This window comes from Somniosus microcephalus, chromosome 20 (genome assembly GCF_052327205.1).
Source record: "Somniosus microcephalus isolate GS21.2 chromosome 20, FLI_Smic_1.0, whole genome shotgun sequence".
NCBI lineage: Eukaryota > Metazoa > Chordata > Chondrichthyes > Squaliformes > Somniosidae > Somniosus > Somniosus microcephalus.
The window spans coordinates 58,546,553-58,618,641 of NC_141006.1; the positions used below are offsets into that span (position 1 = coordinate 58,546,553).

Below are 72,089 nucleotides of genomic sequence, written 5' to 3' on the forward strand. Positions count from 1 at the left end.
CGCTGCAGTCCGTGTGGTGTAGGTACTCCCACAGTGCTGTTAGGTAGGAAGTTTCAGGATTTTGACCAAGCGAGGATGAAGGATCGGCGATATACTTCTAAGTCAGGGTGGTGTGTGACTTGGAGGGAAACATGAAGGTAGTGGTGTTCCCATGCACCTGCTGCCCTTGTCCTTCTAGGTGGAAGAGGTCGCGGGTTTGGGAGGTTCTGCCAAAGAAGCCTTGGCGAGCTGCTGCAGTGCATCTTGTAGATGGTACACACTGCAACCATATTACGCCGATGGTGGAGGGAGTTAATGTTTAAGGTGGTGGATGGGGTGTCAATCAAGCGGCTGCTTTGTCCTGGATGGTGTCGAGCTTCTTGAGTGTTGTTGGAGCTGCACTCAATCAGGCAAGTGGAGAGTATTCCATCAAACTCTTTACTTGTGCCTTGTAGATGGTGGAGTCAGGAGATGAGGCACCAGCCTTTGACCTGCTCTTGTTGCCACAGTATTTATGTGAATGGTCCAGTTAAGGTTCTGGTCAATGGTGACCCCCCAGGATGTTGATGGTGGGGGTTTCGGCCATGGCAATGCCGTTGAATGTCAAGGGGCTGTGGTTAGACTCTCACTTGTTGGAGATAGTCATTGCCTGGCACTTCTGTGGCGTGAATGTTACCTGCCACTTATCAGCCCAAGCCTGAACGTCGTCCAGGTCTTGTTGCATGCGGGCATGGACTGCTTCATTATCTGAGGAGTTGTGAATGGCACTGAACACTGTGCAGTCATCAGCGAACATCCCCATTTCTGACCTCATGTTGGAGGGAAGGTCATTGATGAAGCAGCTGAAGATGGTTGGACCTCGGACACTGCCCTGAGGAACTCCTGCAACAATGTCCTGGGGCTGTGATGATTGACCTTCAAACACCAGAACCATCTTCCTTTGTGCTAGGTATGATTCCAGCCAGTGGAGCATTTTCCCCCTGATTCCCATTGACTTCAGTTTTACTAGGGCTCCTTGATGCCACACTCGGTCAAATGCTGCCTTGATGCCTAGGGAAGTCACTTTCACCTCACCACTGGAATTCAACTCCTTTGTCCGTGTTTGGACCAAGGCTGTAGTGAGGTCGGGAGCCAAATGGTCTTGGCGGAATCCAAACTGGGCATCAGTGAGCAGGTTATTGGTGAGTAAGTGCCACTTGATAGCACTGTCGATGACACCTTCCATCACTTTGCTGATGATTGAGAGTAGGCTGATGGGGCGGTAATTGGCCGGATTGGATTTGTCCTGCTTTTTGTGGACAGGACATACCTGGGCAGTTTTCCACATTGTCGGATCGATGCCAGTGTTGTAGCTGTACTGGAACAGCTTGGCTAAAGGCACGGCTAGTTCTGGAGCACAAGTCTTCAGCACGATAGCCGGGATGCGGTCGGGGCCCATAGCCTTTACTGTATCCAGTGCGCTCAGCCATTTCTTGATATCACGTGGAGTGAATTGAATTGGCTGAAGACTGGCTTCTGTGATGGTGGGGACCTCTGGAGTAGGCCAATATGGATCTTCCACTCGGCACTTCTGGCTGAAGATGGTTGCAAATGCTTCAGCCTTGTCTTTTGCACTCACGTGCTGTGCTCCACCATCATTAAGGATGGGGATATTCATGGAGCCTCCGCCTCCCGTTAGTTGTTTAATGGTCCACCACCATTCATGACTGGATATGGCAGGACTGCAGAGCTTTGATCTGATCCGTTGATTGAGGGATCGCTTAGCCCTGTCTATAGCATGCTGCTTCCGCATTTTAGCATGCATGTAGTCCTGTGTTGCAGCATCCCCAGGTTGGCACCTCATTTTTAGGTACGCCTGGTGCTGCTCCTGGCATGCTCTTCTACACTCCTTATTGAACCAGGGTTGGTCCCCTGGCCTGATGGTAATGGTAGAGTGAGGGATATGCCGGGCCATGAGGTTACAGATTGTGGTGGAATATAATTCTGCTGCTGCTGATGGCCCACAGCGCCTCATGGATGCCCAGTTTTGAGCTGCTAGACCTGTTCTGAATCTATCCCGTTTAGCACGGTGGTAGTGCCACACAACACGATGGAGGGTGTCCTCAGTGTGAAGAAGGGACTTTGTCTCCACAATGACTGTGCGGTGGTCACTGCTACTAATACTGTCATGGTCAGATGCATCTGCGACAGATAGATTGGTGAGGACGAGGTCAAGTAGGTTTTTCCCTCTTGTTGGTTCTCTCACCACCTGTCGCAGGCCCAGACTGGCAGCTATGTCCTTCAGGACTTGGCCAGCTCGGTCAGTAGTGGCGCTACTGAGTCACTCTTGGTGATGGACATTGAAGTCCCCCACCCAGAGTACATTCTGTGCCCTTGCTACTCTCAGTGCTTCTTCCAAGTGGTGTTCAACATGGAGGAGTACTCATTCATCAGCTGAGGGAGGGCGGTGGTTGTAATCAGCAGGAGGTTTCCTTGCCCATGCTTGACCTGAAGCCATGGGACTTCATGGGGTCCGGAATCAATGTTGAGGACTCCCAGGGCCACTCGTTCCTGACTGTATACCACTGTGCCACCACCCCTGGTGGGTCTGTCCTGCCGGTGGGACAGCACATACCCAGGGTTGGTAATGGAGGAGTTTGGGCTGAAAGGTATGATTCTGTGGGTATGACTATGTCAGGCTGTTGCTTGACTAGTCTGTGGGACAGCTCTCCTAATTTTGGCACAAGTCCCCAGATGTTGGTGAGGAGGACTTTGCAGGGTCGACTGGGCTGGGTGTGCCATTGCCGTGTCCGTAGCCGATGCCGAGGTCGATGCCGCGTAGAAATTACGATGCTATGAGGAGTGAGTTGGCTATGATAGATTGGGGAGCTTCATTAAAAGGCATGACAGTGGATAGGCAATGGCTAACATATAAGGAACAAATGCATGAATTGCAACAGTTATACATTCCTTTATGGCGCAAAAAACACAAAAGGAAAAGCGGCCCAACCACAGCTAACAAAAGAAATTAAGCATAGTATTAGATCCAAAGAGGAGTCATATAAAGTTGCCAGAAAAAGTAGCAAGCCTGAGGATTGGGAGCAGTTTAGAGTTCAGCAAAAAAGGACCAAGAGATTGATTAAGAGGGGGAAAATATAGTATAAGAGTAAACTTGCAAGGAACATAATGCGGACTGTAAAAGTTTCGACAAGTATGTAAAAAGAAAAAGATTAGTGAAGACAAATGTAGGTCCCTTACAGTCGGAAACGGGAGAATTTATAATGGGGAACAAGGAAATGGCGAGCAATTAAACAAATACTTTGGTTCTGCCTTCACGGAAGAGGACACAAATAACTTCCCAGAAATGCTAGGGAACCAAGGGTCTAGTGAGAAGGAAGAATTAAAGGGAATTAGTATTAGTAAAAAAATAGTGCTGGAGAAATTAATGGTACTGAAAGCCAATAAATCCCCAGGGCCTGATAATCTGCATCAAAGAGTACTAAAAGAGGTAGCCATGGAAACAGTGGATGCATTGGTTGTCATCTTCCAAAATTCTATAGATTATGGAACAGTTCCTGCAGATTGGAGGGTGGCAAATGTAACCCCACTATTTAAAAAAGGAGGGAGAGAGAAAGCGGGGAACTACAGATCGGTTAGCCTAACATCAGTAGTAGGGAAAATGCTAAAGTCTATTATAAAGGATGTGATAACAGGACACTTAGAAAATATCAACGGGATTAGACAAAGACAACATGGATTTATGAAAGGGAAATCATGTTTGACAAACCTACTGGAGTTTTTTGAGGATGTAACTGGTAGAATAGATAAGGGAGAACCAGTGGATGTGGTGTATTTGGATTTTCAGAAGGCCTTTGATAAAGTCCCACATAAGAGGTTAGTGTGCAAAATTAAAGCACATGGGATTGGGGGTAATATACTGGCATGGATTGAAAATTGGTTAACAGACAGGAAACAGAGAGCACTAATAAATGGGTCTTTTTCGGGGTGGCAGGCGGTGACTAGTGGGGTACCGCAGGGATCAGTGCTTGGGCCCTAGCTGTGCACAATATATATCAATGATTTGGATGAGGGAACCAAATGTAATATTTCCAAGTTTGCTGATGACACGAAGCTTGGTGGGACTGTGAGTTGTGAAGAGGATGCAAAGAGGCTTCAAGGTGATTTAGACAAGTTGAGTGAGTGGGCAAATACATGGCAGATGCAGTATAACGTGGATATATGTGAAGTTATCCACTTCGGTAGGAAAAACAGAAAGGCAGAGTATTATTTAAATGGTGATAGATTGGGAAATGCTGATATACAGAGGGACCTGGGTGTCCTTGTACACCAGTCACTGAAAGCAAACATGCAGGTGCAGCAAGCAGTTAGGAAGGCAAATGGTATGTTGGCCTTCATTGCAAGAGGATTTGAGTACAGGAGCAAGGATGTCTTACTACAGTTATACAGAGCCTTGGTGAGAACACACCTGGAGTACTGTGTGCAGTTTTGGTCTCCTTACTTAAGAAAGGATAAACTTGGCATGGAGGGAGTGCAGCGAAGGTTCACCAGACTGATTCCTGGGATGGCAGGACTGTCGTATAAGGAGAGATTGGGTTGACTAGGCCTGTATTCACTAGAGTTTAGAAAAATGAGAGGGGATCTCATTGAAACATAAAATTCTGACAGGGCTAAACAGACTGGATGCAGGGAGGATGTTTCCCCTGGCTGGGGGGTTGAGAACGAGGGGGTCACAGTCTCAGGATACGGGGTAGGACATTTAGGACTGAGATGAAGAGAAATTTCTTCACTCAGGGGGTGGTGAACCTGTGGAATTCTCTACCACAGTAGGTTGTGGAGGCCAAGTCACTGAATATATTTAAGAAGGAGATAGATAGATTTCTAGACACAAAAGGCATCAAGGGGTATGGGGAGAGAGCGGGAATATGGTATTGAGATAGAGGATCAGCCATGATCACATTAAATGGCGGAGCAGGCTCGAAGGGCTGAATGGCCTCCTCCTGCTCCTATTTTTCTATGTTTTTTTTTCTATGTTTCTATGATCCCTTGAGCGCACCCTAGCGCATCCAAACAATGGGAAAATGCAGAGAATAAAGTTAATAAAGCATGTTAAAGAAAAGAACTGCTTTAACTCACATTGAACACATCACCTGTGCACTGAGATGAATTTCACCCCCAATGTACAGCTCACACAGCCCAATTCTGTTTAAAACAAACCGTTCAGGATTGTTTACGGGGCGAAAAAGCATTATACAAAATTAGTGGCTTGCGTAAAGTTCCTTTGTCTGCTACTTTAGCTGTGGACATACTTAATCAAACAGGTTCACAGGTTCACGCAACTTAGAAATATCGATCCCTGTAAGGGTGGCGCTTACAATAAAAACAAAATCACACAGATACTTTAAAGACAGACTTTGAAACAAAGTAAGTGTTATAACTTCTTAGACATTCACGGTCAGGAAACCTACTGCAATGATTTAACTCAAAGTTGTGTTCCAGAGCACAGAAATTCACCAAAACATGGAAGAAATTTACCGCTGCTAAGTTCCATTTGAAACAGTGGCTGTAGTTTAAACTCTTGACTTCCCATTCAGTTCCTCCCTCAGTCTGCAGGTTTAGAATCACATCAACTCATCACTGCTTCCTGTTTTTAGCCTCAGTGGGGTTCTGAGCTTTGGGCCTTGGCTTCTTCACCTCTGCCTCTCAATACTAAAATAATTAGTTGAGGAAAAGACTTCGGCCTAGAAATTCAGTTCGGACGCTATTGCGGCGCTAAAGTCGGGCGCTCGTCAAATTTAGCGGCCGCCGGAAAGTGCAGGCGAGCTCGCCGAAATTCAGTAGATTTGGCCAACTTTTTGGCCGAGCGCTGCAAAAGGCGTTGGAACCCTGTGTTCAGGCGCTAATCCGGCGATGCAGCCTGATAACGCCGATTCCGGGCGCAGCGCAGGTGCGATCATGTGGTGAGTGTCAGCAGACACCCTGACGCCGGCCAGCTCTTAAAGGGGGAAGGGTCAACTTTGACTGCAGCCACGCCCTGCATGCTGTAGCCCTGCAACTAGGCCTCAGGACTGGTTGTGTGCCATATCAACGCCTGGAGGTCATGGAGAGGGCCCGTGAAAGAGCCCAGCGGTTCTCTGAGCATGCGCTGGGTGTGCTCCTTCATGGGGTGCGCAAAAGAAGACGGGTCGTGTGCCCGGCTAGTGGCAGGAAGGCTCCCAGGAGCCAGTTCAGGGAGGCGTGGACCAAAATTGCCCGGAGGGTCTCCTCCAACTCCGATGTTCCCAGGAGTGCGGACCAGTGCCGCAAGAAATACAATGACCTATGTCGGCTGGTCAAGGTGAGTACCCTTTCCAATGTCCCCCTCATCCTTGCATGTGCACCTCCCATTAGGGCCAAAGGGACATCCAAGGTCTAATGCCCAGCCCTGCTGCCGCTGCAATGGCACTTGCATGTTAATCAATAGCTCTTTCTGCACTTACCACACTGTGCAAGCTATTCCACCATGGGAGGCCTCACACACAGCTACAGGGCACCACACTGTGCAAGCTATTCCACCATGGGAGGCCTCACACACAGCAACGGGGCACCACACTGTGCAAGCTATTCCACCATGGGAGGCCTCACACACAGCAACAGGGCACCACACTGTGCAAGCTATTCCACCATGGGAGGCCTCACACACAGCTACAGGGCACCACACTGTGCAAGCTATTCCACCATGGGAGGCCTCACACACAGCAACGGGGCACCACACTGTACTTAGACGCCCTCCTTTCTCTTGTAGGCCAAGCTGGCGAGGAACGCCAGGAGCCTGCGTGTCACTGGTGGAGGCCCTCGCGATTACCAGGAGCTAACGGCTCTGGAAGAGAGGGTGGCCCGACTGCTGCGTCACCCGGTGATTGGGCCTGTGGCGCTCGGCGACGCCGACCCTATACTGGAACCCACTGGTAAGGACAGGACCGGGTGCACCTCTCTCCTTGCCCTCGCGCATCAGATCTACATCCTTCCCCACTGGCAGAAAAATGCGCATAATGCACCAGTGCGGCCTCCCTCGCTGTCGGCCTGTCCTCACTCTAAAGCTACACTTGTGCCTTCCTGCTTTCAGCTGGTGAGGAGGAGGTGCTCCCTGAAGCCCACACAGCCAGGCCCTCGGAGGAGGAGGACGTCGAGGAGCAGCAGGAAGGCGCCACCTCGGGGGAACCCTCCTCCGCTCCAGGAGATGGCAATGAAGGGGAGACGTCTGGCGTGCCGGAGAGCCAGGGGGAGGCGGGGGAGGGGAGCCCCGAACCTGGTCCCAGTGGCATGGACGCACGCGGCAAGGCTCCGGCGGCACACCAGCCTTCTGCCCAGAGGGGGGAGGCGGTGGAGGGGAGGGCAGAACCTGGTCCCAGTGGCGTGGCCGCACGCGGCAACGCTCCGGCGGCACGCCAGCCTTCTGGCCAGAGGGTGGAGGCGCCCTCCAGTCCGGACTCGGACGTCGCCCAGGAGGTGCGCCTCCTGGACGAGATGTCGGCGGCGTCGGAGCACCGGCACGTCGAAATCATGGAGGTGGTGGCACAGATGCCTCACGCCATCGAAAGCCTCGCTCAAAGTGTGGTGGCTTTCAGCCAGTCCCAGGCCAGGGGCCTAGAGCTATTCGCAGCAGCGCACGCCAGGGGGGTGGAGCTCCTTGTGGCAGCGCATGAGAGGGGGGTCGAACAACTCGAGGCAGCGCAGCACGCCAGTCGCCAGCTGAGAGGTGCTGTGCAGACAATGGCACTGCAGATGCGGGGACATGCCGGTGCAGTTGGGGCACTGACTTCTGCCACCCTCGCACTGGCGCGGAGGCGTCGCCAGGCCAGCCGCCGCCCTGCTGCCGCACACCGGTCTGGCGACCAACAGATTGGCGCGCTTGCTCCCCGGCCAGGCCGGCCGAGTGCACGTGTGTCTGGCGCCCAGCGCGCGCCTGGCATCACCCACCTTGTCCCCATTGGTGCAGGCGAGCCTGCGACTCCCCCAGCCAGGGTGCAAGGAGCTACTGCAGCCAGTGAAGAGGGCCACCCACAGCTGCAGCAGCCACCAGCCGGCCCCTCCCGGGCCCGCCCTCGTGTAGGCCGACCCCCAAGGGCATCTGGCGAGACGCCTTGTCGCCCTGAGGATCCTTCCCCCAGCCTCGCCACAGCCTCACGGCCCAGCTTGAGGCGCAGCAGCAGGACGGGCCGGGGCAAAAGACGGCTGTCGACAGACTCGCCCTCTCGCCACACCGAATAGAGTGTGTTGAGCGAGGGTTTGGGTGATGAGGGGGCTTCTGTTCTGGGGGGCATTATGTGGTTTGGTTTTATGGGGGTCTTTGTGTTGTGGGGGGGGCTTGTTTTTGTTAGGCCAGTGACGAAGGCCATTTGGATGGTGATGTTATGTTAGTCCTCCCCAGGTTTTGGGAGTGACAGAAGTTTGTTACTGTTTTTTGGGGGTCTTCTCTGTTTTGCTCTTCCATGTGGGAAGGGCCCTGAGTTTTTGAAATAAAGATGTTTATTTATTCACCATGTGCAGGTGTCATGTTTCAAGTGGTTGTTGGGTTAACCGGCTGAGGGCTTGCGAAGCGGCTGCGTTCAGTGGGCCAGGCCATTCCCTGACAGGGGGCCTAGAAGTGTCGAGCAATAAGCCCCCGGCGGACGGCCCTTGGACCTTGTCGCTCCCTCCTGGCCTGGTGCTCCTCCTCCTCAGGGTCCTCCTGCTCGTCCTCCTGAGGTGGTGGGGCAATGTCAGGTGGCAGTGCCTGAGTCCTGCGGATAGCCAGGTTGTGGAGCATGCAGCACACCACGACGAACTGGGAGACTCTATCCGGCGAATACTGAAGAGACCCGCCCGAACGATCCAGGCAACGGAACCGTTGCTTGAGGACGCCTATCGTTTGCTCTATTAGGTTCCTTGTGGCTTGATGGCTTTCGTTGTATGCCAGCTCCGCTGGGGTCCTGGGCGCGCGGAGCGGGGTCATGAGCCATCTGCACAAAGGGTAGCCCTTGTCCCCGATAAGCCATCCCCTTGGTGGAGGCTGTGCCTGGAACATGTCAGCCACAGTAGTCTGGCGCAGGATAAAGGCATCGTGGCTGCTTCCTGGGAAGCGGGCATTGACAGCTAGGATGCGCTGCCTGTGGTCACACACCAGCTGCACATTTAGGGAATGGTAGCCCTTCCGGTTGCGGTATTGCTCGGCATTGTGGATAGGTGCCCACATAGCCACATGCGTGCAGTCAATGGCGCCCTGCACCATGGGGAAGGCCGCGATCCTGGCAAATCCGAATGCACGCTGCTCCTGCTTGTGTTGGGTCATGGGGAAGGAGATGAATTGGTGCCTCCTCGCGAAAAGTGCTTCGGTGACCTGTCGGATGCAGCGATGCGCGGCGAACTGGGAGATGTTCGCGATGTCCCCAGCAGCGGCTTGGAAGGAGCCGCTTGCATAAAAGCTGAGAGCCACCGTGACCTTCACTTCCACCGAGAGAGACGCCCTGGACATGAGCTGTGGCTGCAAATCTGCATGAAGCAGCTGGCAGATCTCTTCAACCACCTCCCTTCTGAAGCGCAGCCTCTTAACACAATGCGCCGCAGTCATGGTGAGATATGAGACCTGCTCCCGGTATTGCCTGACTGGGTAAGGCCTACGTTGGCGACGCCTAATGGCCCCTCTGCGTCTAGGCATGCCTGGCCCTCTCTCAAAGCGTCTGCGAGCCCTTCGCACAAAATGTAGGAACTGAGGGTTGGCCCCCCATGCAGCCCCCATTACAAAGTTCCAACCAGCAAAATCACAAGGATGCAAATGTCAAAGCACTGGCTAGAAGCCAAAAATACCTCTCCTATGGTGTCCGAAATCAGTAATCTCTGTGCCTTGCTCTCTGTGCAGAAATCCAAACCAGTCAAGTCATTGCAGCGAAATGGCTGGCTTTTATGGGTGAGTGGATGTGCCCTTTAATTAGCGCTCCCCGAATCCCACAGGGCCTCTGTTGAGTTCCATTTCACAGTTCTTAGCAGCGCCACGGCCACATCGGCCGGGCGCCACTGAATTTCCGGTTTGGGGCGCACAAACGGCGTTGCACGACGGAATGACGTCATAAGATGCGCGCGCAGCTGAGCGGGCGCTAACACTTTGCGCCGGCGCTAAAGCCCAGCTGAATTTCGGCGTAGGCGCAGATCCGGCGGTGCCCGGGCGCTAAGTGGATAGCGCCGGAAATCTGGCGCTAACGGCTGGCGCAAACAGCTGAATTTCTAGGCCTTCTTCTTTAAATGAAAACAAAAATTAAAGGCTGCATGCGTGTGAAAATATTCGAATCTTGATTTATCTGATACCTGGGAGGTGATATCAAAAATGAAAAACCCTCTCTCTCAGTGCAGAATGAGGAATAATGAGACAGTTTTACTAAAGACAAAAACCCCCAATTAAACAGAAATAAAATTTAACATCAAAAATATTTGAGCGAAACATAATGTTTAATGGAAAGTGTAATGACAAATATAGCAGTTATTAACATTAGAAATGATTGCAGAATACATTAGGACAGTTTAGCCTTCCAGGCGTTTTAGAATCTGATGGAAATTTTTCAGAACTCTATCCCATTTGAGACAGCCTGGGGATTATTTTAAATTGGAGGAATGTTGCTGGAAGATACTGGCGACCATTAGAGGTCAGAGTTTTGAGTTTTAAGATTGCTCCACGTGTTGCTCACTTTAATCACTTGGCATACATTTAGTTTAGTCCTTTCGCTCTTTCTCCCTTCCTCTTCTGAAGATACAGGTTGAAAAAAAATCCACCCTGATTTCACTTTTAAGATTGTGGCCCTTTGTTTTGGATTCCTCCACTACATTACAACAGTAACTACCCTTCAAAGCTACTTCACGGGCTGTAAAGCGCTTTGGGACATCATGAGGTCACGAGAAGCGCTATATAAATGCAAGTTCTATTATGATGATGCAGAACTGTGTAAGATCAGAAGTTTCATTAGGATCCACCCCGTCAAACACGAATGCCACGAGGTAGGGAGTCAAAGGTTGATGGGACTAATGCTACAAATTCCTAGTTTAATGAATCGAAGCAGGCCCAACCCCCTATTTAGAATAGAGAATATAGGAGTAGTAAAAGGAAATACCATTAACCGATTTCTCACGGCACCACAAGGGTTAGTACAGCTAGAAAAACTAACATGGATTGAACCAAACCTACAAGGATGTAGTACAAATGAGGATGCCCTTGTTTGCCCATACAGTTTGTACGATCATTCAAAGGACACCTGTGGGTATGGTTGGAATGAAGAAAGGTTGAACTGTACTATGGAACTGACAGGTCCTTCAGATGTAAGAACTAGAACAGCCTACATATGAAAAGGGAGGTTGTGGCGGAGACCACATAGGGACAATAACACAATTCACAATGTATAGCCAATGTGGTTATATGTACGTACTTGGTTGGGTTATCGGGGCAGGGTCCCTTTAAGAGCGTCGGTAGCATGATGACGTCATAGCCCTGCAACGAGGCTGAGAACCTCAGTCCTCATGGAGGGTGAATAAGGTAACACGCGTTTTGCCTTTGCTGCAACAAAAGTCTCAGAGCCTGTTGATTTCTAGCGACTCCAACATTGGTGACCCCGCTGCTCTTTTGGACGGTTCCAAAGACCGCATTCGAAATGGCAACGAACGCCGTTTCCATCAAATTACCCGAGTTTTGGGAACGACAGGCTGCCGCTTGGTTCGCCCAGGCCGAGGCTCAATTTGCACTCTGGGACATCACCGCAGACGACACGAGGTACTACTACATCGTCTCTGCTCTTGGCAGCTCCACCGCGGCCAGAGTCGTGAGCCTGCTCGAGAATCCCCTGGAGCTCAACAAATTCGAAACGCTGAAAACGCACCTCTTAGAAACTTTTGGACTCACCGAAGCCGAGCGCGCACGCCGGCTTCTCTCTCTACCCGGGCTTGGCGACTCCAAGCCCTCGGAGCTGATGGACCACATGCTGGCCCTCCTGGGCACACACAGGCTGTGCTTCCTCTTCAAGGAACTGTTCCTTCAACAGCTGCCAGGTCAGGTACGGTCGGCTTTAGCCAACTCTTCCATTACCGATTTCCGCGACCTGGCCAAGGAGGCCGACAAATTTTTCTCCGCCGGGCAACAGTACTGCGCGGCCACGCGGAGCCCTGCCCCCACCAATACAGCCCAACTGCGGCAGCCCCCAAGCCTCTGCTTCTACCACGCGCAGCTTGGCCCCAAAGCCAGGAAGTGCCGGCCCCCGTGCAGTTTTCCCGCGTCGAAACAAACAAAAGACCACTCGTCGGCTGCTATGGCTGTCGGCCGTTCAGGCAGTTTGTTATTTATTACGGACACCGACTCCGGACGTCGTTTTCTTTGCGACACGGGTGCCCAGGTGAGCGTCCTGCCCGCGTCAACCACAGACATGCAAGGGGGGAACCACGGCCCCGTCCTCGAAGCCGCCAATGGCAGTTCCATCCGCACCTTCGGGAAACGGAGCGTGGCGCTTTGTTTTGGCGGGCAGCAGTTCACCTGGGACTTTGTCACGGCAAAAGTGTCCACCCCCCTTCTCAGCACTGACTTCCTCTGCGCCAATGGCCTTTTGGTGGATGTCAAGAACTGACGTCTCATCAACGCTGAGACTTTCAGCTCACTCCCGTGTTCCCTCAGCAGGTCCAGCATGACGAAGTTGTCCAGCGCACTCTCGGCCTCCGATGAGTTTTCCCGCCTCCTCGCCGAGTTCCCGGACCTCACGAAGCCCACGTTCTCGTCCGCCGCCACCAAACACGGGGTTGAACACCACATCTCGACCACCGGTCCATCCCGTCTACGCCCATGCTCGGCGCCTCGACCCGGGGAAACTCGCCATCGCTAAAGCCGAGTTCGACACCATGGAGCGCCTCGGCATCATCCGCCAATCGAACAGTCCGTGGGCCTCGCCCCTCCACATCGCTCTGAAACCAGGCGGCGGGTGGCGCCCGTGCGGCGATTACCGGCGCCTCAACGACGCTACGACCCCCGACCGCTACCCGATTCCACACATCCAGGACTTTTCCACCCGCCTGGCCGGGAAAGTGGTATTCTTGAAAGTGGACCTCGTCCAGGGTTACCACCAGGTCCCTGTCCGGCTGCAGGACGTCCTGAAAACCGCGGTGATCACCCCGTTCGGGCTGTTCGAATTCCTCCGCATGCCATTCGGCCTCAAAAACGTCGCCCAGGCTTTTCAACGCCTAATGGACACCGTGTTACGGGACCTGACATTCCTGTTCGTATACCTGGACGACATCCTCATCACCAGCGCCTCCAGGACGGAGCACGTGTCGCACCTTCGGACTCTCTTCCAACGCCTCAGCCAGCACGACCTAATCGTCAACCCGGCCAAGTGCCAGTTCGGGCTGTCCTCGATCGACTTTCTCGGGCACTGCATCACGAAGGACGGGGCGGTGCCACTGCCATCGAAAGTGGAGGCCGTGATGGACTTCCTGCGACCCCTCACCATGAAGGCCCTGCAGGAGTTTTTGGGCATGGTGAACTTTTACCATCGCTTCGTCCCCCGAGCAGCCCAGCTTATGCGGCCCCTTTACGAGGCCCTCAAAGGCAAGCCCGACAAGCTCGCCGTCGAATGGTCCAAGGAGATGGCCAATTCTTTCACGGACACGAAAAGGGCCCTGGCTAACGCGACCATGCTGGTGCATCCGTTACCTGATGCGCCGATCGCTCTCACCACCGACGCCTCAGACTATGCGGTCGGCGCCGTCCACGAACAGTGGTCAACGGCACCTGGCAGCCGCTCACCTTCTTCAGCCGGCAGCTCCGCCCCAATGAGCGGAAGTACAGCACCTTCGATCGCGAGCTTCTCGGCCTCTACCTCGCCGTCCAACACTTCCGTTTCCTACTGGAGGCTCGCCCGTTCACAGCGTTCGTGGACCACAAACTGTTGACCTTCGCCATGGCCAAAGCTTCCGAGCCGTGGTCGGCCCGTCAGCAACGTCAGCTGGCCTTCATCTCAGAGTTTACAACGGACATCCAGCATGTGGCTGGGAAAGACAACCCCGTCGCTGACTGTCTCTCCCGAGCCATCACCAGCGCCGTACACCTCGGCATCAACTACACCCGCATTGCGGCCGACCAGGCCTCCGACCCGGACGTCCAGGCCTACAGGACGGTGGTCACGGGCCTTCAACTAGCGGACGTCGTGTTCAACAATGCCAGCACCACACTCCTGTGCGACGTCTCCGTTGGGCAGCCACGTCCTGTCGTGCCCGACGGGTGGAGACGGCAAGTTTTCGACGCCGTCCATAATATTTCCCACCCGGGCAGGAAGCCGTCACAGAAGCTGGTGGCGGCTAAGTTCGTCTGGCACGGGCTCAGGAAGGACGTTCGCGACTGGGCCAGCACCTGTGTGGTATGCCAACGCTCGAAAGTGCATCGCCATACTAAGGCCCCGTTGGCGCTTTTCGCGGTGCCCGAGAGGCGGTTCGACCATGTTAACATGGACCTGGTGGGGCCCCTGCCGCCCACCTCCTCACAATGGTCGACAGAACCACCCGATGGCCGGAAGCCGTCCCGCTGTCTTCAACGACATCCGCCGATGTGGCTCGGGTGTTCATCAGCACTTGGGTCGCCCGGTTCGGCGCCCCATCTGACATTTCCTCCGACCGGGGGCCCCAGTTCATGTCGGAGCTCTGGAACGCTGTCGCCCGAGGCCTCGGGTTGAGACTCCACCGCACCACAGCATACCACCCTCAGGCTAACGGACTGTGCGAACGGTTTCATCGCTCCATGAAGGCCGCGCTCCGGGCCAGCCTCTGGGACGACAGTTGGATCGACTCCAACAAGGTATTGTTTTACCACTTTAGAAAACTCTTATAATCACGGAACACTTGAATGTTCAATAACCCCAGGGACCTACTGTATCACACCTGCTGAGACTATGGTAATAGGAGGAAGGATTCTCCTTGCAATAGCATCACATGTCCAGCAGGTATTACAAATAGAAGATGATTTAAATATAAACCTAGAAGATGATATCCCTGAGCTACCTGAAGCCTTAACTGAATTAATAAATCAAGTGAGCACCTCCCAACGCCATTATTATACACTGGTGCAAGGGAATAAAGCCATAGCCAAGGAAATTCCAGGTATCGAAGATCAAACACACTGGTGGGACATAGGGACAAACATGGAAATTCCTCCTTGGATTAGGATAATTTCCCATGTACTGGTCATCACCCAACTCGTAGTACTGATATGCTTACTAGTTTACACCTGCTACCTGATGTACAAAACCTGATCGCGTTTAAATATCTTAGAGTTACATAAATGTGGGAGAACAAACCCATATGTAAGATTTTAGTTTTGAGGGGTCGGCCAAATGCCTCGCCCTCAAGGTAGGGGTCTGTAGGATAGAATGTACCTGTAGGATTTAGTAAACATTGTTAAGATTTTGTAACCATTATTAAATAACTATAATATGTGAAATTGTATGTTAAAAACCTAAAGAGCCTGTATAAAATGGCGAATGGCTGAGAAGCAAAGCAGGATGGGAATTATGCCAACCTGACTAAACTCTGTTAGAAATTGATGTAATTCTGTAAACATAGAAACATAGAAAATAGGAGCAGGAGTAGGCCATTCGGCCCTTCGAGCCTGCTCCGCCATTCATTATGATCATGGCTGATCCTCTATCTCAATACCATATTCCCGCTCTCTCCCCATACCCCTTGATGCCTTTTGTGTCTAGAAATCTATCCATCTCCTTCTTAAATATATTCAGTGACTTGGCCTCCACAATCTTCTGTGGTAGAGAATTCTGAGTGAAGAAATTTCTCCTCATCTCAGTCCTAAATGTCCTACCCCGTATCCTAAGACTGTGACCCCTCATTCTAGACCCTCCAGCCATGGGAAACATCCTCCCTGCATCCAGTCTGTCTAGCCCTGTCAGAATTTTATACGTTTCAATGAGATCCCCTCTCATTCTTCAAAACTCTAGTGAATACAGGCCTAGTCGACCCAATCTCTCCTCATAACACAGTCCTGCCATCCCAGGAATCAGTCTGGTGAACCTTCGCTGCACTCCCTCTATGGCAAGTATATCCTTTCTTAGATAAGGTGACCAAAACTGCACACAGTACTCCAGGTGTGGTCTCACCAAGGCCCTGTAGTAAGACATCCTTGCTCCTGTACGCAAATCCTCTTGCAATGAAGGCCAACATACCATTTGCCTTCCTAACTGCTTGCTGCACCTGCATGTTTGCTTTCAGTGACTGGTGTACAAGGACACCCAGGTCCCTTTGTACATCAACATTTCCCAATCTATCACCATTTAAATAATACTCTGCCTTTCTGTTTTTCCTACCAAAGTGGATATCTTCACATTTATCCACATTATACTGCATCTGCCATGTATTTGCCCACTTACTCAACTTGTCTAAATCACCTTAAAGCCTCTTTGCATCCTCCTCACAATACACAATCCCACCTAGTTTCGTGTCATCAGCAAACTTGGAAATATTACATTTGGTTCCCTCATCCAAATCATTGATATATATTGTGAATAGCTGGGACCCAAGCACTGATCCCTGCGGTACCGCACTAGTCACCGCCTGCCACCCTGAAAAAGACCCATTTATTAATACTCTCTGTTTCCTGTCTGTTAACCAATTTTCAATCCCCCAATCCCATGTGCTTTAATTTTGCATACTAACTTCTTATGTGGGACTTTATCAAAGGCCTTCTGAAAATCCAATTACACCACATCCACTGGTTCTCCCTTATCTATTCTACCAGTTACATCCTCAAAAAACTCCAGTAGGTTTGTCAAACACGATTTCACTTTCATACTTACATGTTGACTTTGTCTAAACCTGTTGATATTTTCTAAGTGTCCTGTTATCACATCCTTTATAATAGACTCTAGCATTTTCCCTAGACTTCAGGAAGTCTAAAGACGGAAGTCACACCCCCATCCACATCAATGGGGCTGTGGTGGAAAGGGTGGACAGCTTTAAGTTCCTTGGAGTCCACATCACGGAAGACCTCTCCTGGTCCCTCAATACCTCCTCTCTGGTGAAGAAGGCCCAGCAGCGCCTATATTTCCTAAGGAGGCTGAAGGGATGTAACCTGTCACCCCTGATCCTCTCTAACTTTTACCGCTGCACAATAGAGAGCATCCTGACAAACTGTATCACAGTATGGTATGGCAGCTGTAGCTACTATGACCGGAAAGCCCTGCAGCGGGTAGTCAAAACTGCCCAACGCATTACCGGCACCCGGCTACCGACCATAGAGCACATATACCAGAAACGCTGTTTACGGAGGTCACGGTCCATCATCAAAGACCCTACCCACCCCAGCCACAGTCTGTTCGCCCTCCTGCCATCTGGGAGACGCTACAGATGCATTCGCACCCGAACGACCAGATTTAGGAACAGCTTCTTTCCCAGGGCTGTCATCCTACTGAACTCCACAAATAAACTCTAAAGCCTGCACATCTGCCAATGCACTTTATTATGTTTATGTTTATGTTAATGTATTACAAGCCAAATGTATGTTGAATGTTTAAATGTCTTAATCTAAATGTACACTCTCGGGAGCCGCAAGCCTACATTTCGTTGTATTGCACTTGTGCACTAACAATGACAATAAAAGTTGATTTGATTTGATTACTGATGTTAGGCTAACCGGTCCGTAGTTCCCTGTTTTCTCTCTCCCTCCTTTTTTAAATAGTGGGGTTACATTTGCCATCCTCCAATCTGCAGGAACTGTTCCATAATCTATAGAATTTTGGAAGATGACAACCAATGCATCCACTATTTCCATGGCTACCTTTTTTAATACTCTGGGATGCAGATTATCAGGCCCTGGGGATTTATCAGCTTTCAGTCACGTTAATTTCTCCAGCACTATTTTTTAAATAATACTAATTTCCTTTAATTCATCCTTCTCACTAGACCTTTGGTTCCCTAGCATTTCTGGGAAGTTATTTGTGTCCTCTTCTGTGAAGACAGAACCAAAGTATTTGTTTAATTGCTCACCATTTCCTTGTTCCCCATTATAAATTCTCCCGTTTCTGACTGTACGGGATCTACATTTGTCTTCACTAATCTTTTTCTTTTCACATACTTGTAGAAGCTTTTACAGTCTGCTTTTATGTTCCTTGCAAGTTTACTCTCAGACTCTATTTTTCCCCTCTTAATCAATCTCTTGGTCCTTTTTTGCTGAACTCTAACCTGCTCCCAATCCTCAGGCTTGCTACTTTTTCTGGCAACTTTATGTGACTCCTCTTTGGATCTAATACTATGCTTAATTTCTTTTGTTAGCCATGGTTGGGCCGCTTTTCCTTTTGTGTTTTTGCGCCATAAAGGAATGTATAACTGTTGCAATTGATGCATTTGTTCCTTAAATGTTAGCCATTGCCTATCCACCATCATGCCTTTTAATGAAGCTCCTCAATCTATCATAGCCAACTCACTCCTCATACCTTTGTAGTTTCCTTTGTTTAGATTTAGGACCCTAGTTTTGGATTAGACTTCTTCACTTTCCATTTTAATGAAGAATTCTATCATGTTATCGTTACTCTTCCCTAAAGGACCCCGCACAACAAGATTATGAATTAACCCTTCTCATTACACAATACCCAATCTAGGATAGCATGTTCCCTAGTTGGCTCCTCAACGTACTGGTTTAAAAAACCATCTCGTACACACTCCAGGAATTCATCCTCCACAGTATTATTGCTAATTTGATTTGGCCAGTCTATATGTAGATTAAAGTCTGTAGTACCCTTGTTACATGCATCTCCAATTTCTTGTTTGATACCACCCCCTACCTTGTAAAATGGTCTGTTAAGTAAACAAGGAGATAGTGGGGAACAAGAAATTCAGCAACATTGCAAAAGAAGATAGGGGTCTAAACAAAGAGCTGATTAAAAAGCAAAAAGACATCTGTGAGAACTTAGTGTGAAGGTTGTTCTCGGATAAGGGTAGCTTGCTTACTAACTGCCACATAAGCAAAATGGAGGGGAAAAAATGTATAAATGAACAGCTATTGAACACTGAAGGCAACGCGCAACCAGATGATGAGAAGCTTCAGTCACCAGAACACAGCAAGAGAAGAAAGAGACTGCACCACAGTCACTCGGAAGGAACGCTGGGGTTCAACGAACAGACTGCGACTATCATCTTGTTAAGTATTACTTTCTCTGTACAGGATGTTTAATGCTTAATAAACCTATTTTACTGATACACAATATACCTGGACCCAGATTAACAACAGAAAACGCTGGACAAACTCAGCAGGCCAGGCAACATCCGTGGAGAGAGAAACAGAGTCAATGTTTCGGGTCAAAACCCTTCTACAGAACTGAGGGAAAAGGCAGGAAATGAAACAAAAGGCAGTTTGGGGGCTGGGAAATGGGGGAGGGGATGAAAGAAGGGACATTAAGAGATATTCAAAACTGCCTTTTGTTTCATTTCCTGCCTTTTCTCTCAGTTCTGACGAAGGGTTTCGACCTGAAACGTTGACTCTATTTCTCTCTCAATGGATGTTGCCTGGCCTGCTGAGTTTTTCCAGCGTTTTCTGTTGTTATTTCGGATTTCCAGCATCCGCAGTATTTTGCCATCGTACTTGTACCCAGAGTGGTTTGTGGAGCCACGGACAAATTAATTCAGCACTTTTAAAAGCTACATTTACTTGTTGAATTGTATTGAACATAGGAATTGCTAGACGATAAAAAGACCAAGGTCCATCTAGTTTGTGTCCTACCATCCTGGTAGTCTCTCCTTTATGTAATTCTTTTTACTCTCCAGTTTTGTTGCTGCTGTTTGGCTCTGGAGATGCCACTTTCCCTCCATCGCCGCACCCAAGTGGCCCTCGTGTGTATGCCTGGACAATGAGTGTCAGTGAACACAGGGAGGAATCACGGCCGAAGCCAATTCCTGACGACCATTCATGTACACTTTGGAATGGGGTCATCGGAAATAGTGGTCAGGAGTGGGAGCCCTGGCTGGTCACTCCACCTCTCCAGCCGGACGGTCCTGAGGTCAATTCCCTACTGTTGTATAGAGTTGCTCAAGCTGAGAGAAGCTAACTTAACGCAGACAGAGCATCCAACCTGGGGCCTTCCCCAGGTATGGTTCAGTACCATTTTATGTGGTGCATTCTGGTGGTCTATTGGTTAGGATTTGGTGCTCTTATCTTTAGAAGGTTAGATGAAGAAGTGTGGGAGGAGGTTAGTGTGAAGCATAAACACCGGGTGCTGGGCTGTTTCCGTGCTGCACATTCTATGTAATGCTACGTAATTTGTCTCCTAAGCATCCTTTATGATCTTAATCGTGCTTTTTTTTCCCCTGTAAAAAGTAAACTTATAAATTGCAAAAAAGAAACACAATAGGGGAGCAGGCAGTTCCCGTACCGTGCCTATAGAGGGCGCGGTTACAGCTCCTTTCCCACTCATTCAGTGGCTGGCCCCTGCGGTGAGGGCGCGATGTGCTGTGGGAGTTGTAGTCCCCCGCGCACTGTGGCCAGAGCGAGGCGGCGGGTTGGGAAACTATAACTCCCGACGCGCCCCGCGCGGCCAGGGCCGTTCAGCCCGGATCGAGGAAGCGCCGCGGTTGCGGTGACAAGTCTGATGCATCAGCAGATTGTAGGTAAGCGGAGAGTCGGGTGCCAGATGGTGGGAAAAGGGCAGCAGCAACAACAAGGCAGGAGGAGGGGTTCCGAGCAACAAAAAGTTAACTTTGGGAAAAGTTGGCTGAAGATTTATGAAGTTGGGGGAAACTTTAACAAGCTAAATATTATTTGAATATGTTTCTCTCACATATTTGACCACGGTGCCCCTTGTTTTTTTGCCCTCTCTGTTTTTGAGGGGGCAGTGACTTCAGCAAGGATATGTTTGGCCAAAGGGTTTCTGGTTGTTTGCAAACAAACAATAACTGAAGACTGCTACTGAGGAAGGGAGAAGGAAGAGTAGACGAGAAGGGAAGGAGGAGGGGAGAGGAGGGTTGGGCAGGGGAGTGGAAGGGAGAGGAGAGAGGGGGAAGGTAGGATGGAGGAGGGGAGGAGAAGTGAGAGGGAATGGGAAAGTAGAGGAGGAGAAGGAGAAGGGAGATGAGGGAAGGGGAGCACTCATAGTCCAGACTCGGAAGAGTGGAGGGAATGTTTGATGCAAGAGTATAGTGTTTACACGCATCATTGCTTTATTTGTATGTTGCTCATTGTGACAAGTATTATGCAATGGGTCTTTGTATCCAAGCCAAAAAAACAAATTTGTTTTACCGTGTGTGTTTATACTTATGCTGCCCTTTAAAGCCAGTACAGTCCATACAGAGATACACACACAGAAGTTGCAACATGGAGACAGGCCATTCAGCCCAGCCTTTGTTGCCGCTTTACCCTCCACTCGAGTGAATAGTTCTAAGAGGTACTGGGCAAATGTTTTCTTTATCGCTGTTGTTTCGAAGCACTGATATTCTTTGTCTCGAAAGCATTTCTTTGCGTTATGAGCATGTTACGTTGCGCTATTGTGGTGACGGTGCCTCGTTTAAAAGAGTTTACAAATGTGAGAAGCTGACTGTTGCCCACACTCGTATCCCCTTAATGTTAATCTTGGCTTTTTTTAAATTGTCAAATATATTTTGTATTGTCTCAAAAAGATTCTGTTCTTCAGTGTCAGCAGCGGGTCCCTGCGTGCTGCTGTTTCATTGGGTCGTGTCGTGGTTAAAACATCGACTGCAGCCAACTGAATGAAACATTCCTGCAGCGTGCTGAGAACTCGCTGAACATTGTCTTTTCTCTGCCAATTTACTGGTGCATCAACAATCCACCTGTTGGGATTTTGTTCAGTGCTTTCCCTCCTGTACTGAGTGTCAGCTCCGCACTTTATAACTCCATGTGACCGTTACGCCAATTGGAGAGCAAACTCTCCAAAATAAAGGAGCAAGTTTGTTTTGCTGCCACGATTTGGTCTTCTGGGTTTGATGCGGTAAATATCCCCAGCACAGGAACCAAGAACAGAACGCCTGGAGACTGAAGGGAGAAATTGGTCGCACTGTCGCCTCAGAGTCAGAAGGTGATGGGGTCAAGTCCCACGCCAGAGACTTGAGCACACAATCTAGGCTGGCACTCCCAGTGTAGTACTGAGGGATGCACTGTCCGAGGTACCGTCTATCGGTTGGATGTTAAAGATCCCGCAGCACTATTTCGAAGAGGAGCAGGGTGAGTTTTCCCTGGTATCCTGGGGCCAATATTTCTCCTTCTTAGGCAGTCCCTCGGAACCGAGGATGACTTGCTTCCACATTAAAAATGAGTTCTCAGGTGACTGATGAGTCCAATACGGGACCTACAGTCTCTGTCACAGGCGGGGCAGACGGTGGTTGAAGGGACCGGTGGGTGGGGTGCTTGGATTGACATGCGCTCCTTGCGCTGCCTGCGCTTGGCTTCCGCTTGCTCCCGGCGAAGAGACTCAAGCGCCTTCCCGGATGCTTCTCCTCCACTTTGTGCGGTCTTGGGCCAGGGATTCCCAGGTGTCGGTGGGGATGTTACACTTTTTCAAGGAGGCTTTGAGGGTGTCCTTGAAGCGTTTCCTCTGCCCACCTGGGGCTCTCTTGCCGTGCCGGAGCTCTAGGTAGAGCGCTTGTTTTGGGAGTCTCGTATCGGGCATGCAGACAATGTGACCCGTCCATCGGAGCTGATTGAGCGTGGTCAAAGCTTCGATGTTGGCCTGAGCAAGAACACTGACGGTGCGCCTATCCTGCCAATGGGTTTGCAGGATCTTGCGGCGGCAGCGTTGGTGGTACCTCTCCAGTGCTTTGAGGTGCCTGCTGTACCTGGTCCATGTCTCTGAGGCATACGGCAGGGCAGGTATCACTGCTGCCCTGTAGACCATGAGCTTAGTGCCGGGTTTGAGGTCCTGGTCTTCAAACACACTCTTCCTCAGGCGACCGAAGGCTGCCTGGCACACTGAAGGCGGTGTTGGACTTCGTCGTTGACGTCTGCCCTTGTTGACAGTAGGCTCCCGAGGTATGGAAAGTGGTCCACGTTGTCCAAGGCCTTGTTGTGGATTTTGATAATCGGGGGGGCAGCACTGTGTGGTGGGGGCAGGTTGGTAGAGGACCTTGATGTTTAGTGTAAGGCCCATGCTCTCGTACGCTTCGGTGAAGGTGTTGACTATGGTTTGGAGTTCGACCTCCGAGTGAGCGCACGCTAGGAGTGAGTCTCCCTCTACCAACATCACTAAAAACAGATTATCCGGTCATTTATCACATTGCTGTTTGTGGGAGCTTGCTGTGCGCAAATTGGCTGCCGCGTTTCCGTCATTACAACAGTGACGACACTTCAAAAAAGTACTTCATTGGCTGTAAAGCGCTTTGGGTCATCCTAAGGCCATGAAAGGCGCTATAGAAATGCAAATTCATTCCTCCTTTAAGAGAAATATTTTCACACACACGGTTGTTGGGGTGGGAAATGCCTGACCAGGAACAATGGTGCTGGGAGCTGAATTTGGGGAAGTAGATAAATATTTTAAAAAGAAAAAACTTAGCAGGGTGTGGGGACTGGGTCCAAGTGGATAGCTCCTGCGGAGACACGGTGAGACAAATGCCCTATTTCTGCGCTGTATATTGAACGATTCTAAGAGGAGTACAATTAACAAAACAAGCATTGTCATTTTATTCACCAAGAGAAGGGATGTATTGTAGAGAACCAAAGAAGCTGTGAAATCCAGCGATGTCTGGTGCAAGGCTTTGCCCTAGGAGGGAGATAGGAGAGCTGAAATTATTTTTAGGGTGAAGACTCCACATCTGGGATAAAGAATATCTGCTGAGTGAATGAAGGTGTGCCTTGCATTGTATTCAAACTCTCGCTTGGCCCAATGGTGACTTTATCCAGGTTTGATTCCTGGTTTGTGTTAAGTTAGCTGATCTAAAAAGTGTGTGTGTGTGTGTGTGTACACACTAGGATTGGGCTCAACTTTGATTCCTCCCACAGTAGAATATCCTGCTGACCTTTGCTGTGTAAACTTGCATGTTAAACACGGTACTGGTAGACAAGCGGTGCCTGTGGAGAGTCTACCCAAGCAAGGGATCAATGCCTCTGGGAGGAGGCGAGCAAATTGACGAGACTGCTTCGGGTTGTATTCAAAGATTTGGAGGAACTAGAGATGACAGTTTAGAGGAGCAATGACCATGGTCATAAATTAAGGAAGAAAGTAAAGGGAAGTAGTGGTGGGGGGGGGGGGGGGGGAGAGGAGGAGAAGGAGAAGAGTTTGGCAAGCATTCTACTGCTGTACTTCAGGAGTGCAAGGGAGCTGTTAGAAGCTGCACTCCCAACCCTTCAGATGACTGGGTTCACAAGGGCTTTCAAAACCTTTTGTTGGTGGACAGGGACAGAATTATATGTTGTGATTGTGTCACAGGATAGGAAAAAGCTTGGCATCCGTGTCTGGAATTGTTTAATCTCTCTGTCGTAGTTATTTACAACCGTTGAGCAACGAGGGGAAACAATAAAACTTTTTTTATTGTTGTTCAGTGCATGCTAGGGAGTGCATCCAACGCTACTGGATCATGGGGAGCAGGCAATCGCTGGAACTGCCTACTGCGAAAGGACCCCATAAAGTGGGCTGCGCAGACATCATGGCTGATCACACGAGGCAGGTAAGGTGGAGCCCTATGTTTGAGCGGGGGATTAAAATTAATAAATATTTGTGGGAATTGTGCTTTTGTATAATAAATGCGTTATCAGCCAAGAAGCTGGTGCTTTCACTGCCCTCGAGGCTTTCCGTTGTGGTACTCTGGCAGCACAAGTGTGTGCACAAGTAGAGAAATTCATGAGAATCATTTTTTATTCATTCTCGGGATGTGGGCAAGACTGGCATTTATTGCTCATCCCTAGGTGCCCTTGAGCAGGTGGTGGTGAGCCGCTGCCTTGAACGCTGCAGTATGTGTGGTGAAGGTGCTCCCACAGTGCTGTTGTAGGGGTTTCCAGGATTTTGACCCAACGATGATGAAGGAACGGCGATATATTTCCATGTCCAAGTCCGGTTAGTGTGTGACTTGGAAGGGAACTTGGAGGTGATGGTGTTTCCATGCACCTGCTGCCCTTGTTGTTCAAGGTGGTGGAGGTTGTGGGTTTAGGAGGTGCTGTCCAAGAAGCCTTAGTGAGTTGCTGCAGTGCACCTTGTAGATGGTGGAGGGAGTGGATGTTTAAGGTAGCGGATGGGGTTGCTTTGTCCTGGATGTTGTTGAACTTCTTGAATATTGTTGTAGCTGCACCCACCCAGGCAAGTGGAGAGTATCGCATCACACTCCTGACTTGTGCCTTGTAGGTGGTGGAAAGGCTTTGTGGAGTCAGGAGGTGAGTCATTCGCCGCAGAATACCCAGCCTCTGACCTGCTCTTGTAGCCACGGCATTTATGTGACTGGTTCATTTGAGTTTCTGGTCAGTGATGACCCTTAGGATTTGTTGGGATTTGTCACACTATGTGAAAACGCTTGTAGTTTCTGTATTGGGTGACCAGGACCAGGTACCTAGTGGGTGCCCCGCCCTGTGTAGCAGTACTCTGCCATGCTGCACAGATGTGAGATGCACGGTTCTCGTCCTTTGCCCGCGTGTGAGATCGGTTCCTAATGGGGCTGTTAGCATTCTTCCTCTTTGAGTGAAAATCCACGAGCGAATAATGGACCCTGCATCCATCCAGCCCCTACTGAGGGATTGGTAGCAGCAGGGTCCAAGGCCTTGATCTCTTGGTGGAGGGCAGCACCCGATGGGACGGAAACACAATAAAATGGTGGTACGGCTGGGCAGGGCCCTTTCTCCGACCAGTTTTTACCCCCTGCTCCCCTGAAGGGGGAGCTATTGGAATGAGATCCTACAGATGACGTAGCCTTCTGATCCTCGTCCAATGTGGCCATTCTTCACCCATGACCCCTGACAACGAGCTATTTGACTGTGGGAGTTATCTCGGCAAGGCTTTTCATCATTTGACGCCCGCACGTGTGCATTTTCCAGTAGGCGCCGTGGGACAGTGAGCGGGACTGAGGTACCTGGTTTAATTTCTCACCCCTTTCCCCCAGCCCAGTAGTGCTGAGGCCCATTTCAGCACCATCAGTGCCCGACTAACTCAGCACAACACAGATGGTCTGTAGGGCTCAAAATGCCCCAGCCAGTGCACTCGCTTCCTTGTGCCGTCCTTTCGAGGAGCAAAAAGGGATGCAGTTTTGAGTTGTTGGTGGAACCACTAGCCCCATTCTACTTCCTGCCTTATAAGCACTAAACTGAAAAACTGCATAATCTTTGCCAGTGAAATTGTTTTTCCAAGTGTGTTGCTGTACCTGGACAGGTAAGAGTGATGTGTGATTCAGGTAGACTACAGACGCGATGTAACAAGTCATCCCTTGGAACAAGGCAGTGGGGCTGAGAGTTTGGGTTTGTAACCTGTGGCTCTGAGGTTTGCAAGCTCGCTGTCTTGGCAAGTTATGCTGAACAGGCCATTTTGTGTTGGCTGATGACTCGGTGTATTCTATGTAAATTAAATCGCTGAGTTCCGTTGCTGAATGCTTTGACCATTGTGGTACCAAACTGTCCAGACTGAGCAATTCCTAGCTTCCGTTCCTGTCCGTGCATGGTTACCTGATCTCAGCTGGCTGCATTCTAATGAGGGAGAAATGTGAAGCAATACATTTTGGGAGAAAGAAATAAGGAGGTAATATACGCGAATAAAAAAAATCAGAAGTAGAGGAGCAGAGCGAGACCTAAGGACACATATACACAAATCTTCAAAAGTGGGAGTAAATGTTGACCAAGCTGTTTGTAAACAAAAAGCACGAGGGTAACTAGGTTTCGGAAGGTTGTAGCGTTCAACACTGAAGATCACACAATACTTCCTGATGAACTGAATAAGTTTTTTTAATTCGTTCATGGGATGTGGGCGTCACTGGCAAGGCCAGCATTTATTGGCCATCCCTAATTGCCTTCGAGAAGGTGGTGGTGAGCTGCCTTCTTGAACCGCTGCAGTCCGTGTGGTGAAGGTACTCCCACAGTGCTGTTAGGGAGGGAGTTCCAGGGTTTTGTCCCAACGACGATGAAGGATCGGCGATGTACTTCCAAGTCAGGATGGTGTGACTTGGAGGGGAACTTGCAGGTGATGGGGTTCCCATGCGCCTGCTGCCCTTGTCCTTCTAGGTGGTAGAGGTCGCGGGTTTGGGAGGTGCTAACGAAGAAGCCTTGGTGAGTTGCTGCAGTGCATCTTGTAGATGGTACACACTGCAGCCACGGTACGCTGGTGGTGGAGGGAGTGAATGTTTAAGGTGGTGGATGGGGTGCCAATCAAGCAGGCTGCTTTGTCCTGGATGGTGTCGAGCTTCTTGAATGTTGTTGGAGCTGCACTCATCCAGACGAGTGGAGAGTATTCCATCACACTCCTTACTTGTGCCTTGTAGATGGTGGAAAGGCTTTGGGGAGTAAGGAGGTGAGACACTCGCTGCAGAATACCCAATCTCTGACCTGCTCTTGTAGCCACAGTCTTTATGTGGCTGGTCCAGTTAGGTTTCCGGTCAATTGTGACCCCCCAGGATATTGATGGTGGGGGATTCGGTGATGGTAATGCCGTTGAATGTCAAGGGATGGTGGTTAAATGCTCGCTTGTTGGAGATTGTCATTGCCTGGCACTTGTGTGGCGTGAATGTTACCTGCCACTTATCAGCCGAAGCCTGAATGTCATCCAGGTCTTGCTGCGGGCATGGACTGCTTCATTATCTGAGGAGTTGCAAATGGCACTGAACACTGTGCAGTCATCAGCGAACATCCCCATTTCTGACCTTATGTTGGAGGGAAGATTATTAATGAAGCAGCTGAAGATGGTTGGGCCAAGGACACTGCCCTGAGGAACTCCTGCAGCGATGTCTTGGGGCTGTGATGATTGACGTTCAACCACCTCAACCATTTTCCTTTGTGCTAGGTATGACTCCAGCCAGTGGAGCGTTTTCCCTCTGATTCCCATTGACTTCAGTTTTACTAGGGCTCCTTGATGCCACACTCGGTCAAATGCTGCCTTGATGTCAAGGGCAGTCACTCTCACCTCACCTCTGGAATTCAGCTCCTTTGTCCATGTTTGGACCAAGGCTGTAATGAGGTCTGGAGCTGAGTGGTCCTGGCGGAACCCAAACTGAGCATCAGGGAGCAGGTTATTGGTGAGTAAGTGCTGCTTGATAGCACTGTCGACATCTTCCATCACTTTGCTGATGATTGAGAGTAGACTGATGGGGCGGTAATTGGCCAGATTGGATTTGTCCTGCTTTTTGTGGACAGGACATACCTGGGCAGTTTTCCACATTGTCGGGTAGATGCCAGTGTAATAGCTGTACTGGAACAACTTGGCTAGAGGCGCGGCTAGTTCTGGAGCACAAGTCTTCAGCACGACAGCCGGGATGTTGTCGGGGCCCACAGCCTTTGCTGTATCCAGTGAGCTCAGCCGTTTCTTGATATCACGTGGAGTGAATTGAATTGGCTGAAGACTGGCTTCGGTGGGGAGTAATTGAAAAGAAGAAAGGCATGGAGAAAGGGCCGAGAAATGGGACCGAGTAGATCGCTCTTCCAGCATGGTGGAACCGGCTCGATGGGCTGAATGGTCTCTTTCTGTGCTGTAAAATTCTATGATTCCAGAGGGATGTAAAATTGGTCTCGGTGCCCTAGGTTAGGGACGGGAAAATCAGCCAGGGCTTTCAATCGCTATCCAGTGACCCCTGCTGGAAACGACACATGGAGAGGAGTGGGTAGAATGCCCTAGGATTGTATAATCTGCTGACAGTCGCTGCTTGGATTCTCGTGTGAAAAGTGGCCAAGTGGTTGAGGTACTGGGACGTGATCGAATCAAATGGACGAGTCAAAGCCTTGGGGCTGGAGGAGAAACTTGATGAGGGAAGTGAAACATGTCGGTTGTCGAAAATTTCCATTTGACAGCCAGTCACAAGGCTGAAGTGGATATGTGCGCTATGTAAGCAGATTCAGGCTTTGCTCTTGCAATACCTGTGGGCAGAGTTGACTAACCCAAACGTGATGCCTTGCTAGACCAGATCCACAACTTCTTTCCCCAGCTGTGTCACATGATCTTCGACTCAGGCCTCGGACATCAAACTATGTTCCTTCCAATATTTAACCCGTGCTGTACCTTCCCTGGGAGTGTTTGATGGGACAGTGTAGAGGGAGCTTTACTCTGTATCTAACCCGTGCTGTACCTGCCTGGCATTGTTTGATGGGGCAGTGTAGAGGGAGCTTTACTCTGTATCTAACCCGTGCTGTACCTGCCCTGGGAGTGTTTGATGGGACAGTGTAGAGGGAGCTTTACTCTGTATCTAACCCGTGCTGTACCTGCCTGGCATTGTTTGATGGGACAGTGTAGAGGGAGCTTTACTCTGTATCTAACCTGTGCTGTACCTGCCTGGCATTGTTTGATGGGACAGTGTAGAGGGAGCTTTACTCTGTATCTAACCCGTGCTGTACCTGCCCTGGGAGTGTTTGATGGGACAGTGTAGAGGGAGCTTTACTCTGTATCTATCCTCCTGTACCTGCCCTGGGAGTGTTCGATGGGACAGTGTAGAGGGAGCTTTACTCTGTATCTCACCCATGCTGTACCTGCCTGGCATTGTTTGATGGGGCAGTGTAGAGGGAGCTTTACTCTCTATCTAACCCGTGCTGTACCTGCCCTGGGAGTGTTTGATGGGACAGTGTAGAGGGAGCTTTACTCTGTATCTAACCCGTGCTGTACCTGCCTGGCATTTTATGCTGATACTGGGTGCCTAAAATGGATATTGACATTGATGAGCCCAAAATTAATCAAAAAGTAAAGTGAAGCATTGTACAAGACAAATCTTTGTAAGAAGGAGCTGCCCCTCTGATCACTGCTGGCCCTGAATCCTGACATTCATTTCTTCATCTTAATGTAACGTGTTAAGAAATCATCCCCAAGCTGTCTGAAGGTTTTGACAGAACATTTGCGGAAAAACATGAAGGAAGTTGCTGGCTTTGACTTGTCAGTTTCTGAAGGGAGTTCTGCTCTATCTTAAATGGTTGGGCCTTGGATGATTTTTTTTACAGTTGGAAGAAATCAGGCACATTAACATCTTGTGTGTTTGAAATGGTAAAAACACACAGGATAGTAACTGGAGAAACAAAACTAGTTGGGTGAGATCAAAGGTCAGATCTCTAACCAAAACAAGACCTGATGGAAGGCTATCAGAGAGAGGGGAGGTTCCTCTGGTTCCATTTTCATGGCCTAATTTGAAGTAACATTATATTGAGGCCCCGTCTGCCCCCTCAGGTGGACGCATAAAACCCCATGGCACTATTTCGAAGAAGAGCAGGAGAGTTCTCCCCGGTGTCCTGGCCAATGTTAATGCTCAACCGATATCACGAGAAACAGATTATCTGGTCATTATAACATTGCTGTTTGTGGAAGCTTGCTGTGCGCAAATTGTCTGTTTCCTACATTACAACAGCAACTAAACTTCAAAAGTGCTTAATAAGCTGTGAAGCACTTTGGGACGTCCTGAAGTTGTGAAAGGCGCTATATAAATGCAAGGTCTTTCTGTCTTTTACTCACCTTGCAATCAACTCTTTCTTTTTTTTAAGTGGAAAATGATTTTATTTGTTTCAGGGAAGTTTCTTCCGTTTATATTATCCCTGTGAGGCTGGCTACGATTCAAAGCAGCCACTGTGGATTCCCCGTTACGAGTACTGCAGCGGTCTTGCGGACTACCTGGAGAGGAGCAAGAGGTGGTTCGCCCCTTTACTCAGCTTGGCCTTCGGTGAGAGAGACACAACAAAGCCAACGGGATGTTGGGCTACACACAACCAAAAGAGTAGAGCAAAGGTTCTCGAACTGGGAGACGTGCCCGCCGGGGAGATTGGGCGTGTCGAGGGGGCGTGTCGGGGGTTATCGAAGTGGGGGGCACAGGGAGGTCAGATTGCCAAAGAACGAGAGCCAATAATGCTGCCGTGCGCAGGTACATAAGGCGCTCTTTACTGGTCCAACTTCTAGGACACATCAGAACCGCTTCAGGGTGCAACAGTCATCAGTTACTATGCATGTCTGATTGGTCCAATGACCATGTCTAGAAATAGGCGTGGATTCAAGTATGTCCGCGCTGTGCTGAGATTGCCCCATTTAGGTTGTTCGCCGTGGCTCAGTGGGTAGCGCTCTTGCCCGAGTCAGAAGGTTGTGGGTTCGAGTCCCACTCCAGAGACTTGAATACAAAATCCAGGCTGATACTCCTAGTGCGAGTATTGAGGGAGCGCTGCACTGATGGAGATGCTGTCTTTCAGGTGAGATGCTAAACCGAGGCCGCGTCTGCCCTCTGAGGTGGACGAGAAAGATCCCATGGCACTATTTGAAGAAGAGCAGGGGAGTTCTCCTGGGTATCCTGGCCGATATTTATCCTGCAACCACCATCACTAAACACAGGTTATCTGGTCATTTATCTTGTTGCTGTTTGTGGGACCTTGCTGTGCGCAAATTGGCTGCTGTGTTTCCTGCATTAGAACAGTGACTACACTTCAAAAGTATTTCACTGTCTGTGAAGCACGTTGGGATGTCCTGTGGTCTTTGAGTACTGCACTGTGGAATATTGTGACTTGGGTCTATTATAAAAAATATATAAAAGGTTTTATAGTCAACATGAGTATGGCCCATGCGATCTGGAATGGTTTTGATCGCCTCAGGCGGGATCAGAGAGGAATTTTCCCATGGCTTTTCCCCCCCCCCCCCCCCCCCCCCCTTTCCCTTATTGGCCCTGGGTTTTTGTATAGGGCTGTTAACACAGTAAAACGTCCCAAGGTGTTTCTCTGGAGCGTTCTCAAAACAGAATTTGACACCGAGCCACATAAGGAGATATTACGACAGGTAACCAAAAGCTTGGTCAAAGAGGTAGATTTTAAGGAGCGTTTTAAAGGAGGAGAGTGAGGTAGAGGCGCGGAGAGGTTTAGGGAGGGAATTCCAGGGCTTAGGGCCTCGGAAGCTGAAAGTACGGCCACCCATGGTGGAGCGGTGAAAATCAGGGATACGCAAGAGGTCCGAATTGGAGGAGCGCAGAGATCTCGAGAGTTGTAGGGCTGAAGGAGGTTGGAGATAAGGAGGGGTGAGGCCATGGAGGGATTTGAACACCAGGATGAGAATTTTAAAATGGAGACGTTACCAGACCAGGAGACACTAGGTCAGTGAGCACAGGGGGCGATGGGTGAACGGGACTTGGTGCGAGTTAAGATACGAGCCGCAGAGCTTTGGATGAGCTTAAGTTTACGGAGGGTGCAAGGTGAGAGAGCGTTGGAATAGTTGAGTCCAGAGGTAGCACAGGCATGGTTGAGGGTTTCAGCAGCACATGAACTGAGGCAACTAACCTCACCGGTTAGAAGGGTAAAAAACCTGCAGGATTGATGGTTCCATTCTAATTACAACCCTGCAGTACTGACTGAGCCCATTAGTTTGCAGCACAGATGCTGAGGTAGGGCAGTTTTATCTCACTGGACAGCAAGAGGCGGAGAGAAAGAGAAACTATGCATGGTCTGGGAAATTTGAACAGTTGGGTAGGCCATGAATGGAGGCCTAGAGAGCAGCAGATCTGGCCCAGAGTCGCAGGGGAAAGAAATCTGGGCCAAATTACAAGGGCCAGCCGTGTGTGCTGCCCGAACATGGCTTCGAAGCCTCATTAAAATCGTACAAATTATCACCAGCTAGGCTCAAAACATCATCCATTTTGAGCCTTTGTTATTTGTTACCAGAGAGTGGTGAACCTGTGGAATTCTCTGCCACAGAGGGCGGTGGAGGCCAGTTCATTAAATATATTCAAGAAAGAGTTGGATATATTTCTTAAGGCTAAAGGGATCAAGGGATATGGGGAGAAGGCAGGGACAGGGTACTGAATTTGGATGATCAGCCATGATCTCATTGAATGGCGGAGCAGGCTCGAAGGGCCGAATGGCCTACTCCTGCTCCTATCTTCTATGTTTCTATGTTAAGATGGAACTTTAATACGGACCCAAGTATTCATCCCACTGGCCCCAGTATACTTTGGAAAACTAGAAGAGAAATGAGCAATAAAAATTTAATTCTACATCTTATCAGTGTAAAATGTTCATGCACTGTTATTTTTAAGTCCTTTAGGTTATTATGAAGTCCCAGTTGGATGGAATGCTCCTTTCAGAGCTATGGAGAAGTACCCGCTGATTATATTTTCTCACGGCCTCGGGGCTTTCAGGTAGAGTGTTGATCCCGGCAACAACTGGTTTTCATAGCTGAACTTGAACCTCTGTCGGTTTCCCCCAACTCCCCCTCCTCGTTTAGTTCCACAATAGGGCTTCACGGCCTGCGTTCCGGGTCTGCTGAGGGCCTGTCTTTTTCTGTGACTCACTGACGTGCGTTATCCATCTTGTTTCCGTTTCTTTTTTTCACACTCTCTCTCGTTTGTACTTTCTTTTTCTCTCCTTTTTCTCTTTCTGATCTCTCTCGCTCCTTCTCCCTCTCCCCCTCTCGTGCTCCCCGCCCCCCCACCCCCCCCCCCCTCGCGCTCTCTAATGAAACAGCAATGTAATACAGCCTCTCTTTCCCAACCCCTACCCACCGTATGCTCATTAGAAATTGGTGCTTTTTGTACCTCGGGCACCTACCATCCAGTATCCATTGTTCACATTCAAACTTCAACTTGAGTACCAATAGAATATTCAATTGTGGGAGGTGTCACATCTTTTTCCCCACTCTCTGGTATAATTGAAGCATTTTTACTGCCACCCTGACTGAGATCATTGGGTGTTCAAAACTGGGACTTTCCTTAGAGTATTTACAGCACAGAAACAGGCCACTTGGCTCAACTGGTCTGTGCCGGTGTTTGTGCGCCACATGAGCCTCCTCCCACCTGACTTTTTCTAACCCCATCAGCATATCCTTCTATTCCTTTTTCCCTCGTGTGTTTATCTAGCTTCCCCTTAAATGCATCTGTGCTAATCGCCTCAACTACTCCCTGTGGTAGCGAGATCTTGGTCTGTAGGGGTTCACTTCCTGAATCAAGGGCGCTGCATCTTCCGCTCACCCCTCAGGTGTGTCTCTGTACCTCCCCTCTTTTTTTTATTGTTCTTGAGAGCCCCCCCTGACGAAGGTCGTGGAGCTCAGCCATCTCACTGTTGCGTTCTTTTTCTTGTCACAGGACCGTGTACTCTGCCGTCTGCATCGAGATGGCTTCCCAGGGGTTTGTCGTCGCTGCTGTCGAGCACAGGTTAGTGTCTCTGAGGAGGCCGCGGCCCTCTTGCAATGTTCATCAACACGTTCGAGGAGCCCACTGCCCTGCCACCATTCCAGAGAGGCTGTCAAAGGATTGCTCCAGTGGTGGGCAGTGTAGAGGGAGCTTTACTCTGTATCTAACCCATGCTGTACCTGCCCTGGGAGTGTTTGATGGACAGTGTAGAAGGAGCTTTACTCTGTATCTAACCCATGCTGTACCTGCCCTGGGAGTGTTTGATGGGACAGTGTAGAAGGAGCTTTACTCTGTATCTAATCCGTGCTATACCTGCCCTGGGAGTGTTTGATGGGACAGTGTAGAGGGAGATTTACTCTGTATCTAACCCGTGCTGTACCTGCCCTGGGAGTGTTTGATGGGACAGGGTAGAGGGAGCTTTACTCTGTGTATATAAGAGTTTATTGATGATATTTCCCAGGTCCTTTCACTTTTTTTTCTCATTTTGTTTTGAATCAGAGATGAATCGGCTTCCACTACCTATTTTTTCAAGTCTCCTGTTGAGGATCCACCACAGCCGATTGGGGCAACAGCTCCAATAGCACGCACCCCCGAGGAACCAGGTCACCCTCGGCCTCCCCGCCTGGGCTGGAGGAAGAATGGCTGCCGTACAGGAATTGGAGACGGCCGAGGAAGATTTCTCCCTCCGCAATAAACAGGTGTGCTTAGAGTCCCGGAATTAAAACTGTGGTCCCTTGAGTGCCCAAAGTCTAATTTGCTGTTAAGTAAACACTGGCAGAGTTCTTACAGATGTCAATCGAGAGGCTGCAGACACTCTGGCTCAGTCAGTTTTTTCTGATGGTTAAAATTAACCCCCAAAGTCAGCTGGTAAACTTACTCCCTTGATCGTTCCTGTTTCAGTTTTGGGTTGGGGGAGGGTCACTAAATGTATCGGGGAATTTGCTCCGTGACTCCCTGGTTATATTTTTTATACAGGAGCTCGATTCTCAGTCCAGTTTACCAGCTGACTTTGGGGGTTAATTTTAACCGTCGGAAAAAACTGACCGAGCCAGAGTGTCTGCAGTCTCTCAATTGACATCTGTAAGAACTCCGCCAGTGTTTACTTAACAGCAAATTAGACTTTGGGAGCTCAAAGGGACACTGGCCTAGGCTTTAGCATTGTGTTTAAATGCTGCTTCTAAAAAGCTGTCTGCTTTACCTTATTGGCAACGGTTTAAAAGAAGCAAGAAAAACTTGCATTTATATAGTGCCTTTCACGACCTCAGGACATCCCAAAGCGCTGTACAGCCAAGTTGGAGTACTTGTTTGAAGTGTCGTCACTGTTGTAATGTAGGAGATATAGCAGCCAATTTGCGCACAGCAAGCTCCCACAAACAGCAGTGTGATAATGAGCAGATAATCTGTTTTAGTGATGCTGGCTGAGGGATAAACATTGGCCCAGGACACCGGGGAGAACTCCCCTGCTCTTCCTCGAAATAGTGCCATGGGATATTTTACGTCCACCCGAGAGGCAGACGGGGGCCTTGGTTTAACGCCTCATCCGAAAGACGGCACCTCCGACAGTGCTGCACTCCCTCAGTGTCGAGCTGGATTTCGTGCTCGGGCATCAGGAGTGAGACTTGAACCCACGACCTTCTGACTCAGAAGTGAGCGTGCTACCCACTGAGCCACGACTGACACACGATTGCTAATGTATTAAAAATTGAGGAGGAAAAGGAAAAATAGGCAGACGTCAGATTTTATTATGGATACCAAACAATCTTTAAAAGGAGTAACAAAGCCTGAAGCAGTCGGCCATTTAGGACTGAGATGAGGAGAAATTTCTTCACTCGGGAGGGTTATGAATCTTTGGAATTCTCTACCCCAGAGGGCTGTGGATACTCGGTCATTGTGTTATATTCAAGACTGAGATCAATAGAATTTTGGACACTAAGTGAATCAAGGGATATGGAGATAATGCGGGAAAGTGGAGATGAGGTAGAAGATCAGCCATGATCTTATTGAATGGTGGAGCAGGCTCGAGGGGCCGTATGGCCCACTGCTGCTCCTATTTTTTATGTTCTTAGTTCGAGTTACTGTGAGCAATTTCGCAGGAGATCTGCTAACTTCCCCTTTCTTCACCTTCTCGTTGGTTTTATAAAAGCTTATAGCTTTACTAATCGTGACGGCTTCAAAAAACCAGGGCATGGGCGTTAAAGATTAGGAAAGCGGGAGTAAGAAATGTGCAGTCGGGTGGAATGTTTTCACAAAGGTTAATGGCGAAGTGGAGTGAATACATTATCCGGAAAGATCATCGAAGCTGACTCTACAAATGGGCTCAAGAGACAATTTTACGTTTTTCTGTCGAGAGAAGAGGTTGGAGGGTATGATGGGAAGCTGGCATTGATCTCGGGGGGGGGGGGGGGGGGGGGGGGGGGGGGGAAAAATGACAAGATTATCGGATCATCGGAACAGGAGGAGGCCATTCAGCCCCTCAAGCCTGTTCTGCCATTCAATTAGCTCATGGCTGACCTGTGACCTCGGCCCCAGTTACCCACCTTTGCTCCCTATCCCTTGAAACCCTTGCCTAATAAAAATCCATCGATCTCCGTCTTGAAAGCTCCAATTGACCCCCAGCTTCCACAACCTTTTTGGGGGCAGACAGTTTGAGATTTCCACTACCCTATGTGTGAAGAAATTCTTCCTGATTTTAAGCTGCTTCTCCCTTGATCTGCATTTCCCCACCAGAGGAAATAGCTCTTCTCTCTCTACCTATTGAATCCTTTTTACATGTTAAACACCTCGATCAAATCGCCCCTCAACTTTCTCAACTCAAGGGGCTACAAACTAAGTTTATGCAGCTTGCCCTCATAATTTAACCCTTTAAGCCCCGGTTTCATTCTGGTGAATGCTGTGTCTATCTGTGCTGTAAATTCTCTGATTCTTAAGTACCATGCACCTAGGAAAGAAAGCTGGAAGCTTGGCCATCTCCCTGAGGTGAGACATGGGTGATCCAAAGGTTAAAGTTTCCAATAGTCTGAGATCAGGCAGATCGCCGGAGACTGGAATCTGCGGGAAATGCAGCGCCCCTGACCTCTGGTGGCAGATTCCAGTACAGCAGCAGTGCAGTGAAATGCGGAGCAGATGTGGAATGTTGCAGGACGGAAAGTGGTCATTCGGCCCGTCAAGTCTGCATCAATGCTTTCTCCACGGGATCCACTTTGCCTAATCCTTCTCTCTCCGTTCTCCTGCCATGTTAATACTTTTAATCCTTCTCTCTTCATTCTCCAGCCAGGCTAATATTTTTCAAAGCAACTATCTTCCCTTCCAAGGGCTCTATATCCTTCCTGAGGTGTGGTGCCAAAAACTGAATGCGATACCTCAGATGGAGTCTGACCAAGAATCTGTATACCTGAAGCACAACTTATTCCTCTTTGTATTCCAGCCCCCTTGAAATAAAGGCCAAAATTCCATTAGCCTTATTGATTACTTTTTGCACCTGTTCACTGGCCTTTAGTGATCTGTGCACAGGGACACCCATATCCCTTTGCTTCTCTACAATTCCCAGTCTCTCACCCTAAGGTGCAGCATCAAAATCAGTGGTATCTGTTCCATGGCAAGTTATATATCTTTGTTCTGCCCCCCTCCCAGATATGCCACAGAGTGGAGGAGTGCAGCCAGGCCTTGAACCTTCTTACAGACGTCAACAATGGGAAGCCCATCAAAAACGCCCTTCCTGGTGACTTGGACCTCTCTGCTCTGAAGGTGGGTACGTCAAGAGCCAGACCCCTCTCTCTTGGGCCCTGGCATTGCCAGCTGTTCCCCCCCCCCCCCCCTTAACCAGCAGCAACGTGCATTTCCTCACATACAGGGGGTGTCGCTTTAGGAGGACAAAGCCGGGGGGGGGGAAACGTGAAGAGAAAGACTTGCATTTACATAGCGCCTATCATGACCTCAGGCTGTCCCAAAGTGCTTTACAGCCAATGAAGTACTTATTTGAAGTATAGTCGCTGTCGTAATGTAGGAAACGCGGCAGCCAATTTGCGCACAGCAAGCTCCCACAAGCAGCAATGTGATAATGAGCAGATCATCTATTATAGTGATGTTGGCTGAGGGATTAATATTGGCCAGGACACTCGGGAGAACTCCCCTGCTCTTCTTTGAAATAATGTCGTGGGATCTTTTACGTCCACCTGAGAGAGCAGACGGGGCCTCGGTTTAACGTCTCATCTGAAAGACGGCATCTCCAACCGTGCAGCGGAGGCTCCCTCAGCACTGCACTGGTGTCAGCCTAGATTTTTGTGCTCCAATCTCTGGAGTGGGACTTGAACCCATGACCTTCCAAGTCAAAGGCAAGAGTGATTCCCACTGACAGTTCGAAGGTTGGTTGGGCTGCGGGGAGGGGGGGGAGCCCAAAGGAACAGTGCCCTGAGGTCCAGCGCTGGATCCCCTTCTGTTCCTTGATGATGATGTGTATAGCATGGTAATTCCATTTACCAATGATGTCATACTGGGCTAGACCTTGCTGGAGCGGGCAACCTTGCGATGGACGCAGTCGGTTAGATTTTTTTCTTGTACCCTTCAGCTCGAGCAGTCTTTGTCCTGTAACTTGCTGGAAGTGCGAGCTTATGACGGCGCGGCATGGCGAGGGCAGCGGGGCATCTGGGACCTTAGTGAACTTGCTGACGGATTTGCGCATTAATGGCACTTAGCGGATGAAATGTAACGAAGAGAAGTGTGAAGTGATGCATTTTGGTAGGAAGAATGAGGAGAGGCAATATGAGCTAAATGGTCCAGTTTTAAAGTGGGTGCAGGAACAGAGAAACCTGGGGGTCTATATACACACATCTTTGAAGGTGACAGGACAAGTTAAGAAGGCTGTTTTTTTTTTTAAAAAAAACAACAATCTGGGATTCTTAGCTTTATAAACAGAGACATATAGTACAAAAGCAAGGATGTTATGCTAAACCTTTATAAAACAGTGGAGTATTGTGTTCAATTCTGGGCACCACACTTTAGGAAGGATGTCAACGCCTTGGAGAGGGTGCAGAGGAGATATACCAGAATGGTACCAGGGATACAGGACTTCAGTTATCTGGAGAGACTGGGGTTGTTCTCCTTGGAGCAGAAAAATTTTAAGAGGAAAGTTGATCAGAGGTGTTCAAAATCATGAAGGGTTTTGATGAGAAGAAACCGTTTTCAGTGGCAGGAGGGTCAGTAACCAGAGGACACATTTAAGGGGATTGGCAAAAGAACCAGAGGCGACATGAGGGAAAAATATTTTACACAGCGAGTTGTGATGCGCTGCCTGAAAGAGCGGTGGAATACAAATTCAATAGTAACTTTCAAAAGGGAATTGGATAAATACTTGAAGGGGAAAAAATTTACAAGCTTATGGGGAAAGAGCAGGGGGAGTGAAATGAATTGGAGAGCTCTACCAAAGAGCCAACACAGCACGATGGGCCAAATGGCCTCCTCCTGTGCTATATTCTATAATAACAGTGTGCGTCGTTGCCACGCCATTATTTTTTCAGCAAGATCCAGCACCATTGTGTAGCAGAGTCTAGACCTTTAGAAGAGGGCAATAGATTACAAATGGATTTGGATTGATTGGAGAAGTGTGGCCAAGAGTGGCAAATGGCCTTCGCTGCAGACAAGTGTGCAGGATGGGTGCCCCATGGGTGCTGGAACCAATTGCACTGCCCCCTCCTGGCTGAGACCCGCTACCCCGGCAGGGATCAGGGTTTGATTCAGTGATCCTCGCTCAGTGTCTCACTTGGGGGGGGGGGGGCGGTTGTTGCCAAGCGCTGGGTGGGAGCTGATCAGGATGGAAAGGAACCTGAGATGACGCGCCATGTTCCCACAGGGCCGCATCGATCTGCAGAGGGTGGCGGTGATGGGCCATTCATTTGGAGGCTGCACGTCGATCCTGGCTGTCGCTAAGGACCCACGGTTCAGGTGCGTTTCAGTCACCGTTTCGGGGGAAATATAATCAGAAAGCTCTCGCCGGGAATACTTTATCCCGATAATGCAGCAACGTGATGGCTTAATGCTGTGGAACAATTCAAACGCACACCTGTGATTTCAGACCAGGGAAGATTGTGATCTCCACGGAGCCATTACTCTCACGAGGTATAGAATCTAAGAGCCAAGAAGTAATGATGAGCTTATATAAAACCTCAGTTAGAGTACTGTGTGTTGTATTGGACACAATACTCAATAGTGTCTCACCTCCTGTCTCCCTAAAGCCTATCCATCACCTACAAGGCACAAGTTAGGAAGTGCAATGGAATACTCCCCACTTGCCTGGATGAGTGCAGCTCCAACAACACTCAAGAAGCTCGATACCATCCAGGACAAAGCAGCCCGCTTGATTGGCATCCCATCCACCACCTTAAACATTCACTCCCTCCACCACCGGCGCACCGTGGCTGCAGTGTGTACCATCTACAAGATGCACTGCAGCAACTCGCCAAGGCTTCTCCGGCAGCACCTCCCAAACCCGCGACCTCCACCACCTAGGACGAGGGCAGCAGGCGCATGGGAACACCACCACCTCCAGGTTCCCCTCCAAATCACAAACCATCCTGACTTGGATAGACATCATCAATATTGGCTTTAATTTTTGGGGGCTCGCACGGCCCATTCAAAATTCTGTGCATTCGCGGTTTTTCTATTTAAAAGCTGGTGAGCCGGTTGCACGGGCGGTCCAGGCAGCCATGGGGCCGTGCAGCTTAAAGGGAACATTGTACATCACCCGTTCCTTCATCATTGCTGGGGAAATCTCATGATTGAGTTTGAGCTTTGAGGCCAGTGAGGAGAGCGTTGGAGAAATTGCCCATTGTGGTGATGAAAGCGGGAGGTACATCAAATCCGATGGCATTTGTAAATCACAATGAGTCGATATGTGAGAAACAAGTGTGCTGCTCCTTCAGTGTCCCTGCAGAACGGACATTTGTTCACATCCAACCAGTGGCAGCATTGAGAAATCTGCCCAGAGCCAGTGTTTTGAGATCCCTGAATGGCCCTCCCTTATCTGTGGGATGTGGGTGGCCCTGCCCGCCTCGCGCTCCTTGCCCGTCTCCCCATTCGCTGCTTGTAATTGTACTCTTTCCCTGCAGGTGTGCGGTGGCCCTGGATAGCTGGATGTTCCCGTTGGCGGATGACATTTATTCCGAGGTGCTGCGTCCTGTGCTCTTCATGAACTCTCAGAAATTCCAGACCCAGGACAGCATCAGTAAGATGAAGAGGCTGCACTCCACTAACAATGAGATCAAGATCGTCACTATATTGTAAGTACAGAGGAGCGGTCAAATTGGATTGCACGCTATAGAGAGGATCCAACGCAGATTCTCTGGGATGTGGCCTGGTGTGATGAAATACAAATTCTTCAAAAATTGGCTCTTTTTTCATTGGATCGACGCAGATTACGGGGCGATAAATAGAAGTGTTTAAAATTATGAAAGGGTGGGACAGGTTAGATAGAAGCAAACTGCTTCCGGTAGTTCAGTGGTTAAGAACCAGGGCCCAACAATACAAGATTAAATGTGAGAGGTTTAGAGCAGTGGGCAGAAGGAACTTCTTCACACAAGGAGTTGGACTTGTGAGGTGTCCGTGTGGGGGGCTTGGAACGCTGGTACCGCGGGCAGCCCCTGGACAAGAGCTCACCGGGGTGAACCTTCCTCCAATACTTTAAGATGTGTTTAAAATGTTAATAAGATGCAATAGGATAGAAACTAGTTCTTCTGGTGGGACAATCGGGAACAAGGGGACATAATCTTAAAATTAGAGCTCGGTCATTTAGGAGCAAAATCAGGAAGCACTTTTAACACAGTAGAAATTTGGAACTCTCTTTTTCCCCCCCCCCCCCCCCCCCCCCCCTCCCGAAAGCCTTTGAATGATGGGGGTCAGTTGGAGCTTTTAAGACTGCGATTGATGGATTTTTGTTGGGTTAGGGTATCGAGGGATAGTGAGCAAAGGCAGGTAAATGGAGTTGTGGTGCGGATCAGCCATGATCTAATTGAATAGTGAACAGGCCCAAGGGGCTGAATGGCCTACTCCTGCTCCTAATGTTGCTGTGTTGCTATGATTCTCGCCCTCTTCCTACTCCATATGCCCAACCCCAGCATCCCCTGGCCTCTGCTTGATCCCTTCCCTGACCTCATTTCTCCTTATTTTCAGTCTCATTCCTGAGTGAGGATTTTTTACACGCAGTGGAAGAAGGGAAGTGTGTCAGAATGAAGAGCTTTATTCAGAATCTGGTAACTGTACCAAAGACTGCATTGTACCTCTTCAGAGAATGAAAGTGGGTCAATTTTAAATGGCTCGATTTTAAAATACTCAGCCTTATTTTCAAATCCTTCCATGGCCTCACCCCTCCCTATCTCTCTAACCTCCTCCCAGCCCAACAACCCTCCAAGATCTCTGCGTTCCTCCAATTCTGGCATCTTGTACATCCCGATTTTAATCGCTCCACCATTGGCGGCCATGCCTTCAGCTGCCTAGGCCCAATACTCTGGAATTTCCTCCCTAAACCTCTCCACCTCTCTCTCCTTGAAGATGCTCCTTAAAACCTACCTCTTTGACCAAGCTTTTGGTCACCTGTCCTAATATCTCCTTATGTGGCTCGGTGCCAAATTTTGTTTGATAATCGCTGCTGTGAAGCACCTTCGGCCGTTTAACTACGTTAAAGGCACGGTATAAATGCAAGTTGTTGCTGTTGTCACGGAATCAGAACTTGGGTTCTGAGGAAAGGTGCAGGGACTGGTGGGGGGGAGGCCCTTTGGAAGAGAGATTAATTACAGTTTTCAGGATTGGGGAGAGGATTAATCCAGGCAAATTGTTCACCACAGGGAAGGGTTCCAGGTCCCAGGGAACACAAGCTGAATGTTAGGAGTTGGAAGGGGAGTAGGCGCTTCTACCCAAAGTATGATTGAGTTGTGCAATAAGGGAAGAAGGACGGACTTCCATTTATAAAGTGCCTTCTCGCGTCTGAGAAATGTCTCCAAGTGCTGCTTGTGCAGCGACTGTTGTGTGGGTAAATGCAGCAGCTATTTTTGTGCATAACGAGAATCAGTACCAAATGGGCAGTATGAATTGGTGATGGGACATGTGCTTGTGGAGAGAGGAAGGGAAAGGGGATTGTTGGGATGTGGTGAGAAGGTGGGTTTGGCATTGGTCAAAAAGAGAGGGGATTGTGGGCCTCTTCCTGTTCCCAAAGGCTGTTGTCAGTAATTGCTCTGTTGATGCTTTGTTTTCAGAGGGTCAGTACATCAGAGCCAGACGGATTTCACGTTCCTGACTGGTCAGTTGCTCAGCATGGCATTCGAGACAAAGGGAACCATAGATCCTGCAGTGGGCCTCGACATCACCAACAAGGCCACTCTGGCCTTCCTGCAGAGACACTTGGGTAGGATAGTCCTAAAATACCATTACATAGAATGATACAGCACAGAAGGCGGCCATTTGGCCCTTTGTGCCTGTGAAAGAGCTATTGCATTAGTCCCACTTCCCCTGCTCTTTCTCTGTAACCCTGCAATTATTTTCCTTTAAGTATTTATCCAATTCTCTTTTTGAAAGTCACTATTGAATCTGCTTCCACCACTTTTCAGGCAGTGCATTACAGATCATCATAACTCGCTGTATAAAAAATGTTTTCCTCTCCCCTCTGGTTCTTTTGCCAATTATCTTAAATCTGTGTCCTCTGGTTAGCGACACTCCTGCCAGTGGAAACAGTTTCCACTTATTCGAAATCCCTTATTCGACCGCACCTCCCAAACCCTCCGCCACCTAGAAGGACAAGGGCAGCAGGTGCAATGGGAACACCATCCCCCTCCCAGATACCTTCCAAGTCTCTCACCATCCTGACTTGGACATATATCGCCTGTTCCTTCATCGTCGCTGGGTCAAAATCCTGGAACTCCCTCCCTAACAGCACTGTGGGAGTACCTTCACCACACAGACTGCAGCGGTGTAAGAAGGCACTTTCACAAGAGGACGGGCAATAAATGCTGGCCTTGCCAGTGACGTCCACATCCCGAAAATTAATCTTTAAAAACCCTCACAACACACCGCACATGATTGAACAATGACATTTAAGTCTGATGATTCTGGTAACTTCAGTGCACTGGGTATGGTGCTGAGCTATGGGTGCGCAGTCAGCTGATCTCGGCCTGGTTAGAGTACTACATTTGGTCACAGTGCCTCTGGGCTAGGAAGTGGGGGGGAGGAATTCAAACTGAATATTTAGCACCACCGTCAGCCAATGAGTTGGAGGCGGGGCGAGACTTGCAGCAGGACTTACAGGAAACAGTCTGTTTCACAGCCAAGTCTATTTACTCAGCAAACAGAGTCTATTTAAAAAGTGTCTCTATGAACTACAGCAAACAGAACTCATAATTGAAACTACGGCAAACTCTCCCAATAATAGCAGGGTTATTTCTCCAGCAACATGCAATGAGTGAAGGATAGTTACAGTATACAAATTAAGTGCATAAAATTAGTCCCAGTCACTTACAGCAGTGCGGTTTCCAGGTGTGATTGATGGGAGAAATTACCCAATCATCTCCGTTCTTGCCAGGAATAGTGGTGTCACTATATGCAGCCAAAAAAATATCAGCCTGAATTTCCTGCTTAGGGTTACTATTCAGTGACCTCTAGTGGACAGTGCCTGGAAGTGGATGTCACGGTGAGCGCTGGGTGGGACGAAGCAGTGACGCACCATGTGACTGATGGGCAGGTGATGCGAGAGAATCTGTTGGAAAGTACTTGGGCGAAAGTTAAATTTATTCCACCTTTTTCTGTTTGGATTTTTAGATCTACGAAAGGATTTTGACCAATGGGACGCCCTTGTGGAAGGATGTGGAGATCATGTGGTTGCCGAGGCTCCCGTGATGTGAGCCTCGTCTTCCGACTTGAACTGCGCAGAAGTTTGCCAACTGGTTCTCAATGTGAAGGCTGATGAGACTGACTTTCCAAGGGTTAAATACTCGTACCTTGCCCGGAGGATCCTGAATGATGTATCGTGCAACATTGCTGTCAGTAGTGTGACATGTGGCCTGCCTCTAAACCAATGCACCCGTTCCCCCCCTTCAAACACTCGACGACGTAGAAATGCGGCACGCAACGAGCAAACCGAATCTAGCGCACGTACTTTTTATAAAAAAAAAAAAAAAACGCTTTCATTTTCCGAGTGATGGGGGAGGCGAGTGTTTGGGTTGAGTGCGATGCACTCTACATCAGGGTCTCACCACCCCCACCCCACCAAAGGCTTTAGTGAATGATTGGACCTCCTAGCATTTTACTGTGTGGTACAGATCATTTGCTGATCTGTGCTGCGTTAGCACATCTCGGGTATGGGGGACCATAGGGAATCAGTTCCCCTGGGTTAGGGAAGAGAAAAGCAGCCAGGCGACCCCCCCTTCCAATCATCTTGTAATGACCCCACCTGCCGGAAAGTCTGCGTGTGGGTGATGAATGAATCGGTCTTGGCCGTGATGCCCGCTGCGGTCGAATAGTCTGCCGACACTCGCTGTCTAAGCTCACTCACAAAGTAAAGCCACTTGGATTGGGTACTACAGAATAATCGGATCCTTCTCTTTCTTCCCCCCCCCCCCCCCCCCCCCCCCCAATGCTCTAGCATGGGCTTGAGCTGGCACACTCAACCAGGCTGAAGTGTAGTCACTGTTGTAATGTAGCTAATTTGCGCACAGCAAGATCCCACAAACTGCAATGACCAGATAATCTGTGATGTTGAAGAAGAACTCCCATGCTCCTCTTCGAATAGTGCCATGGGATCTTTTACAGCCAGACTGGGTAAGGCCGGCAGGTTTCCTTCCCTGAAGGACATTAGTGAACCAGTTATGTTTTTACAACAATCCGGCTGCTTTCATGGTTTTTACCAGATTTATCGAATTAGATTCGACATTGCCACATGGTGGGATTTTAATTTACTCATTCTAGAGATGTGGGCGTCGCTGGCAAGACTGGCATTTATTGCCCATCCCTAGTAACCGCGAAAAGGTGGTTGTGGGCCTTCTTGAACCGCTTGTAGCGACTGAGTGTCTCGCTCACCCACTTCAGAGGGCAGTTAAGAGTCAACCACGGTGTGGAACTGGAGTCACATACAGGCCCAACCGGGTAAGGAGGGCAGGTTTCCCTCCCTAAAGGACAATTGTGAATTACTGGGGTTTTTATGACAATCCAATAGCTTCATGGTCACTTATACTGATACCAGCTTTTTAGTTCCAGATTTTTAAAAACTGAATTCAAATTCTCAATGGACAGGTGACCAAAAGCTTTTAAGGAGCATCTTAAAGGAGGACAGTGGGGTAGAGAAGCGGTGAGGTTTAGGGAGCTGAAGCCATGGCCGCCAGTGGTGGAGTGATTAAATTTGGGGATGCGCACAGAATTGGAGGAGCGCAGAGATCTCCGAGGGTTGCAGGGCTGGAGGTGGTTACAGAGATAGGTAGAGGCAAGGCCATGGAGGGATTTGAAAACAAGGTTGAGAATTTTTAAATCGAGGCGTTGCCGGACAGGGAGCCAATGCAATGCACTTCCTCTTAATTTCATCCTGTAGAATAATGCACACTCCAAGGTGGCGCTGTACGCTCCTGATTAAAAAGAACATTGGCTCTTGGGGTGTTCACTAACTTTCTTCAACCAAGTTATCTGCTTACTTATGGTGAGATTCAAATCGTAACTTGGGGGTTGGTGCTTGTAATTACTGGTCAGGGTCAATTCTGTTTGTCTCCAGTCTACATCACCTCCTGGTTGAACCTGGTCAATTTGAAACAGCAGTGAACAAGCTGGTTATTTTGCCGCAGCTGTTCTGCTTCTCCGCTCCGAGGAACAACTGGGATATAAACATGGAATAACAAGTAACCAGGAGTGAGTTACAGGCTGGAATCTAATCGAGGGGTTCAGGTGGTTTATATATAGAATAACGGATCCCCGAGTGAGTTACAGGCTGGAATCTAATCGAGGGGTTTATATATAGAATAACAGATACCCGGGAGTGAGTTACAGGCTGGAATCTAATCGAAGGGTTTATATATAGAATAACGGATACCCGGGAGTGAGTTACAGGCTGGGATCCAATCGACAGGTTCGGGGGGGGTTTATATATAGAATAACAGATACCCGAGAGTGAGTTACAGGCTAGAATCTAATCGAGGGGTTCAGGTGGTTTATATATAGAAGTAACAGATACCCGGGAGTGAGTTACAGGCTGGGATCCAATCGACGGGTTCGGGGGGGTTTATATATAGAATAACAGATAACAGATACCCGGGAGTGAGTTACAGGCTGGAATCTAATCGAGGGGTTTGTTGGGGTTTATATATAGAGTAACAGATACCCGGGAGTGAGTTACAGGCTGGAATCTAATCGAGGGGTTTGTTGGGGTTTATATATAGAGTAACAGATACCCGGGAGTGAGTTACAGGCTGGAATCTAATTGAGGGGTTCAGGTGGTTTATATATAGAATAACAGATACCTGGGAGTGAGTTACAGGCTGGAATCTAATCGAGGGGTTGTGGTAAACCACTTTTATCGTTCACTATCGTTACACTATGGTTATCACCGTTTATATCGTTACACTATGGTTATCACTGTTTACACTGTTGTATCACCACACAAGGTCACCTCTTGTCACGCTGTTATACCTGGGCTGACCACAGCTGACTCTGCCTCATGGCTCTGCCTGCTTGCCCAGGTATAAAGGTGGTCGACTGGCTGGTATTCCTCCTTGTTGGATCTGATCACCCACGAGGGTGGGCTCTGTTATTTAGCCAATAAAAACCTATAGTTACTAACTTAACTCGTTGCTTTTCATGAACTGAATTGATAGGTATATCAATTTTATTGGCTAAATTTTGAAATGTCTTCAACGGAGCAGCCAAACGACCAGTCAGACGTACAGCCTCAGCCAAACGGCCATCTACAACAGCCCCAGCAGCCGGCCTGGCTGCGAGCCCTCCGACCGCCGTACCTGGATCTAAACCCACAGGCGGCGAACTCAGCCCTCGACTTCAAACACTGGCTGAGCTGTTTCGACTCCTACCTGGGAGAATCCGGCGTGCCTCCGGGATCCAAACTAAGAGTTCTGACCGCCCAGGTGAGCCCTGAAGTATTTGCATTCATCCGGGACCTTACTACATACGAGGACGCCCTCAACCTGCTGAAAGAGCAGTACCGGAGCCCTGTAAATTCTATGTATGCCAGACATCTCCTAAGATCCCGCTCGCAACAGCCAGGAGAGTATGTAGATGAATTTTTACGGGCGCTACAAACACTCGGCAGGGACTGTGACTTTAAAGCTGTAACGGCTGCAGAAAATACTGAAGGGAATATCCGCGATGCCTTCGTGAAAGGCCTTCGGTCCGACTACTCATGGCAAAGACTGCTCGAATCAAAGGACCTCGACTTGAATACAACTGCAGCCCTCGCTCGCTCTCTGGAAGTGGCCCATCGGGACCTCGAGGCGTACTCCAGGTACTGTGCTGCGCGACCCTGGGACTCGGGCCCGACCCTGGCCGCGGGCCCGACCCCGGCCGCAATACCCCTCGCACCGCCGCCTCTGGGACCTACTGCAGCGTCGGCGTCCCGGAACCGATCGGGACCGCCACCCCCGGTACCGGCTGCGACATCGGAGCCCCGCGATCGGGCCGCCGGCTGCTTCTTCTGTGGCCAGGCGAAACACCCGAGGGCGCGCTGCCCTGCAAGAAACGTGACTTGCTCCGACTGCCACAAGAAAGGCCACTTCGCGAAGGCCTGCAGGGGGAAAGCCACAGACGCCAGCAGTGCCTCATGTGAGTTGTGGGGGCGGCCATCTTTGATCAAGGCCACCGACGCCGGCAGTGCCTCATGTGAGTTGTGGGGGCGGCCATCTTCTCCGCCATTTTATTCAACGTCGTGGGCACCGCCATTTTGTTCACCACACTCGACCGCCACCTTGTCTCCAGACCCGACCACCGCCTCACCCGCAGACTACAGCAGCTCGCTCAGCCATACACTAGCCTCCGTCACACTTGACCAAGCTCACCCGCATCACCTGTCCAAGTCCATGATGGACATCAAAGTAAACGGCCACGCCACGACCTGCCTGTTCGACAGCGGAAGCACGGAGAGTTTCATCCACCCAGACATGGTGAGCCACTACTCCCTTACTGTCCGGCCAACGCGCAACCGGATCTCGATGGCGTCGAGGTCCCATTCTACAGACATCAGCGGCTACTGTGTTGTGACCCTGTCGGTTAGGGGCACGGAGTATAAAAATTTTAAACTTCTCATCCTGTCCCAGCTCTGCGCTGCCGTCCTACTAGGGCTGGACTTCCAATCCCACCTTCAAAGTGTCACTTTGGCATACGGTGGACCCCTCCCCCCACTCACAGTCGACAACCAGCAGCTTTTAAACCGCCCACCGCGTACCACCTGCGGCCTATCCACCCTCAAGGTCCCGCCCCACTCCCTGTTCGCTAACCTCACCCGCGACTGTAAACCCGTCGCTACCAAGAGCAGACGGTACAGCGCCGGGGTCAGAGCTTTTATTAGCTCTGAGGTGCAGCATCTCCTGAAGGAGGGCATCATCGAGAGGAGCAACAGCCCCTGGCGTGCCCAGGTCGTAGTCGTTAAGACCAGCGATTAAAAACCGCCTGGTCATCGACTACAGCCAAACCATAAACCGGTACACCCAGCTGGACGCATACCCCCTTCCCCGCATATCTGATATGGTCAATCAGATTGCACAGTACCGGGTATTCTCTACCATCGACCTTAAGTCGGCCTACCACCAACTCCCTATCCGCCCTGAGGACCGCCAGTATACCGCCTTCGAGGCGAATGGCCGCCTCTACCACTTCCTTAGGGTTCCCTTCGGCGTCACCATCGGGGTTTCGGTCTTCCAAAGGGAGATGGACCGGATGGTTGACCAGAACGGACTGCAAGCCATGTTCCCTTATCTAGATAACGTCACCATCTGCGGCCGCGACCGGCAGGACCATGATGTTAATCTGGAGAGATTCCTCCGTACGGCCCAACGGCTGAACCTCACCTACAATAAGGAGAAATGTGTGTTTAACACCTCGTGTCTTGCCATCCTCGGCTGCGTAGTAGAGAACGGAGTCATCGGCCCCGACCCCGAAAGAATGCGCCCCCTCATGGAGCTTCCCCTCCCCCACTGTCCAAAGGCGCTGAAGAGAACCCTGGGGCTCTTCGCCTACTATGCCCAATGGGTGCCCAATTATGCGGACAAAGCCAGACCCCTCATGAAGTCCACCTCCTTCCCCCTGACGGCAGAAGCATGCGCAGCCTTCTCCCTCATAAAGGGAGACATTGCTAAGGCCACAATGCACGCGGTGGATGAGTCTATCCCTTTCCAAGTGGAGAGCGATGCATCCGACTTCGCCCTAGTTGCAACCCTTAACCAGGAGGGGAGACCTGTGGCCTTCTTCTCAAGGACCCTCCAGGGCCCTGAGATCCGACACTCTTTGGTCGAGAAGGAGGCCCAGGCGATCGTGGAGGCAGTACGACGCTGGAGGCATTACCTGGCAGGCAAACGATTTACCCTCCTCACCGACCAGCGTTCGGTCGCTTTTATGTTTAATAACAAGCTGAGTGGCAAAATCAAGAACGACAAGATCTTGAGGTGGAGAATCGAGCTCTCCACCTATGATTATGATATCTTGTACCGGCCTGGTAAACTGAACGAACCCCCAGATGCTCTATCACGAAGTACATGCGCCAACGCGCAAATTGATAGGCTGCAGACCCTCCACAACGACCTCTGCCACCCCGGGGTCACCAGACTTTACCACTTCATTAAGGCCCACAACCTGCCCTACTCCATCGAGGAGGTCAGGACCATGACCAGGAACTGCCAAACCTGTGCCGAATGCAAACCGCATTTCTTTAGGCCGGACAGAGCAAGCCTGATCAAGGCCACCCGCCCCTTCGAGCGCTTGAGCATCGATTTTAAGGGGCCCCTCCCGTCCTCTGACCGTAATGTGTACTTCCTCAACATTATTGATGAGTACTCCCGTTTCCCCTTTGCCTTCCCCTGCCCAGACATGACCAGTACCACGGTCATCAAATGCCTGAACGACCTCTTCGCCTTGTTCGGGTTCCCGAACTATATACATAGCGACCGGGGCTCATCCTTCATGAGCGAGGAACTTCGCCAGTTCCTACTAGCGAGAGGTATTGCTGCAAGCAGGACCACCAGCTACAACCCCCGAGGGAACAGCCAGGTGGAAAGAGAGAACGCGACTGTCTGGAAGGCCGTTCTCTTAGCCTTAAAGTCTAAGGGCCTCCCAACCTCTCGCTGGCAGGAAGTCCTCCCGGCAGCGCTGCATTCCATCCGGTCACTGCTTTGCACTGCCATTAACGCCACCCCCCCATGAACGAATGTTTGTTTTCCCCAGGAAGTCGACTACGGGAACCTCGCTACCACCATGGCTGACTTCTCCGGGGCCCGTCTTGCTGCGAAAGCACGTGAGGGCCCATAAAATGGACCCCCTGGTCGAGAGGGTGGACCTCCTGCACGCCAACCCCCAGTATGCCTATGTGGCATACCCAGACGGGCGGGAGGACACAGTCTCCTTAGGAGACCTCGCACCCTCGGGCATCCCTGAGACACTACCGTTACCCCCCCAGATCCAGCCCAGGTAGACGGCATGCCGGAACCCCACGATCCTTCGCTGACCACGCAGACACCAGCATTAACATCGGATACTGCATCGCCGCCGCTGCGCCGATCAGAAAGGCTTACGAGGCCTCCAGACAGACTGACATACCCGAACTGGTAGTACACTTCACCCCGCCGGACTCAAATTTAAACAAGGGGTGAATGTGGTAAACCACTTTTATCGTTCACTATCGTTACACTATGGTTATCACTGTTTACACTGTTGTATCACCACACAAGGTCACCTCTTGTCACGCTGTTATACCTGGGCTGACCACAGCTGACTCCGCCTCATGGCTCCACCTGCTTGCCCAGGTATAAAGGTGGTCGACTGGCTGGTATTCCTCCTTGTTGGATCCGATCACCCACGAGGGTGGGCTCTGTTATTTAGCCAATAAAAACCTATAGTTACTAACTTAACTCGTCGCTTTTCATGAACTGAATTGATCGGTATATCAGGGGTTTGTTGGGGTTTATATATAGAGTGACAGATACCCGAGAGTGAGTTACAGGCTGGAATCTAATCGAGGGGTTTGTTGGGGTTTATATATAGAATAACGGATACCCGGGAGTGAGTTACAGGCTGGAATCTAATCGAGGGGTTTGTTGGGGTTTATATATAGAATAACAGACACCCGGGAGTGAGTTACAGGCTGGAATCTAATCGAGGGGTTCAGGTGGTTTATATATAGAGTAACAGATACCCGGGAGTGAGTTACAGGCTGGAATCTAAGCGAGGGGTTCAGGTGGTTTATATATAGAATAACGGATACCCGGGAGTGAGTTACAGGCTAGAATCTAATCGAGGGGTTCAGGTGGTTTATATATAGAGTAACAGATACCCGAGAGTGAGTTACAGGCTGGAATCTAATCGAGGGGTTCGGGTGGTTTATATATAGAATAACAGATCGCCCTGACAGTGACGCCCACATCCTGAGAAGTAATAATTATTTTTTTAATGTTGAAAATGCAAGTGGTTGGGTGACTGAGTGGTGGACTGCATCAGACACTACCCTTTCACCTCTTGACCTGCTTCCCAATCCAGCCCAGACGGCTGAAAGAAGTTGCAGCTCATTCAAGACTTGATGTCTGACAGCACAGAGGCAGAGGAGGGATGGAAAGAGGTGGTGATGAAGTAGAGTTGCATGTTGCCAGTGTAGATGTGGACACTAATCCCATGGCTTCAAATGATGCTGCCAAGGGACAGCATGTGGAGGGGGGAGGGGGGGGGGATGGGTGGTGGCAAGGAGAGATCTTTGGGGGAATTTCCGAGGTGACGGTGCAGGGGTGGGAAGAGAAGCCAATGCAGGCGAAGCTCTGGCTACAATTGGAAAGAGTGGAACTGAGGGAGCGCTGGACCATGGAGCTCAACAATAAAGGATGGTGAGGTCAACTATGTCAAAGGAAGGAGAGAGAACAAGGAGTGCGAGGTGAGATAATGCACCACAATCGCAGTCCCAGGGAATGCCATTTGTGACTTTGTTTAGGGCACTAAATTGACACATTATCTCGTCACTATCACATTGCTGTTTGTGCGAGCTTGCTGTGTCCAAATTGGCTGTCGTGTTTCGTACATTACAATAGTGACTACACTTCAAAAGTACTTCATTTGCTGTAAAGTGCTTTGGGACGTCCTGAGGTCGTGAAAGGCGCTATATAAATGCAAGTTCTTTTCCTTTTCATCTTCCCTGGCTGATCTCCGAGGGGGGAGGGGGAAATCGGCCTGGGGTTCTTGCTACTGCTGGATGCTGAGTTCACATCAGCTAGAAAGTGCTTGGAGTGTGGATGTCGAGTGAGGGCGGGAACAGACTCCGAGGCGATACCATCCATGACTGAATAATCTCCGGAGACTCAATTTCTAGGTTCACATCTGAAGAACGGCCACTTTTGGGTGAGAACACGAAGGACACTCAAGCAAGGTGTCAGCGGCTGCAGGAGACTGATGGAAGATGGATTTTTAAAAATTACTCTCCAGTGGTGAAGATGAAATATTTTTTCTGGCAACAATAAATTTAAAGGTACTTTGCAAGCAGTGCAACACTAGTTCTAATCTGATTTGAGATTTATTGCGCGTGGTCTGTACTTTTTTGCATTTTTGTAATTTGCATTTTTAATTGGTGCCATTTTAGGACAACATGTAAATATTAATACCGTAGGAATTTCTTCCTCTGCCAGAAAGCTAATTAAAGTTCCCAACGGGTTAAAAATATAGAACATAACAGTTCCTTGAATTAATCCTGTCGTTGATGAGCTGCCAGCTGTGACCAACCCCTGGAATATTGCACAGTCGTTAGTTTTCCAACAGGCACGTACACCAGAGACACAAACAGAGACATACACAGGGGAGACACACACAGACCAGACATAGATGGGGGAGGCACTGCGAGAGAGACACACAACAAACAGAGACATGCAGACAGTGAGACACACACTCCGACACATGCAGACAATGAGACACACACTCAGCCACATGCAGACAGTGAGACACACACTCAGACACATGCAATGAGACACACACTCAGACACATGCAGACAGTGAGACACACACTCAGACACATGCAGACAATGAGACACAGACACATGCAGACAATGAGACACACACTCAGACACATGCAGACAGTGAGACACACACTCAGACACATGCAGACAGTGCGACACACACTTAGGCACTTAAAGAGAGAGACACGAGGGAAGAGGGATACAGACACATACAGAGACAAACTCAGGCGCACCCATTGAGAGAAAGACATGCTCACACTCAAATGTATAGACAAATACAGAGTCGCACATTCAGCCTTGCACGCCGGCCCAGACACACACACACAGACACATACAGCTGATTAACATGCAGCAGACACACGCGAGCACAGGCTCACACGTGCCGTTTCTCGGTTTGAAGCCTTCAGAGTTGTGGCTGACCCCCTCAGTCACCATGGCAACGTGCTGTTGGGTATGTAATTGGTGTGAATGTGCAGCGCCAGGAGACGGCTGTGAGCCAGCACCGAGACAAAGACAAGCAGCTCTTTTGTGTGCTCGCTCTGCACGCTGCTTAAAGCGACAGGTCACAAAATGAGCACAAACCACATTTCACCAGAGCGAGGGGCCGACTGGGATTATGGTCTGCTTCTGATGGAAATTCATGAAAAGTCTTAAATAGCTGAATTCTCCACATAAAGAGGCAAATAGAGAGGGGGAATTAATTACTTTTGTTATAAAAGTCGTTAAAGTCTAGAGAATGGCTTTCATTTTAGAAATTTCGAGGAGCAGGGCGAGGCCGGATGTGTGAGGAACTGAATACTTGAGCTGAGGGTCTTCAGGACATAAAGCAGGGCCGGGGACCAATGGGAACAGTGAGGAAGCCTAAATAACACCGACTTGTTCGAGTTGCATTGAAATTATTAGTTTTTCTTTTCCACTTTAAATGCAAGAACGAGGTCCCACACAACATGCTCACTGCGTAATTATATTTACACGGAGATTGGCATATACGATGGAGCTAATAGTCGTTTTATTGCGTTAAAAAGGGTCTCCTGACCAGTGTCCCATGGGGGGAACTGAGTGTAAATTGAAGGATGGCAGAAAGCTGAACTAATTATAAAAGATTATTTTACGCCTGGAGCCTCCCCTCCCTTACTGAACAATGCCCTTGAAATAACTCTGCACAGATGGCCCTTTTTTAATATGGAAAGGCATCACATGGACAGGAATCCTGTTCTGAGCAAAACATTTAACCCAAAATGAGACTCCTAACGGTTTCAGAACAGCAAGTCCAATTTTCCCTCCTCACAAGGAGTAGTTGAGGCGAATAACATAGAATGATCTTCTTAGATCTTCTGCGGCACAAGAGGCCACTCGGCCCATCGTGCCTTTGCTGGCTTGTTGGTAGAGCTACCCAATTAATCCCACTCTCCTGCTCTTTCCCTATAGCCCTTTAAATGTTTTCCCTTCAAGTATTTATCCAATTCTTTTTTGAATGTACCTATTGAATCTGCTCCCACCACCCTTTCAAGCAGTGCATTCCAGATCAGAACAACTTGCTAGGAAGCTAGATAAATACATGAGGGAGAAAGGAATAGAAGGTTATGCAGATAGGGTTAGAGGAAGAGCAGTGAGAGGAGGCCCCTGTAGAGCATAAACACCAACATGGACCAGTTGGGCTGAATGGCCTGTTTCTGTGCTGTAAATTCAATGGAATTCCACGTAAAGTACAGCAAAAGTACTAACCCAGGTTCAATGCCCACCATGAAGGTTGAAAAAAGTAGGAAAGAAAACAGGGTAAATCAAGAATTTGTGATTAGATGACAACCAGCTTGGGTTTTAAAAGCCTGAGGATTGTAGGAGGAAGGGGAGACTGAGGGAGGTGGTGTATGATACGGTAGCATAGTGGGTATGTTACTGAGCTAGTAATCCAGCAGGCCTGGACTAATGATCCATGAGACATGAAGTTCAAATCCCATCCACGGCAGCTGGGGAATTTAAATTCAGTTAATTAAATAAATCTGGAATAAAAAGCTCGTATCAGTAATGGTGACCATGAAACTATCGGATTGTCGTAAAAACCCAGCTGGTTCACTAATGTCCTTTAGGGAAGGAAATCTGCCGTCCTTACCCGGTCTGGTCTATATGTGACTCCAGACCCACAGCAATATTGGTTGACTCTTAACTGTCCTCAGTAGTTCCAGAAGGTGGCTCGCCACCATCTTCTGAAGGGCAGTTCAGGATGGGCAATAACTGCTGGCCAGCGACACCCACATCCTATGAGCGAATAAAAAAAGAAAATGTGCCTCTGTGAGCATTACTGACCAAGACTCCCACGTTTCAGGGTTCGGAGCTAGGTGCTGCTGATCCTTCATCTGCACTAACTGGCCAAGAAACATTTTGATGTCATGATTGACTTAAATTGAGCCAATTGCAAAGTGCATCAAGTAAAAGCAATTCATGGATTCATGAGGCTGGGACAGTGTGAAAAAAATAGCGAGGCGCTGGGGCACTGAGTCTGTCAGCATGCTGCAGTTGTCTGTGGGTGTGTATTGTGTGTAAGTCTGTATTGTGTATTTGTGTGTGTCTGCATGTATATGTGTGTGTGTGTTTGTGTGTGTGTGTTTATTGTGTGTGTGTAATGTGTATCGTGTGTGTTTGTTATTGTGTGTCTATGTAATGTGTGTTTGTGTGTCTGGGTGAGTACCATGTGTGTCTGTATATTGTGTGTGTGCGTATATTGTGTGTGTGTGTAATGTATGTGTTTGTATGCCTGTGCAATGTGTGTTTGTGTCTGCATGTGTACCGTGTATGTCTGTATATTGTGTGTGTGTGTATATTGTGTGTGTGTGTGTAATGTGTGTGTGTATTGTAGTGTGTAATGTGTGTGTGTTTGTGTGTGTCATGTGTGTCTGTATATTGTGTGTCTGTGTAATGTATGTGTTTGTGTGTCTGCGTGTGTACCATGTATGTCTGTATATTGTGATTGTGTGTGTGTATATTGTGTATCTGTGTAATGTGTGTGTGTATATTGTGTGTCTGTGTAATGTGTGTATATATTGTGTGTCTGTGTAATGTGTGTGTGTGTGTATATTGTGTGTGTGATGTGTGTGTGTATTGTGTGTAATGTGTGTTTGTGTGTGTTGTGTGTGTCTGTATATTGTGTATCTGTGTAATGTATGTGTTTGTGTGTCTGTGTAATATGTGTGTGTCTGCGTGTGTACCATGTATGTCTGTATATTGTGATTGTGTGTGTGTATATTGTGTGTCTGTGTAATGTGTGTGTATATTGTGTGTCTGTGTAATGTGTGTGTATATTGTGTGTCTGTGTAATGTGTGTATGTGTGCCTGTGTGTGCACTGTGTATGTCTGTATATTGTGTGTGTGTGTGTATGTGTGTCTGCGTGTGTACCATGTATGTCTGTATATTATGTGGGTGTGTATGTGTGTCTGTGTGTGTACCGTGTATGTCTGTATATTGTGTGTGTGTGTGTGTGTATGTGTGTCTGTATGTGTACCGTGTATGTCTGTATATTGTGTGTGTATTGTGTGTCTGTGTAATTTGTGTATGTGTGTCTGCGTATGTACCGTGTATGTCTGTATATTGTGTGTGTGTATTGTGTGTGTGTGTAATTTGTGTATGTTTGTCTGCGTATGTACCGTGTATGTCTGTATATTGTGTGTGTGTGTATATTGTGTGTCTGTGTAATGTGTGTATGTGTGCCTGCGTGTGTACCGTGTATGTCTGTATATTGTGTGTGTGTATTGTGTGTCTGTGTAATGTGTGTGTGTATATGTGTAGGGGTTGTTGTTTGACTGCTGTTGTTATTTCACTTTGATGAGGTTCCTATTGAATTGCCTCCAATTCACTTGCAAAATGCTGCACAAACAAAAGACTAGAAGAGTGAATGGAAATCTAGGTTAGACATGTCAGTGCAAACCCAAAGGGGAGTTCCTACCATTTAACTCTGCATGCAAACACATCCTCCTCCCTTCACATTCTGCCTTTACATCCACAGATTTGTATTTTCAGCCGTTAGCTTCTCTCTTTTTCCGTGTCTATCCACTCTTTCTCGTTAACCCTCTGTCGCTCTCATTTCTTCCTTTTCTGTCTCTCTCGCTCCTTTTTCTCTGTCTCATTCCTTCCTTCTCTGTCGCTCACTCCTTTCTTTGTGTCTCTCTCACACACCTTCCTCTTTTTTCCCTGTGCTTTGAGTTAGTTGATCTCAGCTGGAGTGGTGACAGACACATTACAATTGACCTCTCCTTGGTTATGAGGGTGGGTTAATATCAACCAAGCTCCCATCTCCTGTTCATTATCTGGCGATTTTGGCTGGATGATGATCCCCTGTGGGCTTGGCTGTGATACCCCCTGCAGTTGAATAGCCTTACAACACATTGCCTGGGCTCCACTGACAAAGAATGTCTACTTGGGTTGACTGGTGCCCGTGTGACTGGGTCGGAAAATAACCCACAGGATTTAGATGGTGAGAAGCTGACGAGATTTTCCTGTGATCATTCACTCCTATTATTTTCCTCTCAGTCCCCTATCAGTAAACAGATTGAAGCTGTTCTTCTTGCAATCGCCCTCACTTTTTTCTCAGTTCCCTCTCTTCCCCCTCTCGTGTATATCTATGCACAAATTAAAGCCATTTTTCTCTCTCCTCCCCCTCTCTTTTGTATATCTGTACAGATTACAGATATTTCTCTCTCTCTCCTCCCCTTCTCTCTTGTATATCTGTACAGATTATTACTAATTCCTCTCTATCTGTACACATATTCTAACTGTTAGCCAAGTGTTTATAAGATCACAGAGCTCGAAGCCTGGTCCTATTTGGTGAATCACAATTAGAGGAACTGGCATCATTTCCTGCTGGAACCAGTCCAGGCTCTGCCTTCGAGCTGTTTGTGAGGCACGGAAGGGGCGGTTGGTGGGGGGTTGGGGTGGGGAGAGACTTCCGGCTGCACAAAGCCTTTGTACACGCAGCTTTAGAAATCTCCACTGGTAGTGACACAGGATAGAGCGTTCCCCCGTCAAATAGATACAGGTCTGAATCCCAAGGCTGGGCTGTGAGGAGATCATGTTGCCGGTTGGGATTTGGTTCAGCTGTCACTCTCATCCCCGAAACCTTCTGCCTTTCTGCATCTCTCCCCACTTTCCAAGGCCGCGTCAACCACAGCTAGAGTTATCTCCCCTAACCCTCTCAGACTCCACACAATGTCTCCACTCCGGCAACGCCTCAATTAAAACAATTATCATCCTCATGTTCAAATCACTCCATGGCCTCCCTATCTCTGTAACCTCCTCCAGCCCTACAACCCGCCCAGATCTCTGCGCTCGCCGGACTCTGGCCTTTTGCACATCCCTGATTTTCATCACCCCACCATTGGCGGACATGCCTTCAGCCGCCTAGGCCCTAAGCTCTGGAATTCCCTCCCTAAACCTCTCCAAGCTATTGGTCAACTGTCCTAATATCTCTTTCCTTGGCTCGGTGTTAATTTCTGATTTATAACGTTCCTGTGAAGTACCTTCGGACATTTCACTACATTAAAGGCACTATGTAAATGCAATTTGTTGCTGTTGGTTCTTCTTTGTGAAGCCCCTTGGCCTATTTTGCTATGTTAAAGATGCTGTGTAAGTCCATGTTGTTGGTGCAATGGGGAACCTTGAATACGAGGAGGAATTCCCAGAAAGAAACTGGCATTGGCCAGTGTGAGTGCACCTTCCCTGCCCCTGGTCACACACCACCTCCCCTTGATATTCAATGGAATTACAATTGCTGAATCCCCCACTATCAACATCCTAGGGGGTCACCATTAACCAGAAACTTAACTGGACCAGCCACATAAATACTGTGGCAACAAGAGCAGGTCAGAGGCTAGGTATTCTGCGGCGAGTCTCTCACCTCCTGGCTCCCCAAAGCTTTTCCACCATCTACAAGGCACAAGTAAGGAGTGTGATGGAATATTCTCCACTTGCCTGGATGAGTGCAGCTCCAACAACACTCAAGAAGCTCGACACCATCCAGGACAAAGCAGCCCGCTTGATTGGCGTCCCATCCACCACCTTAAACATTCACTCCCTCCACCACCGGCGTACCGTGGCTGCAGTGTGTACCATCTACAAGATGCACTGCAATAACTCGCTAAGGCTTCTTCAGCAGCACCTCCCAAACCCGTGACCTCTTCCACCTAGAAGGACAAGGGTAGCAGGCACATGGGAACACCACCACCTCCAAGTTCCCCTCCAAGTCACACACCATCCTGACTTAGAAGTATATCGCCGATCCTTCATCGTCGCTGGGTCAAAATCCTGGAACTCCCTACCTAACAGCACTGTGGGAGTACCATCACCACACGGACTGCAGCGGTTCAAGAAGGTGGCTCACCACTACCTTCTCAAGGGCAACTAGGAATGGGCAATAAATGCTGGCCTTGCCAGCGACGCCCAGATCCCATAAACAAATTTTTTAAAAAGGCCAGTGGTACTCAGAATATGACTGGGGGACCAATTGCCGCCCACCTCCCCTTCACCGGTGATGCAGGGTAGTGTTGGTGTTCTCCATACTTGTCCAGCTGTGGGGCGTTGCCTGAGCTGAAACTCAAATCTCTTGAATTTTGTTGCTCTCCAGCAAAAGAAGGCAGAAGAATACTGTTAGGAGGCTGGGCTATCTCAACTTCCATGCAACTGGTGTACAAGATGATATGTATCAGTCATTCATGAAAGAAAGACTTATGAAATAATACTGAGCGGCCTACAGGTGGCACTGTCCAGGGAGAGTATAAATACTCGGGCACAGCTTGCGCAGGACATTCTTAACAGGAACTAGTGAAGGATACAACTAGACCGCCATGTTGTAAAACAGTTGATTAAAGCTTTGTTTAATGCTTAGACCGAGTGCCTAGTAGTTTTCTTACGTCACAAGACACAACTATTATCATAGAATCTTACTGCACTGAAGGACGCTACTTGGCCCATTGTGCCGGCTCTTTGAAAGAACTCTCCAGTCTCCAATTAGTCCCACTCCCCATAGCCCTGCAAATTTTTCCTTTTCGAGTATTTATCCAATTCTCTTTCAAAAGTTATTCTTGAATCTGCACCCACCGCCCTTTCAGCTAGTGCATCCCAGATCACAACAGCTCTCTGTGCCAATAAAAAAAGTCTCCTCATCTTCCGTCTGGTTCTTTTGTGAATTATCTTAAATCTGTGTCCTCTGGTTACCGGCCCACCAGTGAAAACAGTTTCTCCTTATTTACTCTATCAAAACCCCTCAAAATTTTGAACACAATAGCTTGTCCATTCTCCCCCAGCCCCACCGCCCCCACCACCCCCCACCCCCACCCCACCCTGTGCCCAGCCTCCGATTGGCAACTGTCCAAAGTGCCAATAATGAAATCAGGGACTCACAGTGTTGGGGGATCACAGGCTCCGACCCATATCCTGTCACTCTGTCCCACCGCTTTCCAGGGAGAGAGGCCCCTCGAGAAAAGCATCAGCTAGAATTGTGATAGGGCCTCGGGCCTAGTTGAAAGATCTTGCTCATCTCTTTTTTTGTGGAACTTGGAGCAAAAAGAAATTTACAAAGAAGCAAATTTCATTTAATAAATCGAGTTCTCGTAAGAAAATGTTATAATTTTTGTGCTCAATCATCAAATGCGAGGAGAATTGACTGGGTTTACTCGTAAGGGCCAACTCTTGCCACCATACTTCCCCATTGTCTATGTCTACCTGCAATTTTCTGATCTCCGCAGCCAATGGGCGAGGCCCCACCAGCAGCAGATACTCAAATAACTGACCTGGTAGAGCACGAATAGATTGCACGTGGAGGAGACTATCTCAACTATAGGGAATAAACACTCTCCCCAAAAAATCTGATATATTTGATCTCCCTTCCCCCTTCCCTCCAATTGTCTTCCTGAAGGTGCGGACTCGAGTTATGTGGAACCAGACTGCCTCTCACTGAGGTGCCCATTCTTCATGTGTTTTTTTTATCTGTTCATGGGATGTGGGCATCACTGGCAAGGCCAGCATTTATTGCCCATCCCTAATTGCCTTTGAGAAAGTGGTGGTGAGCCGCCTTCTTGAACCGCTGCAGTCGGTGTGGTGAAGGTACTCCCACAGTGCTGTTAGGGAGGGAGTTCCAGGATTTTGACCCAGCGACGATGAAGGATCGGCGATATACTTCGAAGTCAGGATGGTGTGTGACTTGGAGGGGAACTTGGAGATAGTGGTGTTCCCATGCGCCTGCTGCCCTTGTCCTTCTAGGTGGAAGAGGTTGCGGGTTTGGGAGGTGCTGCCGAAGAAGCCTTGGTGAGTTGCTGCAGTGCATCTTGTAGATGGTACACACTGCAGCCATGGTACACCAGTGGTGGAGGGAGTGAATGTTTAAGGTGGTGGATGTGGTGCCAATCAAGCGGGCTGCTTTGTCCTGGATGGTGTCGAGCTCGTTGAGTGTTGTTGGAGCTGCATTTGGCCAAGCAAGTGGAGAGTATTCCATCGCACTTCTTACTTGTGCCTTGTAGATGGTGGAAAGGCTTTGGGGAGTCAGGAGGTGAGACACTCGCCACAGAATACTAATCCTCTGACCTGCTCTTGTTGCCACAGTATTCATGTGGCTGCTCCAGTTAAGTTTCTGGTCAATGGTGACCCCCAGGATGTTGATTGTGGGGGATTTGGTGATGGTAATGCCGTTGAATGTCAAGGGGCGGTGGTTAGACTCTCGCTTAGTTGGAGACAGTCATTGCCTGGCACTTGTGTGGCGCGAATGTTACCTGCCACTTATCAGCCCAAGCCCGAATGTCGTCCAGGTCTTGTTGCATGCGGGCATGGACTGCTTCATTATCTGAGGAGTTTGAGCTTAGACAGTGAAAGTCAGGAGGTTCATTGGGTCAACATCCTGGAACTCCCTGCCTAACAGCATTGTGGGAGCGCCTTCACCACACAGACTGCAGCGGTTCAAGAAGAAGACCCACCACCACCTTCTCCAGGGCAACTAGCGGTGGGCAAATAAATGCTGGCCTTGCCAGTGATGGTTATATCCCGAGAATTTTTTTTAAAAATCCTAATACTTTCATGTTATACTCATACAAGCAGTTGGTGTTCTACTAATCCTAGCTGGGTGCAACAGTGCTCAAAGAATTCATAATGCATCATAATTACACGACAGATCAAAAACAAGATGACAGGCAAGGGGTTTTGCTCTTTATGGTAAGATGATCGGTACAGACTTTCATCCCATCTGCCTTAGCTGGATTGAAGCCCAGATGGCAGGGGTTGAGAACAGTGTTGTCTGCTGTTGTTAGACAGATCGTGTTCTCCCACCCCCTCCCACCTACTCGTACCCTGTTGTTAATTGTTTCAACAACAACAACTACTTGCATTTATATAGCGCCTTTAATGTAGTAAAGCCTCCCGAAGCGCTTCACAGGAGCGTTATCAAACAAAATTTGACACCGAGCCACATAAGGAGATATCAGGACAGTTTGGTCAAAGAGGTAGGGGTTTTAAGGAGCGTTTTAAAGGAGGAGAGAGAGGTGGAGAGTCGGTGAGGTTTAGGGAGGGAATTCCAGAGTTTAGGGCCTAGGCAGCTGAAGGAACGGCCACCAATGGTGAGGTGAAGGAAATCGATGACGCGCAAAAGGCCAGAATTGGAAGAGCGCAGAGATCTCACGCGGTTTCATGCAGTTATGTTGTCAATGTAGGTCTGTATAAATTGTTGGATACTCAGCCATAACACCCATTCCTTACATCTCCTCGACTAGCAAAAAAACCAGAGAACTACCTATGGTGGTCCCACTGCAGCAGTGCTCGGACCTTGTGGATGGGTAATGGCCGCCTCCTTCTAGGCGGCTGGAATTCCACTAGCATCCTGCTGTGCTTATCCCTGATCCAGGGAGATGCGTTTGTAGGGTTGCCAACCCTCCAGTATTGTCCTGGCATCTCCAGGAATTAAAGATTAATCTCCCAGGATACTGCTGTAACACAGGAAAAACGTTAAAGGGGCATAAAAAAAGTGTGTGTTTTCATTTTCTTTGAACCCTTTTGTTGATTAGTTATAAAAGCTATTGGAAATTGGGGAAAGAAAGGCTGTTTGATTGTCAATAATCATCCAATCGGTAACAAAGATTGTGTCCGCTATCCAATTGGCTATGGGGAGGCGGTGCATTGTGAGGATGGACGTATCGGGCAACCAATGGCGTGAGTGTGGGGGCGGGGCGGTTGGATGCAGGAGGTCATGTGATGATACGTCCTGGAATACCTCCAACCAGAGTTGGCCACCCTATGGGTTAGGGCTTGGGGCGGAGTGTGACCTGCGGGCAGAAGTCCTTCCCTGACAAAACTTGGTGTTGAAGAGCAGAATTCATCCCAACCTTTCCACTCCAGTTCTTTTCTTAGTAAGACTGTCTACCTGTCTCCGCTCTTCTATCTGCACATTCCCCCTCCCTCTACTGCACCATCGGAGGTAGAACCTTCAGCCATATTGCCTCTACACTGTGGCATTCCCTCCCTAAACATCTCTACCTCACCACTTCGATAGACCCTTTAAAGCCTATCTCTTCAGTGGCATCTTTGGTCTTCTCCCCTTGTGTCCCTCCTACTCCCGTTGATGTCTGACCCCCACTGTCGGAGGTACCGTCTTTCGGATGAGACATTAAACCGAGGTCCCGTCTGCCCTCTCAGGTAGATGTAAAATATCCCATGGAACTACTTCGAAAAAGGGAAGGGGAGTTCTCCCCGGTGTCCTGGCCAATATTTATCCCTCACCCAACATCACTAAAACAGATGATCTGGTCATTTATCACTTTGCTGTTTGTGGGAGCTTCCTGTGCACAAATTGGCTGCCACTTTTCCTACATTACAACAATGACTACACTTCAAAAAGTACTTCATTGGTTGTAAAACACTTTGGGACATCCTGAGGTCGTGAAAGGCGCTATAGAAATGCAAGTCTTTCTTTTTTTCTTTCTTCCCTCTCTCAGACACTAACAATGTCACTGTGGGGAGGCATTACTGAGTGACAGTGTGAAGGAGCTGGATTTTACATTAGTAAAAATATAGGCTGGAATTTTCCCATAAAAAACGGGTGGGTTTGGAGTGTGGGGGCAGTTAATTTGTTAAAAATGGGATTCCCAACCTGATCCCACCTCCAACCCACCCACTTCCAGTTTTGCTGGAGGTGGGACGGAGGGCAGGGGGCGTTACATCAAATTAAATATTATAATGAGGCTGGAAGCCTCTATTTTCCCCTCCATTTTGAATTTAACTGCCTGTGGACGGGTTTCACACAATTCGTGAAACCCGGCAGTTAAACCGAGGCGGGGACTGCTGGATCCAGGAGGTTGGTGGCTTTATACCGACCTCCTGGATCCAGGGTCCCTGCCTAACCCACCCCCTGCGATCAGAGACCCCCCACCCCCCAACGATGATGATGAGGCCGGCCCCAATCCTCCGGCCCTCCTGCCGATCCCTGGCCAACAAACCCCCACCCCGCGATACTCGATCCCCCCCCCCCACGAACCCCGACCACCCCCCATTGCCTGCCGATCCCCTGCTGATTCCTGACCCCGCCCGCCAATTGCTGAGCCCCCTACTGATTGCCGACCCCGGACCGACCCCTCGCAACTGAGGCCTACCCGCCTGCAGCCAGCCAGCCTCTCAAGATGGCTGGCTGTGGGCGGAAATCCGAGGCCTCACATTCAAATTAGGCCACCGGTAAAGTCGGCAGGGCCTGCGGGAAACCCGGCTTCCCAGGTTTCCCGCCCGCTCGGACCCCCGCCCCCAACCCGCCTCCCCAACCAACCCCCGCCCCAAACCCGCCTCTGCAAAGAAAATTCCGGCCATAGTCACTAACATAGGGTTAGGGTTAGGGTTGGGGTAACGGCGACTGAGTGACAGTGTGAGGGTTCTGGATTTACATCCGTGGATATGCAGCCACTAACAGAGGGTTCTATGGGAGGGGGTTACTGAGTGACAGTGTGAAGTTGCTGTATTAACATCAGTAGCAATAGAATCAATAACACAAGGCACTGTGGGGAGGGGTTACTGAGTGACAGTGTGATTAACATCAGTAGAGACACAGTCAATAACACAGGGCGCTGTGAGGAGGGGTTACTGGGTGACAGTGTGAGGGAGCTGGATTAACATCAGTAGAGATGCAGTCAGTAACACAGGGCGCTGTGGGGAGAGGTTACTGGGTGACAGTGTGAGGGAGCTGGATTATCAGTAGAGATACAGGCCTAGAAATTCAGTTGCTTGCGCCAGCCGGTAGCGCCTTAGGAGGAGGAGATGTTGGGCGCTAGGCGGCTAGCGGCCGGGCGCAGCGCGATCTGCGCCTCTCCCCAACTTCACTCAAGATTTAGCGGCGGCGCAAAGTCTTTGCGCGCGCTCAGCTGCGCGCGCAGATCCTGACGTCATTTCCTCGTGCAACGCCCTTTGTGCGCCCCAAACCGGAAATTCAGTGGCGACGCCCTATTGTGCGCCTGGCGCCCCTAGCGACTGGTAGAGGGGAACGGTTCTCAGTCGATGCGGGGCGCGGGGGGCGCAAATTAAAGGGCACACCTCCTGCAGTAGAAAAGGCTGCCACTTCGCAGCACTCCTTTTTGAGAGACGGATCTTTGCAGAGAGACAAAGGTAGAGAGCTTTCTGCTTTGGCTCAACACTCGGACAGGTGCTTGTGGCTTCAGGTCACAGCTTTCCACTTGTCTTTGCCTTCAGTGTCATATCATTGTTTGCAAACATATAATGGGGGCTGCAATGGGTGCAAACGCTGGCCTTCTCCATTGCATTCAAAGGGCTCACAGACGCCGTGAGAGAGTGGCAGTCCTGGCCAGACGGAGAGGGGGCAACAGGCGTCGGGAAAGGAGGCCTTACCCACCCAGGGTATACCGCCAGCAGTTCTCCTATCTGAACATGTCTGACGAGCAGTGTGTTCGGAGGCTGCAATTCCGAAGGGCGGTGGTCACTGAGATCTGCCACCTGCTTGGCGGTGATCTGCAGCCACATCTGAGGAGCAGGACGTCTCTGTTGGTGGCAGTGAAGGTGACGGTGGCTCTCAACTTCTATGCCACCGGCTCCTTCCACTCCACTACTGGGGACATTTCCAACATCTCCCAGTTCGCCGTGCATTGCTGCATCCGCCAGGTGACCAATGCCCTTTTCAGAAGGAGACGTCAGTTCATCTCCTTCTCCATGGCCCTTGTCAAGCAGCAACAGCGTGCAATGGGCTTTGCAGCATTCGCGGGCTTCCCCATGGTGCAGGGCGCCATTGACTGCACGCATGTGGCTTTGCGGGCACCTCTGGAGAATGCCGAGGATTACCGCAACCAGAAGGGCTACCATTCGCTCAACGTTCAGCTGGTGTGTGACCACAGGCAGCTCATCCTAGCTGTCAATGCCCGCTTTCCAGGCAGCAGCCACGATGCCTTCATCCTGCGCCAGACTTCTGTGGCAGACATGTTCCAGGCCCAGCCTCACCCACGAGGATGGCTTCTCGGGGACAAAGGCTACCCTTTGTGTACCTGGCTGATGACCCCGCTCCGTGCGCCCAGCACCCCTGCTGAAGAGGGATACAATGACAGCCATCAAGCAACCAGGAACATCATTGAGCAAACAATCGGCGTCCTGAAGCAACGATTCCGCTGTCTGGATCGTTCCGGTGGAGCCCTACAATATTCGCCGGAGCGAGTCTCCCATTTCGTGGTCGTGTGCTGCATGCTGCACAACCTGGCTATCCGCAGGACTCAGCCACTGCCACCAGAGATTGGAGGACCACCTGAGGAGGAGGAGGAGGAGGACCAGCACAGGAGGGAGGCAGAAAGTGCAAGGGCCGCCCGTCGCCGGCTTATTGAACGTCGGTTCTAGGCCCCCTCTCAGGGAATGGCTTGTGCCAATGTCAGCAGATGAATGTAGCCACTCCACAAGCCCTCAGCCGAGCAGGGCAACCAGGATTTGCAAAATAAAGCATGGGCAGTGCGATTTAAGAACATTTATTACTTGGAAACCTCTGCCCTTCCCACATTATAAACTAATGGAGAGAAGCCCCCTCCAAAAACACAAAACGAACAGTCTCGGCCTTACAAAACAAAGAAATACACCAGTCTCGGCCTTACCAAAAAAAGAAAGACACCAGTCTCGGCCTTACAAAAACACAACTACACCAGTCTCGGCCTTTCAACAAACACAAAGCATTTGGCCAGACCTTCTACTTTTTGCCCTGCGAGGGCGATGCCTTTCGCATCCGTGACTGGCCCCTGTCCGCCCTGCAGCTCCTCCTCAATGGGACCCCAGTGACTGCAGCAAGGCTGGGGGAAGGCTGCTGAGGGGCAGATGGCGAGACGGCAGATGCCCTTGGGGGTCGGCCTGCACCAGCTCTGGCCCTGGAGGGGCCGGCTGCTGACTGCTCCAACTCTGCTTGGGCGGCAGCAGTCTGTCCAGCGGCTCGTGGCAGCTGCAATGGCGGAGTGGCAGTGTCGGCTGCAGGAATGGTGCCAACCTGACAGATCGCAGGTACTCCCTGGTCGCCTGAGACATTGGCACTCGCACGGGCCAGCACTGCAGCATGCGCAGCAAACAGCTGAAGAACAGACTGCTGGGCTGCTGCTGCGCGGCGAGTGCCCTGGCGATGCCTGGCCGATCCAGCGAGGGTGGCAGCAGTTAGTGCCCGTGTGGCCCTGGTCTGTGTCCGCATGACACCAGCCAGTGAATGAACGGCACAACTGAGCACTTGGCTAGAAGCCGCCTGTGCTGCCGCGAAGTCCTGCAGACTCCTGGCCTGTGCTGCACTGAATTGTTCCAGACTCCTGGCCTGTGCTGCACTGAATTGTTGCAGACTCCTGGCCTGTGCTGCTCCGAATTGTTCCAGACTCCTGGCCTGTGCTGCACTGAATTGTTCCAGACTCCTGGCCTGTGCTGCATTGAATTGTTCCAGACTCCTGGCCTGTGCTGCTCCGAATTCCTGCACACTCCTTGACAGAGACTCAATGTAGTCAGGCATCCTTGCCACTGCAGCCATGAGCTCAGTGTGCCTGCGCTCAGCCTGGACGGCCATTTCCTCCAGGAGCCGCACCTCCTCTGCGCTGACCGTCGCAGGACTGGAGGCCGCACTCACCCTCTGGGGAGAAGTCCGCTGAGCTTCCCCACCCCTCCCGCGTTGCTGCAGGCCGCTGGGCCCCGGAGCTTCACTCTCCTCCAACCCTTCCCCCCGGCTCCCCTCCAGGGAAGACGTGTCCCCTTCATCGCCATGGGCTGGCGCGGCTGAGGGTGGCACTGATGGGCCGGCTTCCTCTTCCTCCTCCTCGAATTCGGAATCGTTGACAGTGGCAGCTTGAGGGCCCGCCTCCTCACCTGGCAATTCACCATCTGAAAGCAGGGAGGCACAAGAGTTGCTTTAGAGTGAGGACAGGGCGGCAGCGAGGGAGGCATGAGTGCTGCCATGCACTGCATTGGTCGGACAGTGGCAAAGGATGCTGATCTGAGGCGCAACTAGAACGAGAGAGGTCAAAAAGGTGATGCCCTTACCATTGGTGCCCAGAACAGGGTCGGCATCTCCACTGGCGACGGGGCCAATCAGCCGTCCTGCCATAATGTGCTCCACACGCTGGTCGAGGTCGGAGAGCTCTTTGACGTCAGGACGGCCTCCCCCGGTCTCACGTTGCTTCCTACGGTTGTGCGCCACCTTGGCCTGCAAGAGTAAGGACGGCCTCTAAGTACAGTTTGAAGCCCTGATCTTGGCTGCACTGCCTCCCATGGTGGAATAGCTTGTACAGTGTGTAAAGTGCTGAATGTGCAAGTGATTTTCATGACAGTCCCATAGCTGCTGGATGAGGGCTGGCCATTAGGGCTTTCAGGTCCCTTTGCCCATAAACTGAGGTGCACATACAGGGATGAGGAGGACACTGGAAAGGGTACTCACCCTGACAACCCGAGTGAGGTCGTTGAACTTTTTCCGGCATTGCACAGGAGTCCTGGCAACCACGCTGTTGGAAGTCACCCTGTTTGAGACCTCCCTCCAGGCTTTCCGGTAGGTGCTGGGCAGCGGCCTCCTGCCACCTTCAGGGAACAGAACATGGCGCCTGCGCTTCACTCCGCCAACCAGCACCCTCAGGTCGCCCTCGCTGAAGCGCTGCGCTCTCTCCCTGGCCTTCTCCATAGCCCTGGGCGTTGCACAGATGAAGCAGAAGTGGTCAGGCCTAGCTTGAGGGCTGCAGTGTGCAGGGCGTGGCAGGCAAACAAACCCACCCTCCCCCTTTAAGAGCTGACCGGTGCCAGAGTGTCTGCCGTCAATCAGCAACTCGCCGCACCTGCGCTGCGCCCGCCCTCGGGGGTATCGCCCCGGACCGCCGGCTTAGCGCCTAATGATAGTCGTGCATCGCCTGTTTTAGCGCAGCAGCAACCTCTTGGGGCGATGCCACTGAATATCGGCGAAGGTGGCGCGAACTTGCGCCGGGCGCAAACTTTAGCGGCCGCCTGACTTTAGCGCCCCGAACGTGGCTATACTGAATTTCTAGGCCACAGTCACTAAAACTGGCTGTAAGATGCAATGATTCTATGAATTTCACCCCGAAGGTCTGTCTACTCCATTTAAAACTTTGCCATTTGTGCCTGCAGCACTCAAAGGGTTAATGTGGATTCTGTTGCGCACCGTTTACATCGTTTGCAGATCAGTTGTTCGCTGCAATGTTTGTATTTCCTGCACACTTGTTATGCACGTCTCTTTGTGCTGAAGGCGTGGTTACCAAACACAGAAACCTACGGATAAACACATCTCTGCACAGATGAGAAGTGGACATCTGCCTCCCACACATCCCCGATTTCCTTTGCCTGACCATTGGCAGCCGTGCCTTCAGCTGCCTAAGCCCTGGTGGCTTTGTTTCTGGTCTCAGGCGGTGGTTGTTTACCTTGCAGTGAATCTGCAGCAGAGACAGGGAGTCGAGGGCCGATTGCCCCATTCTGTCATCACCTGGGCTGACACTCACGCAGGATGCACTGGACTGGCACTGAGGCCAATGGTCACACACCATCTCCTGTCTTGGTTGAGATTAACGAGAAACTCTCATCCATGTTTTTATTACCTCTTGACTCGGCTGTTCCAACGCTCTTCTGGCCAGCCTCCCACCTTCCATGTCCTGTAAACTGGAGTTCATCCAAAACTCTGCTGCCCGTATCCTAACTCACACTGTGTCCCATTCACTCATTACCCCCTGTGCTCACTGACCTACTTTGGCTCTTGGTCCAGCAATGCCTTGATTTTAAAATTCTCGTCCTTGTTTTCCAATCTCTCCATGGTCTCGCCCCCTCCCTATCTTGGTAACCTTCTCCAGCCCTCCAACCCCCCAAGATCTCTGCATTCCTCCTATTCTGGCCTCTCGCGCATCCCCGATTTCCTTTGCCTGACCATTGGCTGCCGTGCCTTCAGCTGCCTAGGCTCTAACCTCTGGAATTCCTTCCTTAAACCTCTCCTCCTCTCTACCACTCCTTTAAGACGCTCCTTAAAACCTACCTCTTTAACCAAGCTTTTGGTCACCTGTCCTAATATCTCCTTTTGTGGCGCGGTGTCAAATTATGTCTGATTATGCTCCTGTGAAGCTCCTTAGGATATTTTACTATGTTAAAGGTGCAATATGTGTTCAATACAAATTGATGCGAGCTTTTTGACCACACGCCCTACAAACTGGAAAACAGCAGAGCAGATGGTGTTACTAGTCGGACACAGGCTGAAGTGGATGAAGAATTAAAGATTCCCATGAAGT

General features: G+C 49.8%; 1 protein-coding gene across 1 annotated transcript; it reads left to right on the forward strand.

The window, feature by feature from the left end:
• The first annotated feature begins 20,400 nt into the window (after window positions 1-20,400).
• Window positions 20,401-47,999, forward strand: LOC147103309 (platelet-activating factor acetylhydrolase 2, cytoplasmic-like). The gene is given in 13 exon segments (XM_085962782.1): window positions 20,401-20,616; window positions 24,494-24,618; window positions 30,615-30,765; window positions 33,117-33,210; window positions 34,153-34,221; window positions 34,699-34,805; window positions 34,808-34,852; window positions 34,855-34,898; window positions 37,831-37,944; window positions 40,046-40,137; window positions 41,301-41,471; window positions 43,440-43,588; window positions 44,995-47,999. Coding segments are annotated over 13 exon segments (1,263 nt in total). The 5' UTR covers window positions 20,401-20,597; the 3' UTR covers window positions 45,078-47,999.
• Window positions 48,000-72,089: the final 24,090 nt, after the last annotated feature.